This window comes from Chrysemys picta, chromosome 11 (genome assembly GCF_011386835.1).
Source record: "Chrysemys picta bellii isolate R12L10 chromosome 11, ASM1138683v2, whole genome shotgun sequence".
Lineage (NCBI taxonomy): Eukaryota > Metazoa > Chordata > Testudines > Emydidae > Chrysemys > Chrysemys picta.
The window spans coordinates 62,513,356-62,574,303 of NC_088801.1; the positions used below are offsets into that span (position 1 = coordinate 62,513,356).

At 41.6% G+C, this 60,948-nt stretch overlaps 1 protein-coding gene across 4 annotated transcripts; it reads left to right on the forward strand.

The window, feature by feature from the left end:
- The first annotated feature begins 19,334 nt into the window (after nt 1-19,334).
- Nucleotides 19,335-60,546, forward strand: CREB1 (cAMP responsive element binding protein 1). 4 transcript variants are annotated; one of them, XM_008172518.4, is made up of 8 exons: nt 19,335-19,587; nt 37,863-37,984; nt 42,354-42,500; nt 44,284-44,384; nt 48,791-48,933; nt 50,500-50,682; nt 51,993-52,143; nt 57,265-60,546. In XM_008172518.4, exons 2-8 carry the CDS (start codon nt 37,871-37,873, stop codon nt 57,407-57,409), a joined length of 984 nt encoding a protein of 327 aa, XP_008170740.1. In that variant the 5' UTR covers nt 19,335-19,587; nt 37,863-37,870; the 3' UTR covers nt 57,410-60,546. The 4 variants fall into 4 exon arrangements, with proteins under 4 accessions (XP_008170740.1, XP_008170741.1, XP_008170742.1 ...); XM_008172519.3 differs by lacking the exon at nt 19,335-19,587 and having other exon boundaries at nt 48,817-48,933; XM_008172520.4 differs by lacking the exons at nt 19,335-19,587; nt 37,863-37,984 and adding an exon at nt 43,865-43,990 and having other exon boundaries at nt 42,361-42,500; nt 48,817-48,933.
- Nucleotides 60,547-60,948: the final 402 nt, after the last annotated feature.

Below are 60,948 nucleotides of genomic sequence, written 5' to 3' on the forward strand. Positions count from 1 at the left end.
AAGTGCAACACACTTATGGAAATCACATTTGCTCTGGTGCAATTTGCCTGAAAGCAAACATTACAGATGACATATGAACCTGATTTTTCAAACAGATGAGGTCTGCAAGGGGTTTAAGGACCCATCTATAAATTACAACATAGAGTAAAGTTCCTTCTGCCTTCTTCACTTTCCCTTATTGGTGTGAGTGTCAAACGGTATCTGGCAGAATATCAAGGATCCTTTTCTTGCATTGCAATCTACAGCACACAGGACGGTGCTTATTCCATCTCCTGCACAGCAATCTAACCGACAAGACCAATAGTGTTAAAAGCGGCATTTTCCAGGTTTACATCTAAAATGTAGACAATGCACCGTGAATGCCTCAAGCTGGTCACATGCTGCGGGGAGCCATCGTAATAAGCCTGGCCAGATTTCACTGCCAACTGGAAGGGCCAGATGTGGGGAACAGATGTGTTGTGAAGGTGATGCCCTCAGCCATCAGCAGGGGGAGGATGGATGCTGCTCTCACAGCTCTTCCAAATCAGCATCCCTACTGGTAACTTTAGAGCTCAGCATTAATGCCAGCTGCTAACATTTCTGCCGTCATCGGTGCTCCTGGCCACCAGGAAAAGAAATAATCAATACAGAGGATGGGGTGGGGGGTGGGAATTTGAGCCTTGGTATATTTACAATACATTGCTTTGAAGCTGCTGTGAAAGCACTGACTTTACAGTGCAGAGTCAGCACAGTTTGGTTATCTTAGCCACAACCATGAGGGAGCTATCTACAGGCACCCAGGGCTGCCAGGCACTTGCCTCCCCTGGAAAGCCATTGGCCGTCGGGTACCTGACTCCCATCTCTGCCTGTGAAAAGCTCCCTGTGCCTTTACATTGTTCAAATTCACGCCTGTTACCCTGCAGCAGGCTCAGCACAGCTAAACACCTGGGCACTGGACCCATGTCAGCTTTGAGCTACTGAACGCTATGCAATCGATACGCCTCTGTTAGCGGCGTGCTGGAGAGATCCAGAGCTTATACACATCATCAGAAATCCTATCTGTCTACCATCTCCTTAATCAATAGCTTTGTTATTGTTTGCATTATCTGCCTATATGTTTGGTCAATCTGTCTAGCTAATGGGCAACATGAGACAGGATAGGATTTCAGTTTCCCCAAGGTGTGCAGCAGCAGTAGGACAGTCTGTAGCCTTGTGTATAGTCACAAAGCACTATACATCCGGTGCAATGCACTGTGTGCCTAGTATCAAGTTGTGTCGTGATATGTCACATAACATTGAGTATAACACTGGGGAAAACGTTGAGTGTCGGATGGAGCAGGTAACAAAACACCAGCTTTATTGGGAGTTCTCCACTGTACCCCATGATGCTCTCTGCACTCCCTGTGTTAATAGCAGGTCGCTCAGTGTACCTAGTTGGCTGCAGCTGGCCTGTTTATTACAATAAGCCCTACAATAATGAAATGCAAAAGGGAGACAATATTCTGATCCACTTGCTGCACTTTAAAATATTTACTGTTTTTTTAAATACAGATTTGGCAACAACTTTGCATACAGCACGCACACCTCAGGGAATAACTGAATTACTCACTCGTGAGTGATCACTGTGAGATCATTCCCGTTCTCCTTGAAGTCTTCATCATCCTGCCTTCAGTCATTAAGTATTCTTTCATCTATATACATCAGTTGATATGTATAATCAATTTGATACATGCACACACAGAGCCCTCACAAAGACACGACTCAGGTTATTGCTACACTAGCTAAATCTTGGCTTTAATGCATGCATATATATTATAACTGTTTGTTCTTTATATAGCGTAACTCACAAACACCAATGAAATTTCCAAAATTAAAAACTAAACCTAAAACAAGGCTCACTTTCACTTCATCGACACTGGGATGTCGCCATTTCTGGGGTGGGACAGAGCTGCTGTTATGCATTTGTTTGTATTGTACATTCAATTAAGACAGGTCACTGTATCCTTTGTAGTTTTCCCAAAAAATTCTCTCTCCTATTAAATTCAAATCCTACATAAAGATTTCTGGTGGTGTTAAATGTTCTTTTGTGTGAAACAGAGTTAAATGTGAGGGAAGGAAGTTTGCCTTTCCTTACAGTGACCTCAGGAATGATTTAATTAAGCCCATATTCCAATCCCAATTTATATTCTGAAATAGTGTCCTCACGACAGCTGCTCCTATGTGCTGTGTTTTCCAACAAGCAGAAATGCAATAAGTTAAATTAAAATGCCATTCTAGTTTCTGCTGCCACCAAGAGATCATCTCTGACAATGAATTTGTCTCTGAAGCATTACTAGGAGGGTGGGATCTTTAAAAGGGTCTGAGAAGCCACCTGAAAGCCGCCACCTTCCTTCTTTTTCGTCAGGATCTAATCTTACTAGATGACCATTTCTTTCATTTCCTTGGAATCCCCCACTGTGCCAAAAGTCTGATCCAAACCCACTGCAGTCAATGGAAAGCCTCAATGGGCTTTGGCTCAGATGCCAGTTAGGAACGTAGAGCTATGCAGTGTGACGCCAGATATCCCATAGGCCAGGCCGTACCTCATTGAAGAAAGAAGCAGTTTTGGAAATTAAGGAATGGAATAAAACTAAGCATGTGAATCAAAAATATGCAAGGCCTCAAAATAGCTGTCCCAGGAAATGAGGTGCCGTGCTATTTGGAATGGCTCACAACCGTGAGTGCCAGCCCCACGGCATACTGTCAAGAAGCAGGGCAAAAACCTCACATCGCTGTAGGTTCTATCATTAGATTTCATCTACCAAGTAGCAAGTGTGAACACCTCAAGCCGTGACATGGAGTCACTGTCAGTCCCCTGGGGCATTCCAGTCTTTCTTGCCACCCAGGAAATCTTGACTTGGCTCAACGGCCGGTGAGGGTCCCGTGTTCTTGCTGGGAGACCGTTCCTTCCTAGCCAAATTCCAGTTGATGCAAGTGTTTAGGAAGGGGCTTGCCACCAGGATAGTATGGCTCCCTCTTGTTCTGTACAGGGGCCACAACAGCAGCTACCCAGTTGTGTCTGGGAGCATCAGAGATCCAAGCTATAGGGTGCAGGTGATCCAGGGTCTATAATGCCTATGTGCAGCTGCCTGAGAGGAGGCCAATGCAGATGGTGGGCTGTAAGCACCAGGGTTTTAACCATGTCTGCTTCCTTCCCATGTCTATCATATAGAAGGTATCAGAGCACGCCTACGGCTGGGGATATGGAAGCACAACATTGTGCACTGGTTTCACAAGCAAGTGTGTAATTCAGCAAGGGGCTTTCAGCTGGGCCTTGGGCTGGATGCGAATTTTGTCTTGGCAAAACAGGTAGTACATGCGCTGGGAACAGCAGATGCCTCCTTTGCATGGGGGCTGGTGCCCTGTGAGGACACATCAGACGTCATTGCTATCCGCCTGGGGAAAACAACCTGGGAACGTATTCCGGCCTCCAACTGATTTGGAAGGCTGAGCAGGATATAGGGCTGCTGGTGGACATGTTTCTTGTCATGGGGATAGTATGGCTGGAGATACTAACCTGCAGGGTTTGGTGGACTGCAGTCCACCCATGAAAAGTGGATAGGGCCCGGAGGAGGGCCAGATGGAAAGTATTGACATGACTCAGTTATCAGCCCATAGGGCAGCTGAGCTTTATTAAGAGGATGGAGTGCACCACTCTGATATAGGTGCCCATTTGTTCCTGGATGATCTCAGTATTGGGTTGGCCAAACTTCTAGGTAGCCCGTGCAGAATGGGGTGGAGGCCACCAAGCTGATGCTGGCACCTCCTTGTGGCAGGTGCCCAGTGCAGGAACTTGCTTATTTAGGCTCCAGATCCAAAAAGGTAACACAGAGGGTATCCTGAGAGCATGTTCTTAGGAGATGGGGGCATTGTGTCTAACTCCCTGGGGAAAAATGTGAACCAGGGGCATGGGCATTACCCAGAGGCACTGCCCTGCCAATGTACTTGAAGTCAGTGCTGGCTGGGGGTCCAGGTCCCCTCTCACTTTAACCGCTGAAAGGGGGATGGATGCTAGTGGGTGAGTGGAGGTGCCCAGAAACCCTCCTAGTGTGACAATTGGCTTCCCCTGTGGTGGGAGGCCCAAAGAATTGGCAAAGGATCGATGGGGTAGGAGTCACTGCACTGGGCTGTCCCATTATGAGAACCTTGGATGTATTTGACTAATAATGGTGTGGCCTGGTCAATACCCATCCCACATGTCCTTGGCTTCTTCCCCACAGTGAGCACACCAGTAGCCACAAGTAGCCAGGAGGTGTTTTAAAAAAAAAGTGGAAAAAATAATGCAAAGGCAGGGACTGATGAAAGTGAAATCCTCGGATCCTTGGGATTTGAGTTCCATGGTCAGATGCAACAGTAAGTCAGAGGTAGAATGGGGGATGGGCAAGAGTCCATTTGGGGCAGAGGTGGAAGACTCTGTCTTGGGGAGGGTGGCCTGATAAGAGATTGTTTCTTGGAGAAAGGAGGAAGGAAGAGTCAGTTCTGTGGCCCCCAAAGGTGGCTGATCTGGGTCCTTATAGCCCTAATGCAGGACACAGATCAATGGATCTGCTTGCTCATACCATAAGCCACTATGCATAACTAGAGATGGTGCTGAGGTGCAAAGTTTCAATCAACTTTCTCAACATTCAGGGATTTTTTATTTTTATTTTATTTGGTTTGGTTCAGACCCAGGTCTTCTCACAACTTCGCTGCAGCAGAGCAGCATTTTGAGTTACATGGATGAGTTAAATAGACTCGCTGAGGAATAGTGCAGAAAAAAAAATTCCTCACTGTTTCCTTTAATAAAATATAATAGAAGCCCAGCTGAACTATGCAGAGAAAGAAGTGGTGGCTTTTCTTAAGTCTACTGTGCTTTGGAACTGAGCAGTGCCTCGCACTAGAGCTTCCAAGCTGCCTTACTGTTGTTTGTATGTGCATAGCCTGCCCTTTAGTGTTCATCAGCTAGAACTGCATGGGCCAGTGTCTGAAATCTAGGGGCTGTCTCCCCTGTTGTTTACAGTGATCCAGTTTTACATTGCTTTAATGCCACTGGACTTCAATGGAGATATTTACTCCTGATTTACCCTGGTGTAAGAGAGAGGATAATCAGACCCATTCTTTTCTTTCTGCTGGGTTCCATTTATCAAAATCACAGCAGTTCGAGATGGAAACAACCCCCCACCACGATACTGAGTCCATCTCCTTGCATGTACAGGATTCTATCTTCTGATAAAGCATGTCTCAGAAATGGAGCAGATTTAAAAGTTTATTAGAAAATATTTAAAAATAAATGATACAGAAAATTTGATGCGTCAGTTATTGGTCATTGGGGGTAACATACAGAGTATAGGGGGATGTTAGTATTTTGGGGTTGGGCAGCACACATAATATATACAGACTGCAATGTCCCCAATTGGGGGATAAATGGTGGGCGGGATCAAGATACAGCCGACAAGGCGGTGAGGGTCCATCACTCATACAGAAAGTACAGACAGTCATGGGCACAAGCAAGCGGGCTAGGCAATGGGGATGGGGCGACCCTCACGTGGTGGGATTCAGTTAGGTTCGGTGGGTTCAGGGCTCAAGGGATAAAGTCCAGCGGGGCGGGGTTATAGGTCTCTTCCCCCTTGTGGGTGCACGAGGTCTCCCCGGCTCACTCTCAGTATTGGCGGTGGCCGGTGATGTGCTCTGGGTAGATGTCCCATGACCAATGAATAGTGTTCGAGACCATTAGGCGTCTCATGAGCCGCGCGTAATGGCGGCCTACCCCACAGGTCCTTAGCACGCGTTCGTTACATGGGTCCCAGGCACCCAGGGCCCCAACGAGCAGAGCGTCGGTGTGCAGCTCGTAGCCCATTGTCCGCAGGGTGTCAGCCAGGGGGGTGTACTTTTCGAGCTTGCGGGCTCGGGCTTCACGGAAGGCCGGGGTCTTGTTCTCAAATGGAATCGTTACGTCGACCAGGATGATCTTTTTTTCCAACCTCGTCCGTGACGACGATGACTGGGCGCAGCGGGCTGTCGGTGCCGGCGACGGTGCGGTTGACGGTGACCTCACCCAGGCGCGGGTCGATGGCCTTCACGAGGCGGTCCTGGACGGCGTTGTGGCGCAGTTGCCAGGCTCTGGCGTGGGGCTTGCAGCTGCATAGAATGTGGGGCAGGGTTTCGGCGATGTACCCGCACTTCCTGCAGCGCTTGTCCCGGTTCCCGTGGCGGACGGCTCCATTGAGGGGGACGCAGTTCAGCCGGGCACGGTGTCATACTACACTTGATATTAGCCAAAACCAATGAAGTCCATATGAAATATGTACCAAAGTCCCCAGTTTGTTTCTAGATCCCAATATGAAATTTTCAAGCATGAACATTCACAATATAAATTGGCCCAAATCCTGCACTCCTTACTTGGGCAAAACCACCATCAAATTGTAATTATTTGTATCACTGGGACAACAAGAGGTCCCGACAGAGATTGAGGCCCCATTGTGCTCGGTGTTGTCCAGGCACATAGTAAGACATGATCAGTGCTCCAAAGAACTTAAAAACTAGATAAACAAGACCCACAAAGGGTGGGAGAGGAAACAGAGTGACACCAGGTCCATGAGAGAGCAGGGATTAGCCCCCAAGGCCCCAGTCCAGTGCCCTAGCCACTTGCCATCTCATTAAAATCAGTGAGTAAGATCTGAGTAAGGACTGCAGGAGTTTATCCCTTTAGTGTTATTTCTAGGGCCTCACTTTCTTTGCTGTGGTTCCCATAGGGCAGCAAACACCAAACTGGACAAAAACCATGGAAAATAAACTTCCGGGTATATGGCTTACATTGGCAGAGGAATGGCCAATGGACTTGATTGTTAACGGAGCCTTTTTTTTTTTTCCCTTTCTTTTTTTTTTGGTGAGTGGGATAAATGTAGAACTACTGCACCCTTCCAAGGAAATCCTCTAAGGCTGATATAGAAAAACAAGAAGTGAGGATGCTTAAAATATTTACATTTGTTTCATTGCAGATAACAGACAACTGCTGCTGTCTCAAGTGCAAGTCTTGCTGTGCTGAAGAAACTTCCAGTTGAAACATTACAGTCGCTCATTATCTGCTGTTAAACAAATGTAATAACGACATCTCTCTTCTGTGTTTGCTTCAGCCTCAGGGCTTTTTTTGCTTAGGATGCACAGAAGTTCTTCATTTGGTTTGCGTAAAATAAAGTTAGAGAAACCTGCCTTGGCAATCAAGAAAGTTACAGTCCCTCACAATTATTTATGGATTGAGTGTTTATACAATGTCTGGACTGACAAGCCTGAAGAGTGATGATTCCTAGTTATCTGCTGAACAAGATATAGCATGCAGCAGCAGTGCTAGCTCATGGTACCTCAAACCAGACCTGAGGGACCTCACATAGAGGTAAGAATGTAGCTCTTGGCCTCTATACTTCTACTGCCAACAAAGGCTGCCAATTCGTGTCAATTTCAGTTGTGCTTTTGTGATGTGAACGCCTGTCTAATAGGTATTGAACTGAGACCGCCAATTCATTTTATATAGAACAGCCATCATCATATGGCAACAACTGAGAAAGTTACTGGGTTGCAGACAAACACTAGCGAGTTTTCATTTCAGTGGGAAAGTCCCAACCAAAAAGATGAAAGGGCTGATCCAAAACTCATTGAAGTCAATGCAAAAACTCCTATTGACTTCAGTGGATTTCAGATCAGGACCTACGAGCTACTGCTTAGCACTGATGAGGTCTTTGAATTAAAAACAGCTAAAACAGTGAAAAAACATTAGTACAGGAGGAAGGATGGAAAGAACCTAACAGTTCCAATGACATTGACTAAGTGGTCATTTAATTATCTTATTTGTTTATGTAGCACCCATCACCATATTGTGTGCTGTATATAAGTTAAAAACAACAATCATGAAAATAAAGCTGTGTCTTATTATCCAGCGAGAAGCAACCACCCTGCTAAAAGAAAGACATACTAAGAATATCCTAAAAAGGAAGCACTGGTTAAAAAAGAGAGGATGAAAGGATCAAAGATGAGCTGATCTTACAGTGAACCTTGACATCTACCAGAGACCGATGTAAAAGAGGAAGGATTGTTTTATGTATAAGAGGCAGGAATGGGATTAGGAAAATCCAGTTTCTGATTCTGCCATGGATTTCCTGTGTGACTTTGGATCATCAGAACCTCTCTGGAACCCACTTTCCCCCCATCTGTAAAGTGGAGATGATAATATTTCCCTCCCCCACTACAGTGTTTTAATTCATTCATGTCTATAAAGTGCTTTAGGACCTCTGGATGGAAGGCGCTATACAAGTGCAAGGAATGAGAAAATATATATTATGCAAAGGGACTTGGGCAGACAGACTCAGGAATGAGTCCCTCAATGAAGAAGACCTGGCCCAGCTCACTCCAGATCAAACTTGGGACAAAGAACAAGGGCAACCCTGTCAGCTTCAGCAACTTTGGAGAGACTCAGCAGGAGAGAAAGACGCTCAAGTACCTCAGATAAGCTGAACACAAGTATGGTAACTCCATTAACCTTCTTTGTTTCACTTAAGAATGCTTGTATGATATGGATTGGCATGGCTGGAGTATGGGTTGATATGTCCTAGATGGTTTGAGTTGGGAATCTCACTTTCAAGATGTAAAAAAGTTTGTAACTAGGAATTAGGGCTTCCTTCATCAGTAAAGTACAGGATATTCCACCATCTTAGATAACTCGGGGGAAGTTCTGGTGAGGAGAATATAGGAAATGGGTACATTACTGACCTTTTCTATGCCTCAGCAGGGCACACTGAGCTGTCTTCTGCCTCGCTTAAGAAACACTAATCACTTTACAATGGAGATGACATCAAGCAGAGAAGAAGGTTATAGGGAATTAATGGGTCAAAGGATTTTATTAGCAGGATATTTCATCTATAGGTCACCATTCTGAATATGGTCAAGGTTGGTAGTTATCAAAATTTGGTACAGTCTAATGGCTGGTTAGTGCCCTATACAAAATTAGTTATTCATTCTAGTTCCTGGCAAGCAGATATCCATAACCAAGAAACCCACCCTCACAAGTGACACCCTTCTTGGCAGTCTCATAAAAGAGGCAAGTCTCGAGACCACAGACAGAAACATCTTGAATGGCCTCAGCTCCAAGATAGCTCCAGTGCTGTGCTGATCACAGTAGTTGTGGCACTTTCCAGGACTAAGATCTGCAAAGTTGTTTTTCCTCTTGTGCTTTCTTTGTCATAGTTTTCTATGTGCAACTGAAAGGGTTTGATTCTTTAGCATTACTGGTATGGTTTAGTGCTGTCCAACCTGTAAGAATATGTGGCACTGAAATTCTAATATATTGAGCTATCTTTTTGCTGAAATTCATGGTTTCTCTCCTCACTTAACAAATTGGGTTAAATCCTAAAACCTGCTGAGCATCTGTAAATCTTACTGAAGTCAACAGCCGCTTCCAGAATTTGGCACTGTATTTTAATTTAGACTTCAGAGTTTTAAAAATAGCTGCAGATGGGTGTGGTACTTGAGTCCAACCATAAGGGATGATAATACATTGGAATGCAGTGTTCAAGTACAAAAATATCTTGTAATTCAGGGATCTCATACCGAACCTGTACCTCATGAGACTTTGTCACTGAGAATAAATACAAATTATAGAGATGAAGAAAATCAAGAAGGGCTATGGTTTTGTTTTGCAAAGTATTATCCACTGGGTTTTTGTTTTGCAAAATCAAAATCAAGCCTGGTTCAGATCCTGGTTCCATTGTAGCTGAATCTCTAAAGTTCAAGTAACATTAAGATAAATGGTTTGGGGTCTGACCCTTCTTGGCCAAAACATTATGTGAAACCATAAAGGAGACGTTCTTTCTCATGGAACTTAAGGTCTCTCAACCATCTATTTCTCAACCATCTTCCTTGCTGTTATGTTCTTGAATCTCTTTCTATATATAAGAAGTTAGGAATGGAGGATGCATTTCCTTACTCTGAATAACTTGTTTTCCATTCTGACTAGGACCTTTTCAACATGTAATTGTTTGAATTAAATCGGAAATCTTTTCCTTTAGTGATGGCACCATATTATCTTTCCAAGCCTGATGATCCTGTTTTGGCTATCATAAGGCTCAAGGTTCTAATGCAGAATGTCATTAGCCTCTTCAGAAAATGCTCATGCACACAACACAGGAGATACAGGGATCATTGATTTAGAGATGACATTGATTGATCATGCCAGAGACAAAATGGCCTTAGGGTAGGGCCAGATCCTCAGCCCCATTTTCTAGATAATAGGATATCCTGTATATAATTCTGTGGCTACATGTTATAGTTATATGAAATTTTACAAAAATTGATATTTTTGTTGACAATGAGCCAGCTCCTCAGCTGGACAGTTAGTGTAAAATGGTATAGATCTGTTGACTCCAGTCTATTGTCACTTTTCATTATCTGAAGGTTTACCCCCGTCTTTATTCTTGGTTTACAGATTTTTTTCCCTTTTTTTTTAGCAAATAGCAAAGTTTTAGACTAGCTCTGTAAATTTATTTCACTAGAGGGCATTGGATCATTTGAAACAGGAATTTGATCTCTTTGCTAGTGTTAGGTGTATTTGCCCAACAGTCATTGCCTGTCCCAGATTTTTTTTGAGAGCTTAGATGGTATCAGCAGAAATTCCTCCATGGAACAACTTGTCATATTTACAAGTAATAAAAGACATTTCCACTGCATATTTCAAGATCTTAACGGCTCATCCCCCCTGTCATTTAACATACCCAAAAGTTCCAGGCATGCTATGCGCCTAGGCTGCAGTATGGAAGGTGGCAGATGGTATTCAATATTGTGAAATGGTAATGGAGGTTCTGTTTATAAACTGTTTAGAGAAGATTAAGAGAAGATTATCCCAAAGCCTGATGTTTAACTGAAGGAGTGGCCTAAAGACTGGCCCCTTGTCACAGCTGTGGGAATGAATGTGAAGATTAGAATACGCGCTGCTGGTCCTGCCCATGTCTCCTAGATGTCGGGCCCCAACTCTCTCAGACGTTGGCTGTTTGATACACATTCTCTTGTAACAGGATTGTGGAAGGATATTTTGCGGTAGAGATGTTCTGTCGGTGTTGGCAGTTATAAACGTACGTTTGGGAATTTACTGTATGTGATGGGGCGTCTACCCTACCCAAGCCCCAAGTGGGTTAATGTGGGCCAGAGTGGACCTGGAGGGGAATCAGGGATTGATAAGGCCTAATGGCAGATGAAGCCTAGCTGGGGGAGGAGCTGGGCTAGGAGTATAAACCTGGAAGTGAGAGCAGAAAGGGCTCCGGGAGGAGGTCTACAGTCACTCCCTAGAGGAAAAGGGAGTTGGCCAGGGACAAGGAGGAGATCCAGAGGGGGAGAGTAAACCCTGGAGTCCCGCCCTGGACTGGGGAGTTTGACACGCAACCGAGAAGGGTGAAATAGCCACGGGGAGCAGAGGAAGTTGCAGTGGTAAACCCAGAGATAGGCAAGGAGATCAAGAGATGGGGTAGGAAGAAGCCCAGAGAAACAGCAACAGGGTCTGAGACTGAACAAACCTGGATTGCTAGTCATAAGGTCTGTGGGCTGGAGCCCGGAGTAGTAGGTGGGCCCAGCTTCCCCGACCTGCCACTGGGAAAGTGGCACAGGACCCAGAGACTTGGAACAGAAGACTATCAGAGGCAGCATCTATACAGCTTGTCCGGTGGGACTTTGTTACCCCAGAAGGGGGTAAACTATAGAGTGACCTGGCTGGAGGGCCAAGTCACAGAAAGGGAGCATCCCAAGTCACAGAAAGAGAGAGGGGCCACAGTGTGAACAACCACCAGAAGGGGGCACCAGACCGGGCGAGAGCTAATTCCCAGATCTAGCCACAAGGAGGTATTCCTGCAGTGAGTGGAACCCTCTTTACACCCTATCATGTAAAGTTCTAGAAACACATACGCTAAGAAGATTTGTCTTAGGTGCACATCCATATTAAATGTCATCAGCTCTCGTGGTTTAAACCCAAGTCTGATGATACTCAGTGTTTTTCATAAAACCCATGCCGCTGGAGTCAATAGATTGTAGGAGAATCTCATCTTCCATTTTATTGGGGAAAAAAGTAAGTTTTTAGCCCTTATAATTGTGGAGTAAAGCTTGAAATGTGAAGTGAGTGCACCCTAAAGGCTCAAAAGACAGAAGGCAATTTTTAAAAAAAATGAATCTCATTATTTTTAAGTCAATCACATGATTGGAGGGGCTGATTTTTTGAACGTGTGGAGTTGGCAATACTGTATGAGATTCAGAACAGTGCTGCTGGTATAATAGTTACAAATGAAGATGTTAGTAATCCACGGTTGGAAGATGCGTTCAATACACCTTGACAAGTATTGCTCGTGTGGTTTGCTGAAGAATAGTTAAAGTTGCTGTACATATTACGCCTAAATTCTCAAAAGTGACTAGTCATTTGAATGACTCACTTTTGGCATGCCCACTTGAGACACCATAAAGAGGACCGCACCTCTGAAAATCAAGCCCCTCTCAAGTATTTCCAGTTGAGCACCCAACAATTTAGTCACCCAGTAGACACTTATGGAAATTTAGGTCATTTGTGCTTTATGTGTTATGTTTATTTTTACTGGATTTCTTTAACTCAAAAGCAGAAGGCTATGATTCTTGATAGCTATGTCTTGGTCAGAGTTAAGGCTGTGACTGGAACAGGTAGAAGGGGGAAAAGTAAGAGGAGAAAATGGCAGAAAATCAGAGGTGGGATTATGGAATGCTTTTAAAGAGAGGAGACACATGAACTTAATGAAGAAGAAGAGGGAAGGCCAATACAGAGAATGAAGTAGGGAGAAAATATAACTAGAGTAGCAAAAAGAGACTGTCTTGCCAGGGCATTTTGGATGCACTGAAGAAGAAAGGAAGGCCAGAGAGGAAGTGGTTTTAATATATTCAATATGGAAAATGCCCAGAGCACGGACTAACATTTTGGCAGCTCTTTGCTTTCAGCAGTTTGTCTAATGAGGTTTTTTCAAAAGAGCTATTTTATTGTACATAAGACATAGTGCAGTGACAAAACTGCAGGAATCTGGCTGCAGGAGTCCATTTCACACCTTTATATTCCTGGAAAATCCCCACCAGCCCTGGAAGGATAATGTTTTACTGAAGTTTTTATTTGATTTTAAAACTCAGAAAAGGACTTCTCCTTGCTTGCCAATGTAGTCAAACATATTACAGAACAAGAGATTCTGTGCAACTCCTTGCCACACAATTATGAGAAATCTAAGGGTTTTACACAAGTTAAAGAGGGGTGTTTACGTACTATGCACACAGTTTCCCTAACAGTGCATTCATTTTTAGATATACATTAAAACCGTCTTACGGGGAGCTTTGTTATAGTGAAGTAGAATGAAGCTCCTGGGCTTTTCCCATACATTGCAATGTGAAAATCACAATACTGCATTTAGAGACAAATCCACCAACCCACGTAAGTGCTGTGTAAGGTCCTGAATGCCGTGGAACTTGAGCAATTCTGCTACATGAGGAGGGACAGGCACTAGCCTCCTCAATATAATGGGGTACATCACCGTATTACCTTTTGCAGCATCATGGGCTTGTGTGGTGTCTTGGCATGGTGAACTAGGTGCAAGGTCATTTGATTGCCAACTACGTGGATCTACTGGACAAACCCCTGTGCATTGGGGGTTACAGATACTATAAGCCAGGAGTTGCAGTGGTAGTCATGAAGAGAAGCTCCTCTGTTCTGCACAGTGTAAGAACCTAGGAGGGTGATCGCATCCCCTCCCTCTACAGCTCCTGCACATGCTCCATCTGTTTTGACTTTGCTCAGTAGAGAGGATTTCCTCCATTTGCTCAATGAAAAAAGTGACTTCACTCCACGCAGGTTTCCACTGCAGAAGGATCCATATTTCAAATTGCAGAGGTTAAACAAAGTCACCAATTTCCTTGGACTAATCGAGCGTGCGATTTGCCTTCTTGTAAAGCCTGTATTTGGCCAAGAAGATTTACTACTTTGAGTGACAGTAAATGTCGAAATGCAGTTGAGGCAGACCTGAGCTGCAGTTCATTAACTTTCAGTGGGAAGATGTTGGAAAAAACATTTCTATTTTTGGTTATTTTATTTTAAGTTGCCTTTGTATTTAGAGCTATTTAAGTAATAAAGATCTGGGAAAATCCGGTGATTCTTATTCTTCATGGAGACACTAATTCTGTGGTAGGTTTTCAGATGTCTGTGGTATTTGTTCTCATCTTGATAAGCGAGCAAGTCTCCCTGAATCTCCCTGAATCAAGAAGAAAATGGGGCCACAGAATGCTCTTATCTGTAGACATCTGAAGTTAAATCTCCGCCTTCTCAGAATCAGAGACCAAAATGGAGGATGAACCTATCCGAGACATTGGCTTATGGAAATATGCCTTTGGATTGTTTTTGTTTTCTCCCCAGAAAGTCATGATCTGGGATTGTCCACACTACAAAATTGCCATGTTTGCCATGGGGATACCAGACATGGCAGCCCCACCGCTTACCCTTCATTGGTGTCAGAATCAGTTGTTCCACTTGTGTGGCATGGTCAACTGAATCCAAAGCTCACTTCAGTGAAGTGTGCTAGACCCTTCATTCTGCTAAGTCCCTATCATACTTTGCCATAACAGCTATTAAGCTCAGTTATCCCTGTCCACACTTGTGGGGAGGGCAGGAGCAGGTATGTTTCACACCCAGTGGTTCTGTAATGGAGACACATTCTTAATGGGAGGAGGCACTCTGTTGTTGAACATCTGGGGCCATTTAACTTCAATAGAGCTACACTGATACACATCAGCCAAGGATCTGGCCCCATTAACTGAATGCAGTATGAAAATGAATCATACAGTCAGAATATTTCTTATGTAATATATTTTGATGCTAAATTCAATTTTATGCTGCTTCTAAATTTTCAATGGGCTGCAGATTTTTGTATTGACAACATAGCCTGCACTGTAGAAATTGGCAGTGAGGGGCTGGTGAAGGCCTTTTGATAACCTGGGAGGTGTTAAAGGTCGTTTGGAACTGTGGGATAAACAGATAAGATAATGTTTCTGCTAAAATGATCAACAGTGACCTAGTTAACAATGCTGACATCTGAATTATCATTAGATTTCTGAGTGAGCCAAATGAGACGAATTCAGAGCTATTGCTACAGATCTTCTGCAGATTCTGGAAGGTGCTGCATCAATTTACAATCATCTCACGTTTGGAAGGGTTTATTTGGAGCCATAGGAGATGGAACCATAAGATCTAGAAGGAGAGTTTAGATTCTAGAGCAGACTTCTTCAGCCAAGCGTGGATTCTGTGGCCACAGAATCAAAGCATTCACTGGGATCCTGACAATTGGGCCCTAAGGGGCCTAGATTTGTTCACGATTTATGCCTGAAGGCTCTGGGGGTTTGGCCTGCAGGTGTTGAGTCATGGTGCTAGATTCAGTTTTGGATGCAGATCGTCTATCTGGGACATGGTTCCCATATTCTGACTGTGCACTGGAAGGAATCCTTCCTTCTTAGAAGGCCCTACAGTGGCAGTGTCAAGAATGGCCCAAACAAGCGCTCACTCTCTCTCTGCTTGGGAGAATAGCGAATAATTAGTGTAGCTGGAAATCCACAGGACACAGGATCGCATCTTCTCCTCTCTTCAATAACTCTTGTGCTCAATGGACCGCTTACACAAGCTCCCCAGGTCCCACATTGCTCTGCCTGGTGCAGCTGCATGGTCCTCCAGGATTTGGCAATAAGAGGCTTTTATGGTACGTTCCCTGATGAGAGTACTTTTGTATTTCTTTTTCAGGAGCCCTGATTTCATTTCAGGGGTGTTGACCAGAGCCCTGCAAGTGTGTATGTTTATTTTAGCAATGTTATATTGTTGTGCAATACCAGGTGTGAGAAAAGAAGAAACCAGTCCAGATTATTATTTATGTACAGAGGATCTGCCACATATTGCAGCCATCTATGATTTTGCCTTGATCAGTTGTCTGCCACTAGCCTGAAAGTACCTTAGGCAGCGGGCAATGGACAATTAGTGCTATACACAAGGAGCCAGCTGCCCAGGGGAAACTGACTTGAATTCTACAAAGCTAATTAATTTGCCTTTAAGGCTTAATAGTGAAGAAAACTAATTAATCTTGCTGGGTTTCACTCAGCATCAAGTAAAGCAACTCTGTGCATGTAGGAAGGATGAAGGAGACTGATCCCCCACAGCAGCTTTGTCTTGGATAATATTTGACATTCTGAATAATCAGCACATCGTGATGGCACATTTTTACAAGGGGGAGCTCCCCGCTGAGACAGCAGTGAAAATGAACATGCAGGCATTTGGGAAACGTCCATTCATTTTTAGGTAAAGATGGCTTTGCATCTTAAAGTCCCAGTTTTGCCTATCTTCAATGTTTCACTCTGATTTTATTGGGGCACAGGGGGAGAATATGTGGCAGGCTTGGGTGGGAAAGGGCCCAGAGTGAGATGGCAAAATAGCTGGCATGCAATTTCACAAGAACATGTACAAAACTTTCACAGAGCTCTACTCCTCTTCCCGCAGAGGGGAATTTCACATCCAGCTCCACTATAGAGATCTTCTACGCCTCAACCGTGGGGCGGGACATTAAGAGACCCTGGAACACGATTCACAACCCCAGTCCCAGTGATGAACCTAGTGATTTTGTAAGGAAAAATGAGTCAGCCGGAGAGCCATAAGTTAAAAAAGCCCATCAGCTAATGAGGTAGAAGAGATATTGAGTACTTTTGTGTGACACTGTTGTAGTTATTAGTGGTGGTTTGCTATACAGTAATTGCATACAACAGTGAAGAAATATTTCCATCTAGTTTAAACTGAAGTTACAAAATCAAATTATTTAAAAAACCTTCATATACAATGCCACCTGGAGGTATTGTGACATAAGTATCAAAAGGGTAAGCATTTTCTTATATACACACACACACACACACAAAATCTAACAAATTGCTGTAATATTCCAAAATTAGCCAATAAGAATTACATTGTAGAGTCTGGTTCATGCAGTTATTTTGGGGAGATATTGCTTGGGCTGTAAATTGGGTTTCAGGCTATGGCATGTTATAAAGACAGCATTTGTTGCTCGGGTGGACAATCTCTTCCTGTCCATAGACAGGGATGTAATGCATCCTGCTGGATTTCCCCATGACATTTGATACCATTAATCAGAAAATACTTCCAAGACGCTACAGAGGTGAATGGAAATGGCTCAGGTCCTCCTTCTCAGACTGAACCCAGAGGATAATTATGGCAAATTGTTCCTCCTCCAGAGTTCTCAACTGTGGAGTCCCACAGGGCACAATCATCTCCCCGGTATTACTCAGTATTGATACAAAGCTATTGGAAGAGCTGGTGAAATAGCATGGGCTGAAGTGTCAATGGCAGGCAGTTAACACACAGCTCTACATCTCCTTTACCCCAGAGCACTGCCCCTGTCTGGAACACTTAAACTTCAATAATGGAAGACTTGTGTGTGCAGGAGCAGGGCATCGCCTATGAAACTTATTCCCCCAAGAGATAAGAATAACTATCACTGTCATAAGTCAATGCAAAAATTTATTCAATAACTTTTCCTCAATATTTTTTTCACACAGAGATACACAATACACTCACACCCTAAACCAAACAAAAACCCCTTGTGAACTGATCAAGTTATTTTAGAGAGAGCCAATAATTAGGTAGCTGCCACAGCATCCCAGATATAAATGGCTTAGTTCTGCTTTACCAAGACTCATGTCCATACCTGAGCTGTTGTATAGTAAAGAATTGTTTGCTGTGCCCACAATTGAGGGTGCAGGGTATTTCTAGTTGTATGCAATTTCATTTTCTTGTGAGATTTTCTTATCTATGGGGAACCTCCCAGGTCTACCAAGAAGCCTAGGAAAGAAAGCTTTTGGGACTGATTCTCAGTTGCCCTTAAGACCAAAGCAGACTGTGAAGAACTTCAAAAAGATCTCGCAAAACTAAGTGATTGGGCAACAAAATGGCAAATGAAATTTAAGGTGGATACATGTAAAGTAATGCACATTGGAAAAAATAACCCCAACTTTACATACAATATGATGGGGGCTAATTTAGCTACAACGAATCAGGAAAAGATCTTGGAGTCATTGTGGATGGTTCTCTGAAGACGTCCACTCAGTGTGCAGCGGCAGTCAAAAAAGCAAACAGGATGTTAGGAATCATTAAAAAGGGGATAGAGAATAAGATGGAGAATATCTTAATGCCCTTATATAAATCCGTGGTACCTCACATCTTGAATACTGCGTACAGATGTGGTCTCCTCATCTCAAAAAAATATATTGGCATTAGAAAAGGTACAGAGAAGGGCAACTAAAATGATTAGGGGTTTGGAATGGGCCCCATATGAGGAGAGATATTAAAGAGGCGACTAAGGGGGATATGATAGAGGTATATAAAATCATGAGTGGTGTGGAGAAAGTGAATACGGAAAAGTTATTTACTTATTCCCATAACATAAGAACTAGGGGCCACCAAATGAAATTAATGGGCAGCAGGTTTAAAACAAATAAAGGAAGTTCTTCTTCACACAGCACACAGTCAACCTCTGGAACTCCTTGCCTGAGGAGCTTGTGAAGGCGAGGACTATAACCGGGTTTAACAGAGAGCTAGATAAATTCATGGAGATTAAGTCCATGAATGGCTAATAGCCAGGATGGGTAAGGAATGGTGTCCCTAGCCTCTGTTTGTCAGTCAGAAGGTGGAGATGGATGGCAGGAGAGAGATCACTTGATCATTGCCTGTTAGGTTCACTCCCTCTGGGGCACCTGGCATTGGCTGCTTTTGGCAGACAGGATACTGGGCCGGGTGGATGCTTGGTCTGACCCAGTACGGCCATTCTTATGTTCTTTATTTGGGCGCTAGACTCCCTGCCACGAGCATCCACCACCCTGCAGGCCAACCCCAATCGGGAATTTCCGTGCTTCTCCCCCGAACTTCGGCCATTTCCGGAGATTTGAGCTCTCCGTTCGTGGCCACTCCCAGCGACTCGCTCCTAAGGAACTTCGGTCATTTCCGTGAACTTTCGGGGGTTGCTGTTAGTTTCCGATCGCTGCCCCGCGCTTCGGCAGGGTCCGTACATATTCGGGCGCTGCCAGGAGTTTTCGTGCTAGTTGTCCTGCGCTTCGTTTTTTTCCGTACCCGTTCGGGCATTGCCGTAAACCCGGTCGGCCGTTCGGCCTTTTCCGTGTTCATTCGGGAGTTGCCGTGAGCCCAGGTCGGCGCTTCGGTCTTTTCCGGCTGTTTCCGTGATCTCCGATCGGCTGCGTTCGGGCGCCGCCGCGCGTTGTGTGGCTTCGGCCTTCTCCGTGAGAGCTCGGCGTTTTCCGCGCGGGGCCGCGGCGCTCTCGGCGCTTGCTCCCTGGCTGGCTCTCCTCAGTCGGCCGCTGCCTGCCTGTCGCCGGGCTGGGAGAGCCTTGTGTGTGAGTGACGCGGCGGAGGTGTAGTTTGACGCGGTGTGTTACGTGGGGGAGAGAATAAAACTGCGGCGAGAGCCTAGGCGCGAACGAAAGCAGTGACGGAGCAGCCCGTAACCGGTAAGAGGAGGAAGGCGCCCAGCCGAGGGGGGGATGGAGCCGGCGGGGCGCAGGGAGCAACAGGCGCAGGACGCGGCCCGGCCTGCACCGCCAGCGGGAGGGGCGCCCGCTTTAAAGATGGAGCCGAGCCGAGCCCTGCAACATCCCCGCCGCCGCCGCCGCTCCGAGCGCGGCGAACAAAGAGTAATGGCGGCTGGAGCCGGCCCGCAGCCGCTCTGGCTGCAGCCAGCGCTCAGCGCGGCGGGGGCAGCGCGCCCGGCCCAGCCTGGGGCAGCCCGGCCGCGGCGGGGGAAGGGGGAGCCGCGGCTGCCGCGGTGCCTTCGCCTGGCCGCGGGGGGAGAAGGGCTGGCCCCGTGGGGACCGCTCCTTTCCCGCCTCCGGAGAGCCCTGCTGCGGGAGCGCCGGCCGGGACCAGGGCGCCGCAGGTCCGAGGAGCCGCTGTCAGGAAAGTGGCGCCTCGCTAGTGCCTCCCACAGCCCGCGCTGGCCCCGCCGCGGATCGTCCCCCCCGAGCCCGGGCTGGTCCCCTCAGCCCGCCCCCACGGATCGTCCTCCCTCAACAACCGCCCAAAGCCCGTCCCTCCCCACCCCCTTGCCGCGGATCAGCCCTCCAGCTGCCCCCCAAAGCCCAGCCCGGCTCCGCACTGCATCCCCCGCCTCCCAAAGCCCGGACGGGCTCCCCCGCGCCCCCCACTGAGCTGCCCGGTCCCCTCCGCCCCTCAGAGTCCGGCTGGTTGTACCGGCCCCCTCAAGTTCGGGCCAGCCCCTTAGCGGATCGTCCCCAGCTCTCCTGCCCCGCCAGGCCCGGCTCGGCCCCGAAGCTAGTCTCTTCCCCTTTTCCCCCCGTCAAGACGCGAGATGTGAGAATAGGGCGATATTTTACTCTTGTGAGAAATAGACCTCTTGAAAGGTGTATTTTTGAAGCCTGCAAGGGCTGCGGGCAGACAGTTCAGTTTTCAGGGTCAGTTACTGTTAACACACCCCATCATGTATGGCACAAATATCTCTTAGATTAAAACTGAATTTTAAAAGCTTTTTCTCTTCATGCTTATTCCATTCAGTTTCGATACTGAACAGTCTAGTTAGTTTCACTCGTTTATAGACAATTTCACTTTCTGACTGGTATGCTCCACTGTGCTGTCCTGGAATATCTGCTTAAAGAAACTGTAATTAAACTATATAAAAACACGTGTAATGCTTTTAGCTTGTTACAGAAGTAGTTTTTCCTCCAATAAAAACTTTTAAAGAGTTTATGTTTTGGCCCAGACTTGATTTGATGGGATCCTCTTTCAAAGTGGGGGTATGCAAATATTCAGTTCTGAAAGGCCTGAAGAAGAAACTTTCCCAAAGTCTACCACCACCTTGTTTTTAATGAAAGTTCAGTCGAAATACTGCAGAGGCTTATATCACAGAGCAAATAATAAAGATACAGATCTCTGTTTGTAGCATACTTCTGGTATATAGCAGTAGAAAGATACACAATCTTGCTAATACTTTAAAATATTAAAAAATGAATTTCACCATAAGCATAACTGTAGTTAGCTTTGGGTCAGCACTCGCTCTTGCCACTAATCTGCAAGTTTCTTCAGTGAGAATTCTGCAGACAGAATGATAGCTGGATTAGACCTGTACTATTCCTCAAAATTTCTGTTAATATTTGCTATCTCTGCCACGTTACCCATAATTCTGAAAAATCTTTAGGTATTTTATACTTTCTGATAATTGTGACTGCAGTTTTTATTCTTCTCTCTTCAATGTCTATACTAGAAATTCTTAATCTGTGATTTTTTTCACTTGCTGTTGTACACCTGCTTCAGCCTTAGGATTCTGCATCTTCTTGTACAGTAACCTTTTAAAATACTGTGCAGCTAATTTAAGGGCACAATGTTATCAACTTTTTTTTTTTTTTTAAGCACTATTGTGATACAAGGGTTCTGGAACCTGGGGGAGATGTGGGGCCTGGCTCTCCCACTTTATCAGCTCCCCCTCATGAAGTGCAGCCTCTCCTGGTGCTGCTTCATGCCTGCCCAAAGAGTGCAATTTGTGTGTGTGTGGAGGGGGCCTGTTCCCCCCCCACTTTTGCAAAAGTTCTGGCGCCCTTGTGATTCCTACAGTAGGTTTAAAACGTTTTTTTTAATTCATTTTTCTAAAGTACGTGTGACTTGTCTTTTCCCTGCAAAACAATTTTTTCCTTTTTTTAATATATAAACTCACACTGGCAACCCAGTGTTTCTGGAAGGACTCTAGCCATCAACCCTGTGAAAGAAATAAAACTCTTCAGTTAGGGGGAAAAATCAGTTTTTAAGTTTTTTCCAGGGGTTCTTGTGTATATAAAGCTGGAAATTATGTAGGAATATTGAGTGTTTCCTTCCACTCCTGCAAAGAGATGAATGTAAAGGGTCAGAGTACCATGTGTTGATGGATTATTGTGGTTAAAAAAATGTTCTGAAATACTCTGGTGAGAGTCTCTTCATTCCCCTTCTGTTTAGCTTGTTTTTGTTTTTTGGAGACACTTTAGGCCTCAGTCCTGTAATCAGGTCTATTTGTACCAATCAGAATGCAAGATTGGGGTGTTTAAATTACAGAAACTGTAATCCTGGGATGTCCCAAAATTAATTTTTTTAAGACAGTTTATCATTCACAAAAATGTTAGTTTACCTGCTCACTTAGAGCCTATTTCTCATGTATGTGAATTCTCTCTTAACTACTAGTGTCTTGCCTCTTTGCAGTGGAAGCCACATACTATTCCTGATTCCTGCATTGAGTAGTATAAACTTGACAATAGAGGAGTGCTTGAAAATCTTAGGAAACTGAAGGGCTGATACAGCACCATTTCCGTTGATTTCAGTGAGCAATGACCTGATCTTGAGGGTGCCAGGGGGCTGGTGATTCAGTAATTAAATATAACATGCTTTTGTTTTGTGTAATTCATAGTGAAGTGGATTTTGGGTGTTTTGTACAAAAAAAAAACGTAAGTAAAGTGACAGTAAATACTTGCATCTTATTATTTTACATCTGTGAGACTTACCTCTCATCCCTCCCAAACCTATTCTATTTGAGGGTAGGAAGTAAGATCACAATCACTGCTTTCTAACCTGCAAAATACCTGTTTAAGAACTTTATTACTCCCCTCATCAAAATATTAAAGCTTAAATTAGTTTGCAGTGAAGGTGTCTAGATTTTTGTCAATAAACTGAATGCCCTCTTTAGATTGCATGGGAATCTTGTCCTGGGAAGGGAGGAGACTGAACTTCTAGCAGAGGGGAAAGGCCAGCCCATTGGGTGTTGGCTGCCCAGCTGGACTCTGGCTCCGCTGTGGAGAGGCTTATGTGCCACCTTAGGCTCCCCTTTGCCTTCATAGGTCAGAGTGGGAGTGGGACAGGGGGTAATGGTATCTCCCAAGTACTGATAGCCTTAACATGAGGGGGTAAATCTTCAGAACCTGATTATTCCTTACTTGCTTTAATCATCAGTGACATAACTAACAATATTGACAGTAAGATTATCCTAGGGTCCATCTGCAAAACAAAACTTGCAGTGGTGGTGTTATGCTGCTACAGTCATCAACTGTACATGTGCCACACTGACACAAATTACTGCAGTAAATCACTTTTTCTGCTGGCATAAAAAGTATCAGTACAAGCCCTATTTTGCACTAGCGCAGAGCTCTACATCGCTATGTAGCTGCAAATTTTGTTAATGTAGGTAAGGCCCTACTTAAGCGATATCTACTTTCTTTACAAATGCCTAGCAGTTACATGCTACCTTCCCATCTTCAATGCTTTCTTTGCAATTAGCAGGCCTGGCTGGAGTCTTTTATTGATAGGTATGAGCACATCAAGAACAAAAATGGCAACCTATTTATTTATTTATTATATATATATATCTCTCTCTCTCTCAAACTGTCCAAATTTGAGCATTGATCTTACATACTCCTACATCTTGGTTGGATAGAGGGCAGGGGAGTTTGGGGTGGTGGTCAGGGGGCTGGGATGTGGATAGGGGTCAGGGTGGTCAGAGGGCAGGGAACAGGGGCATTGAATGAGGGCAGGGGTCCTGGGGGGGCATCAGGAAGGAGAGGGGGTTTGGTGGGGTGGTGGGGGGCAGTCAGGGGACAGGGAGGGGTGCATGGGCCGCCGGCAGGGGACAGGGAAGGGTGGGTTGGATGGGGCAGGAGTCCCGGGGGGGGTTGGATGGGGCAGCAGGGGGGGTCGGATAGGGGCCGGACCATGCTTGGCTGTTTGGGGAGGCACAGCCTCCCCTAACTGGCCCTCCATACAATTTCAGAAACCCGATGTGGCCCTCAGACCAAAAAGCTTGCCCACCCCTGCTCTAGCTGCAACAGAATTTCCCAGAACTTTCTGCCACTTTGATTACATCTCTTCTTCTGTTATGTAGACACTGCTCTAAACCTTCTGCTTGGCATCTCAATAGCAGCAGAGAATAGAACATTATTTCATTCTGCAAACAGACCATCAGCACATCTGATCAGGGGTTGAATACGATAACCTTCTTCCTGTATGGGTTTCCTTCTAAACCCCATTGAACAGTAGAAGAATGCATGATTTGCCTGAATTGGTCCCTATTCTGCTAAACTCTTCCTCTGGTTCTGCTTCTCTGGCAGTACCCTCAAATGTACTTGTGTGTGCTCTCCACAAAGTGCAGTAGGAGATATAAGCGGGGCTTAAAAAATCCAGACCCTACTGGGGTGTAGAGAACTTCCTCTAGAGAGAATATAAAACCAGTACCATGAAAACAACAAGATTCTGGTCACGCTCTGTGAAACTGATCACAGCCATGGCTCTTTCTCTCTTGCTGCTCTAAAAACTCCTGCAGGGGAACAGGATAGGAAGAGTCTTTTCCCTTGTGCCTCATTCTCACAGAGTGACTCCAGTAGATGCAGATTCCAAGTATAGGCGGAGACAAGAACCAAAGACTGATTATTTTAACTGCTTCTGTCCACAGTGACCAAAGTCATGTAAACTTGTCCATACTGAAGCTGTGACTGGCCAAAGTATGTGGGTGATCTAGGGGAGATGTTCCCCCCTTTCCGAAACCTGGACATGTGTGTGGGGAACATAGCTATCCCTTGTCAAAAGTCATAGGTGGAGGGGGGGGAAATGGGGGCAAGGAAGAGATCCCTGCAAGAGGCAAGGTGGGAGAACACCTTGGGTCCCCCTTTTTCCAGGTAGTCAGGTGAAAGTAAGAACTCCAAAATGTCATGTTCTTTCATCTGAACCTTATAGGTGCTATGATAATATCGATTATAAATAATATGAAATGTGAAACCTCCAAACAGAGTCCAGGGGCAGCATCTTGGTGGGGATCTGAGCAGTCCCTTTCAGCTGCTGGAGCAAGGCAGGCAGTATATTTTTCAGGGGACACTGCCCCTTAGAACTCACTGATGATGCTTCCTACTCTGCAGGACAGTGGTGAATTTGGCCTTAGTTCTGTCCTTATCTCAAACGATATGCAGTTTGGCCTCTCTCTTTCTCTTTTTTTAAAGTAAGAATTATGCCTAAAACTGGATTAGCAAGAATGTTGCCAGTTAGGATTAAGGTGCATTGCAGAGCAGTTCCCATTTCTTCTGGTTGGTGAAAGCCAAAGAACAATATTGCCCATTGCTAATAAATAATCCACACTTTTTTCAGAGAAGCTAATGTAAGAACAATGTAATTGCCTACCCAATCCCCAAAAAGCCAGCACTGAACTCAGCAAACCTTTCTAGTTACCATCCCATCCCCAGACTCCCAGGCTTAGGCAAAATCATTGATAAAATAGTGACAATCAAACTCTATCTTGTGATTCTGTCAACATCCTGGATACATTGCAATCAGGCGCACTAAAAGATGATCTCCTCCCGGAAATGGAGAGAGACTTAATGCACATACTGTTTGATATGCCTGTAGTTTTGGCTCCAGCCAAGCATGGGGTGCTCCTTTTCCACTCACATTCATGACATAACTAGAGTACACAGAGCAGAACTACAGTGGCTCAAATCATTCCTCTCCAACAGGGGACAGAGAGTAGTGATGCTTTTCATCCCAAAGGCCCTGCCCTGTGAGGTCCCTTGAGGATCCATCCTGTTTCCCCTCCTCTTCAGTATCTACATGACTACTTATGGAGATGGTAAGACATCTGGGGCACTGATGCCAAAGGTGCACCATTGGCACCTACCTGTCTGTTTTATTTTACGCCAACGCAACCAACAGCATCACAAACATGTGCCAATATCCATGAAGAGCAGCTGGCTCAAACTCAGTCCAACCAAGACAGAAGTGATACTGGTTGGAAGCAGGGAAATACATTTAAGAACTAAGCTGGACATTGTCCTCCTTTTCCATTGAAGTCATGTTTGACTAAAAGATAAAATAGCATCAGCACAGGAAAATAAAAAAACACCTTTCATCTGTAGCTGGCTAAGAAACTCCACCTCTTTCTGGATCTGGGCACACTTATCCATGCATTTGTTATCTCCACATTGGATCACTGTAACTCACTGTACCAGGGCTGAACGTAGAAGCAAAGCCGAGTCTCCAGTTTTGTGCAGGAAGAGGCTTCCCACTACCTCAACAGGACAAGCTGCTGCAGGTACCTCACCCATGTGTTCCACTCCCTCTCCTGACTCCCAGTCTGATTCCATTGCCAGTTCAAGATCTTAGTCCTGATTTTTAAAGTCATCAGTACCTCAGAACCACATCTCCATCCTGTACCTAGAAAGACAGCTATGCTGCTCTGGAGCAATGCAGTTCTCAAAATTCAAGATGAAGTATTAGTGTTCTAGGTTGGGAGGTTTGAGTGTGGAGGTCAGAGTAATCCAGACTGTGACCACCCGTAAGGCATATTGCAAGACCCTCTTTTGAGAATGCCTTCCTACAATAGCCAGACTGATTAAAAATACATGGAAAAACTATTCACCGAGTGATTTTTTTTTTTTTAAGGCAGAGTAATTTTGGCTTAAATTTAGCAGGTTTAGGGGTTTTTTGGGGTGCTGCCAAAAGTGGCTTACAAGTTACATTGTTTTAGTATATTAGGACAATGAGTATAGAGTCAAGTCTCCTTGTATCGCTTCAGAAACAGTTGACAAGAGTAGTGACATTGAGTTAAATAGGGGAGTTCAGTTAAAGCAAGATGACATTAACAATTTTGTTTCAAAATTAGTGGAGCCTGAAAGACAAAAGTAGTTGTAGAGAATGGGGGGTGTGTGTATAATATTTTTTGTAAGTGTCCCAAAATTTAAGGGGTGACCTTGAGTGCACGTGGCTTCTAAATACTTTTATTTTGTGCATAATGGAGCGAGTAAAACTTTAAAACAATAACACTCTATATGTTGAATTCATAGATATTGACTATTGTTCTTAATTCACTATAAACATTTGGCCTCTGTTATTTCTAGCCATCTTGCTTCCAGATGATCACTTCACATAGTAATCCATTAATAAACTAGTAGAAGAAAATCAGTGAACATGTCCATTTTGGTTTTTTTTCCCCTTATGAACTCATTAAACAAATTTTAAAACAAAAGTCTTGTCAGTGTTCATCATGTGACATAACCTCTTATTCATATGTTTGGGGTTGAATATTTGAACTATCGTGTATCAAACATCAAACATATATCAAATATCAAACATAATGAAAAATGTTTTTTTAATAATCTACGCCTGTAAAAGCTGCCGTTTATACACGAAGCAATGATTTTGTACAACCTGACTTACAATAGTGCTTACTTTAGTGCTCTAGATTCTAAAGTGGGTCAGATACATTCAAAATGAAGTTGTCACTTCTGATCAACTTATAAAATCTGAGCATAGAGAAAGAGTAGTTGTCTGACATTCTGTTACCTTGTATATAGAATTTAGTAATCCTGTTGATCACATCTAAAACTTGACATTCTCGCACCGAACGTCTTGACTCAATTGCCAGTCTTTATAATACAAAATCATTCTGACTGTAAATGTTGGTTTTACCACTTTGGAGCTTCAGCAGTAGATTTTTCAAGTTCCAGTATTTTGCTTCATGCTCAGATGGTCTTAGTGTTCAAATCCACCGCAACATAGAAAGGAAAGGAGTGGCCTGGATAATAGAAATCAAGCACTGAGACTAATTTATCATTTACTTTTTTGTGACTGAATAACAATTTTTAGCTACTCAGAGTTTCCACCCAGTGTTATGGGAAGGGAGAGAAGACATGTTTTGTTGTCTGGAATCTATTTAGTTCCAGAAGCTTAGGGATTTTCGCTAGGATTTTGTTTCAAAACATAACCTTATGTACATAATAGCCCAGGATGGCACCCCCATTCTGATTGTGATCTCTCTGGGCCATCAATCCAATCCTAAAATGGGATACCTTGATCAGTGTAAGGATTGCAGTCTATGTTCACACTGTAACGTTAACTCACAGTCCACAAACAAATTAGTTTGGCTTGAAAGACTACAAATAATGGCACTCCATCTAATACAATGTGTAGTGGGTTTTTTTTTATACCTGCTTTTATAGCCTTCATACATATGTATCCGTTATACAGATCCTCTAAGTGTACCCATATAAATCAGATAAGGAAACACCTGTACTGAGGCAATTTCCTTGCTCTCTAGTATAGCTGCAAGATTGCCTCTTGCATATGGATGTGCAGCATTCAGGTTTAGTAGATTACTGCAGGTCTAATTTAGTGTTCTATGGCTGCAGATAAGTTTTGAGCTACTGACTTTTTCAGAGGGCAGTAGTTTAAAGAAAGCTGCAACAGGAAACTTAGATGTCAGTTTTTTAAAGGAAATTAAAATTTCAGAGTAACTTTGACTTTGTTAATTTAACCAGTCTGTGAGGGACTGAATGATCAGTCTGTGAATCTCTGCACTGCAGAGAAAAAACAAAGTCTGCACAAGAGACTATTCTTATTAGACAGCCTGATATCTTAAACCAGCTGCAAAGTATCCCCCAAATATGAGTACAATTCTACTTCACCTTTCTTAGGAGACCTCCTCTGTTGAGCAACCAGTCTTTGCTCCCCTAACTGGTTGTTTAAACCAAGTTTCCCTGTATTACTAATATACCCTTCACTACCCACTTCTCGGCAGTAACTAGTTATTGCCTTATAGAAAATCGTACACTCAACATGCAGCCTAAGTGACTGAGATATGTGCAAACTTCCCTGTAAAGGGGGAACCCACCACCAACACCAGGCCACAGAGGTTCAGGACTACCGTAGCCTCTGCAGCTGGTGGATCAGTTCTGTATGCACTGACCCTCACCCAGTGAACTGGTATGTATGAAGCCAATGTGGCACGTGGATCAAGATCCTTAAATCGGTTCATCTCACTTTTTCCTGAAGTGGTTATTCTAGGTCTAACTGGATGGGGTCTTCAGAGATTAGAATATACTTGGGGGAAAAAATAAATGTTCTATTTAAATGAAAATGATAGGTCTGCCATCAATTCCAAATCCTGATAAACTCCACACACTGAGGAAACGGGTGCATGTTTGCCTCTTCAAGTGGCGCTTAATCTGCCTTTGCTTCTTTCCTGGGTCTCTTGGCATCTTCATTTCCTGTCTCTGTCATTTTTCTTATTGTTCACACAGACATTACCCTGCATTCTGTTTGCTTCGGTCTCTCACTTCCTCTCAAGGGGTCTGCTTTCAGAATTAGCTCTTTTCTCTGTTATTCTGAGCTGCCTAGCTCTTTCAGCCAAAGGACATCAGATGCTAACGTTCTGAACCTTCTATCACTAAAGGAGATTCCCCAAAACATTTCTCATGCTATTAAATAGCAAAAGAGAAGAGAATCACTGTGTTGTACCGCCTTACATTAGGGAGCTGCAGTATTTGAGAGCAGAGGTATAGGGGCCCCCATTTGAGATCATAAACCAATTGCCATGTCTTAATACTGATGTGATAGTAGCTATGTTTTTTAACTGCCAATCAAAATGGAAACTGGTTTGTAGTTTAATGCTGGACTCAAGTGACAGTTGTACAACGGTTCAATTTATGACTTGCTACAGTCACTGGCTTCAAGGTAAGTTGTCAAGAAATGTAAACTCTCATGTGTCCTTTTCGTTCTCCAGTCCTCAGTTCTATACCCAGCATGATTCTGGCCAAAGATAAAAGGAATGATTGACTAGGACCAGAAATTAAACCCATTAGCGAACAGAATATTGCTGAGCATGACTGCTAGTTCACCAGACCTACACTACCTGTCAAGAACTTGTTTTGTAGAAGAGGTAGGTGTCTTAGCATACAATAGGACAGATTCTGCCATCAAAAAATAACCTGACACCTACACTTTACGTGGAGTTAAAAACTTTGGTATTTAAGTCACATTGGCCAAGTCTAGTATAGTGATCATTTTAGTGGGCTATCGTGCTGCTACAGTGAGCAAGAGTGCAACTTTCTGAATTATAGTAGCTTCATTATTTTGATCTTTGATATCAGCACGAAGTTAAAAGGTGTGATTGACATTTCATTTTTGTCAGAGGAAAATTTTGTGTGTACTATTAAAGAGAACCACAAAAAACTCAGTGGGGTTAAAAATAAGGTACTTTTAAAAAGTTATTAAAAGTAAATAAATAAAAAGGAAAGATACCAAGCTGCAGTGAAACACAATTGGAATACAGAAGTGAACAGACCACGTAAGATTTGTACTTAATAATGTGTGCGGTATGCTTATTGAAGTCCATGGAAGTTGATCACATACTTTCTAGGGCAAAATTTCACCTTCAGAATCTTTATTGCTTGTATAGTTGCAGCGCATGGAGGTGTTTGGGGAGGAGGTTGTTTTGTTTTTGTTTTTATTCTTTTTGTCTGCATACTTATCAAAGGTATTTACTAGTAATATTCTGACTGTATTTCATATCCTGGAACATATATCAAAATTTCAAATAAAAGCAAACAAACTAATTGTTCTTTTACTATCCTTTCTGTGTGCATCCAGCTGGAAGCAGTAAATCATATTCATGAATTAAAGGTGACTTCTAAAATAACTTTTTAAAAGGGAGTAGGGGTTGTGCCTTGTATTGTTTCTGTTAGGTAGTATTTTGGATGGTAGGAGGAATCTTTTTCGTGGTGGCTTTTTTAAAGATCCACCTCAAATATTAAGTTTGGTCCTCATTTTTTCTGCTGATAGCCTCTTCGGAGGATCCAGAGAACTGGAATAAGAGCTTTTTCAGTTCTTAGTTGAAGGGACAGGGTATAGAATCTTAAACAGTTAGAAATCGGGTATTTGAGTTAAATACTGTGATGCATCTCGCTGTCACCTGCCCTTAGCATGAGGAAGCCTCGTCTGTACCTGCCTTGGGTCAGCTCCCTGACTCCTCAGGCAACACAAGCACTCCCCTCTAGGCCCATGCAGACCTTGCTTTCTCTACAAGCTAGTGATAGGCACCCCCGGAGACCTCCGATCATGTCTCTGGAGCATCCAGCCCCTGGTCCATTGAACATTCGCAGTATTCACAGATTTGTTGCCTCTAAAGAAATAGTATACCCCAGCTTACCGATTTCACTTCAGATCACCACTCCACTTAACACACAGCACTTATTCTTGTTTTCATTATTGACATGTATAAGTTTATTTTAAAAAGCAGAGAGATTCACATAATAGCAAGTAGAAATATTGGAAACAAATGGTTACATATAAAATAAAATCATAACAAACATTCTACCACCTACACTTACTTATCTAGATACTTTCATATCTTACAGAGCAATGTTCACCCAAAGTCCTTCCAGCATTTTTATAGCCAGCATTATACCCCAACAATCCATTGTCTTTACTCATAAACAGGATCCCCTCCTGCTGTTTATCTCTTGAGGATTTTGCAGTCTCTTGATTAACATTTGGCTCAGTGCGCAAATAGATACACAGTGTGAGACACACCTCCTGCTTGAAAGGAATCTGCCTGAGACATATCACCTCCTAGTTAGCTGCCTTAAGAACATCATTTTCAGTAGAGACACACAACTTCTTAAATACTATCTGTAATACATTTTGCAGTGATTGTGACAACCACGGGGCTGCTGGCTCTCTTTAGAGACCTCACATGTGCCACTCTTTAGTGATTTATGCTAATATCTGACCCAGGGGATGCCTGTAAAACTTCATGCACTCTTTCTGCCAGTTGGCACCAAGAGGTTCCTGGGTCACAAAACTTGCTGTTATTTTTTTTAAAAAAGGAAGAGAGTTGAATAAAAATATCTACCCCTCTCATTTAGGGTCTAATCCAAAACCCACTGAAATCATTGGTCATACTTTAGCAAGGTCTCTAGGGTATTTCTACAGCCTGCATAGACAGACTTGCATTAGTTCTGCTCAAACTAGTGGGCTAAAAATAGTGTGGATATTGCGGCATGGTCGGAGGCTCCGGCTAGCCACCTGAGCTTGGATCTAAGGAGCTGAGTGGGTTTGGACTTTGGCAGCTAATCCAAGCCACTCCCGTGCCAGAACATCCACACTGCTATTTTTAGAGCTCTACCTTGAGCAGAGCCAGCATGTGTCTGTCTGCCTGGCTTAGGAGGCATACTCCCAGCTGCAGATAGGTAAGACCTGGATTTCTGAAATTAAAAATTTTTTTAAAAAAAATCAGAAATTGTGTAAAATCACACACATCTTTCTGTTCCCCCCACCCCCCATCACTTGCCTGAATTTCACATGCTCATGGCCTCCCAAAACATTCAGATTTTGGACAGACTTGCTTCAAGTCTGTGTAAATACTTAAAAAAAAAAAAAAGTTTTAGGAAAACTCTTTCAGCTATAAGTTCAGCAAAGGTGAGGGAAAACGCCCATTTAAAAATATTCTAAACATTCACTTTTTTGGCAGAATACAAAAAATGTCCATATCAAGTTTCAAATGTCAAACTAGTGATTTTGGTCATTCATAAAGAATAATTTTAGTTTATCAAAGAGGAGCGTACTTGTGCATTACTAGTTCAGGCCCTGATTCTGCAAATGTCTGGCAATGGGATGACTCATATGAGTTAAATTATGCATGTACGTGCTTGCAGGACCAGAACATAAGTGCACACTTGTATTTGTTCATGGAAAGTGTGCAGCAGGAAATAAACTGCAATTAGATCACCACCATGTTCTCTTTTACTTAAAACAAAACAATTTAAATTAAAAAAATCCTAGATAGTAGTGTAACATTCTGGTTGTACTGTTAAGCGTTCAAATTAGGAAATTTCAGTAGTTAAGAATGCTAGGCAACATTCACTCAGACATCTTACGTGTATATTTTCTCTTTCTCATTCTTCCTGTTAAAGGAAAATTTTATTGTATTGCAGTTAGTGTGTGCCAAAAACTACACAGGCATTTCCTGACTTGTGTGTTCCACAGCTCTGATGTTACATTTTGTACTTACGACGAGTTCAGACACTGGCATCCTTTGCTGTGAGATTTTAATTGAGGATAAAAATAATTGTAGCCCCAATAATTTTTATTGGTAGTTTGTCATTTAGATAGCCAAAATGAAGTAGTGAAATTATTAATTGAAGCTACATGAAATTTGTTTAGATACTGCAGTACAAAGGTACTATAATGCTAGATTATTTCCTACCTGAACATCCTTGAACCGATCTAATGCCAAAGACTGCCAATAATGTTTTCACACAAGTGACATAGAAGGGGTCAAAATGGAATCCAGGCAGTTTGTTACAGATTCAAAAACTGGATCTATGTATCTATGTAAAGACACAGTGTTTCTTGAAATAGTAATTACATTTATTCTGTTAAATATAGTTTGGCTTTCAGATGTCTTAAGTATCAGTTTCTTTAAGGTGATGTATGAAATGGGTAGGGAGGGAGTTACATCTTTTTTTTTTTTTCCTTATTCTTATTTTTGTTGTATGAAGAAGACCTGAAAGGTTTTCTACTTGATGATTTCCTTAAAAAATATCAGGAATGTATCAAGGGATGTTCCTTTTTTTGTTGGAGACCTTACTGGAAGACTCCGAAATATGTAGGGATAGTTTGGTCAACCCTTTTTTGAAGGGGCGGGATGTTAAATCTTTAATGAGAAATTTTCTCCAAAGTGTGATAGCTGAATAGCAGCTAAGAGTTTTAAACAGTCTGAGTTTTAAACACTTCCCATTTCAATTAATCAGGGTTCAGTTCCTTTGTATGAGATGTCAAGATCATACCAATTCGTCACTCATCCATACAGTATTCCAGGAGAGACAAGACTTCCATTTCTAATGTAGAAAACAAGAAAATATAAAATCAAATCTTTTCTGGCTGCCGGTAGGGCGTCTAAGTCAGGTTAAGGAAAAGTCAGATCCCCAGAGTGTGGCAGCAATTGATTTTTGTGACAGTTCAGTGGAAAGTGAGAGCTGTAGGGGAGTGTGGAGATTCAGGGAGAGGCAGAGAGGGAGTGGAATGTGATGTTCAAGAAGGAGAGTTTCGCACTTAGGAGAATATGTGGGATAGGAATAGACTGAGAGGAACAGGGGAATGTGAGGTACAGGAGGGAGACAGGTGGCTACTGAGGGGCACATTTGTTAAGTTTACTGATCTGTAATTCCCTGGATCAACCCAATATCTTTTTTTTTTCTTTAGATATAGGTATAACATTTGCTACCCTCCAATTCTCTGTGATGGTAGCTTTTTTTAATGAGAGCTTACGTGTTTTTGCGAGCAGTTCAGACACTCAAGACTTTTCCAGAACTCTTGGGATATATCTGATCTGGGCCTAGTGACTGCTTTTTAAGTGATCTATTTGTTCCAGCAACTCTTCTTCTGTCACCTTAGTCTCTGGTAGTATGTGATCTTTATTACCAGAAAGGAGTGGATCTGGGGGAGGAATAACATCCTCTTTGTTGAAGACTATTGTAAAGAAATCATTTAGCTTCTCAACAATGTCCGTATCTGCCTTACTTGATTCCGTTAATTTCTGGTTTATAGTTGAATTTTGAACCTGAAATGATCATACACGCTTTGTAAGGTTATGACAAAAATGTTATATGTACACTCACCCAAATTCTTTTACAGATGTCTATTCTGTCTCTGTTTTTGCATGTAGACTCTGGACAAGAGAACTTAGAGGAACAGTACCAATAGAGTTTAATTTAAATAGATCGACCATTACTGTTTCAAAACTCTCATGCATTTCTGCACCTTAATGAGCAGTGCAGTGGAGTGCAAACTTGCAGTTTGTTTCATTTATGATGTCTTTGATTGCTATGGTAATACAGCTAATAAGTAGTAATAGTGCATAGGGCTGTTTTTTTGAAGTTACTTTTTTGGGAAAATTAAATGGAACATGAAAAAGATTTGTGATATAGAAAATAAGTTTTTAAAAATCTACCAGATTTTATCTCTAGAGAAGTCTGGATTAACACATTGCTAAGGTTTGTCAGACAGCAAGAATGTGTCTTCCCTTCTTTGACACAGCACTGCTTTACTGTACATACCAAAAAAAGACTTGAACACATACACAGGGTTTCACAAATATTAAGTCAATGGAAAAGCCATGAATAGCATATAGGTAAACTATATACATTTTACAGTGAACTTTTAATGCTGTGGAAAGGTCTGATGACCTAAGGAAGACTAGGAAGTCTTCATGGTCTAAAGAAGACATTATAATATCCAGAATGACACTTCTGTGTGCTATAGATATTTCATTGTGGCTTGCAGACTAAAATCTTTGCTGACTTCCTGAAGTCCTCACCTGAACAGCTTGTGTTGAGAGGTTTAGGACAGCTCTGGATCGTGGGCTAACTATTGCATGGATTCCCGTGAAGGTTCACACTACAAATATGTTCCTAGTTTAGAAGTTAATTATGTACATCAGATTGTTACACAGCAATTCTTAATATCTGTTCAATAACTTAAAGAGATTTCCATGCAAAAAACATAATTAAAGGTTAGAGTTAAGACTATAAATAAATCTTTAACTTTAAAGATAGATAAACACTGGAGTCCACAAAATTAAGCACTACAAAGGAAGGAAGTTTAAAGTTAAGGTTTTATCTTTAAACAAAATGTAATAACTTTGAACTATAGAACAAAACAACAAACTATAGAATATATAAAAATGATGAGTTAAATTGTCTCAAACAACCTTATCTCAACCCCATTATCCGATCTATGCTCAAACTCCATTCATAAGATATTCTTAGGCAAGCAAGCTTTACATTTTCCAGCTAAGACAAGATCAACCACGTACTACACATCCCACAATTGAAATACTAATATCTGCATCATCTGCCAACCAAATGGCCGTAGTATCTCCAGTCTGTTCTCTCCTGACCAATTAGCAACTCAAAGATCACACCTTTTAGAGATCAGACACACAAAGACCTATCCAAATCTCATCTTACCTTCCTAATATTGTTCCCTCAGATGCACCATTGGATGCAATGCACCAGCCTTAAATTGTTCTGAGCTTCATTGGCAGGCTTCCTGTGTATACTAATAGATGAAAACTTTATTCTGTTTAAGTACAACGGTGTGGCCCCTGCAAGCTGAATTAGTGATACTTATTACAGCTTCATTCCATCTTAACCAGGGACTTTTCTAAGCGTTTCCAAACTGATGTTGGAACTCCATATGTGGTACTAGATAGCACTAAAACTAAGTTGCTGATTTGAGGGAATATTTTTTTTTGTATTGGAATGACCATGTTTTGGTTTATGCACAGTGCCTTACTCTGTTCCCATGGAACATGATTGAGATAGTTGGCACCTGTATCTTTCCATTGGTATTTTTCCTGAAGAAAACAAAAGTGTTTATGGAAAATTGGTCTTCTGTTGCTGCTTTCAGTATTTATGGAGCTTTTTCTTTAATAGTCTGGAAATATTCAGTAGATCCTAAACTGGTCCAGAATTCACACTTATTGTTGATCATCATTCCACAGATACTTGTTTTAATGCTGTTTACTTTCATTGGTCTGATATACAGTATCTCTAATCTAAGCCATCGAGGTTTCGTATTTTACCCAGGACTGAAGTGTGATAAACAGAATGAATGTGAAAGACAGTGATCGCTTTAAAAGAGAGCAGTGCCTATTCCCAAAGAATATACATTCCAGTAATTTTGAATCACAGTTCTTGTTGAAATGGAAGCTTCTCTACAATAATATTTCAAATGAAATGTTTAGACCCCCACCATTAAGAAGTGACTGGTTTGTACAATATCCAGGTGCTTATTGAAAGGTAGTGTGATTGGAAGACTTCTCTAAACTTTGAGGCAATTCTTTATTACATGCTAAATATTTTATTTTGAGTATTTAAAGGCGATTGTAAAGTGACTTCCACAGATTGGTGCAGATTTAACATCAGTAAACTCTCCCTACATGCTTGCTTTTTGGAGTTATGCAACTTAATTGTATAGAATTTTGTATGTTCTACTGAGACACACTTATTCAATTAACGCTTCAAAATAAGATTGTATTATGAGCTGTCTAGGATGCGTAATTTAGCCAAGGAAAATGCACATTGTATACAAAACAGCATAAAGCCTTCTAACTTTTTTATAAAGGTAATTCCAAAAATATTCCAAAAAATCATGGGTTGATATTGGAAATCATGCCAAATCCCTTATGTTGGTGTTGGTCCATTCTGGAAGTGACTTCCAATATTATCTATGTTTATTTTCTTTGGCAGGTGAATTTTACCCACAATTGTGGGTAACATTTTATCCATAGGAACAGCATTTGTAGGAAACATCCTGCTCAGTCCCTGGCATGGCACATACTCAGTTGCTCCGTGAGGATGGCCCGTGCACAGTGTGATCACAGATAGGATTTGTGGGGGATGGAGTGTGAATAGTTCATCTAAAATCTTCAGAGAATTTAGCTGCCAAACTTAAGTTGCTGAGCATGTGCAAACTGCAGGTTTTTCTTTGAAGGTTTATATAACTTGGCCAAATTTGGGCAGGTTTTCCTGGGGGTGGCAAAAGGCATACCACTGACAACAGAGAAAGCCTCCTGAGAGATTTTGAGTCCCTGAAAGTGGTAGAACTTCTCAACAAAATGGTTGCAAGAATATTTTAACATGGGGCAAACAACATATTTTCTTCAAGTCTTGTTATTAGAAATTGCTAAACTATTTTTACTGAAACTTTACAGAAAATTCAGTCTGAGACAGACACCTGGCACAGAAAATTCCTTCCTGAATGGTTAAAAGAAAAATTATAAGCAACTGGAAACTAGGTCTCATAGTAAGAAATGTTGGGCTGCAGTAACTATATGCATTGCTTCCAGCTCCACCAATAAGAATGGAATTACATGGATATGTAAGCCATGAAAGAGGCAAACCCATACTCATGACACACATCATTGTGATTGTAGGTAACTAAATGACCATGGAATCTGGTGCAGAGAACCAGCAGAGTGGAGATGCAGCCGTTACAGAGGCAGAAACCCAACAGATGACTGTACAGGCACAACCGCAGATTGCAACGTTAGCCCAGGTACAGAGTGATTTGGTTTAATATTTTTACAGCGTTGTTCCCAAACTGCATAAGGTTTAGGAAGGAAACTATTTTCTGAGGAGGATGAAAGAATGTTCCATTTTATGTGAGTCTAGAACAGGGAATATGTGTATTTCTTTTAATTTTGTAATGAGAGTTGTACAGTACCACTTGTTGGTTTATCTTCAATATCATATTGGACTGTGTTAGGCCTGAAGCAGTTTTAATGCAGGGATGTGCTTGCTGTCACTTCCCGCAGCCCCCATTGGCCTGGAGCGGCGAATCCCGGCCAGTGGGAGCCGCGATCGGGCGAACCTTTGGACGCAGCAGGTAAACAAACCGGCCCGGCCCGCCAGGGTGCCAAAGGTTGCCGATCCCTGCTTTAATGTATAATCCATTTATAACGAGACTACAGATATAGACTTTTGAATTACTTCTTTTCACTTGTAGCATTCCTTCCCACCATCCTTTAAAGATACTTCGAAACTTTGAATTACTGTGTTTCTGTACTGACTTGTATAAACAGGATTTTGCTTATTTTAGTTAGGAACTTTGTTATGACAGTATAGGTATTTTTTAAGAAAACAAACTGATTTGTTTTATATGGTTAAATAATGCAGAGAATGCATAAATTAACAAAAGGGATGGATATAACAAACATTATAAGCAACTTCCAGACTGCCATTTGTTTTATGCTGTTTGCTCATTATCAGAAACTCAAATTCTGCAGAGTTGTCTCCCTTTTACTGGGGCACTGTTAGACCCTTTATTGTCTCAAAAAAAGTTACTTTGTAGAGGCCAGAAATAATGCAAACCTAATTATCGTCTTAATTTCTGGAACCCAGTTCTATTCTGGGTTCCATTGATGTTTGCCAGGAGTAACTCCATCATGTAAATGAGTACAGAATATGTCCTATGGCATCAGTCCCTTGTGTAACAGTTTCACTTTGTAAATTATTTGCATTCCCCCCGAAGTATGTAAAATGACGTCTCACTCCCATCTCTTTATTTTGTGAATTTCTGACGTCTTACTTATGGCATGATTATGAAATCATTTACCACTTGCATGTTTACAAAAACACATGACACCTTGTAATAGGCAAGTGTTAAACTCTTTTCACTGGGATTATAGTCTTATGTAATTGGCAATATTGAAACACTGAGAATTTAGCAGTATAGTAGGGCTCTATTTAGTACTCATTACTCAGGCAAAATTCCCAGTAAAGTCCATATGGAAGTTTTGCCTGAGTAAGAAATATAGAACAGGATCCTAGATAATTAAGAATTGGGTAACTGCAAATAAGTGTTTAATGCCTTTCCCAATTGTTATTCACTATACTATTTTACAGATTTTTTTTGTTATTTTGAGTAAGTTATAATGCTGTTGCTGCATTTTTTCACACCATCTTAGCTTTACCCTATCTGTACCTTTATACTGAAGTGTTATTTTATTATAAGACTTTTAACTTGTGTTATGGCTATCCAGAGCATTGGATGTGCACCTATAATCACTTTTACAATCTAAATAAATAATATCAATGTAATTCTTTCATGATCTCATTTTCAGAGAAATGTTACTCTCTCTTTATAACACTTCATATACTTATAAAATTTGCGGATGACACCAAGCGGAAAGGGTTGCAAGTAATTTAGAGGACAGGATTAGAATTCAAAATGATCTAGACAAATTAGATAATTGGTCTGAAATAAACACAATTAAATTCAATAAAGAGAAGTGCAGAGTTCTTCATTTAGGAAGGAAAAATCAAATGCACAAATACAAAATGGGGAATAACTGGCTAGGTGGTAGCCCTGCTAGAAGGGATCTGGGGATTATAGTGGATCATAAATTGATTGACAATGTGATGCAGTTACATTCTGGGATGTATTAACAGTGGTGTAATATGTAAAACACTGCAGATAATTGTCCTATTCTACTTGGCACGGGTGAGGCCTCAGCTGGAGTACTGTGTCTGGTTTTGGATGCCACACTTTAGGAAAGGTGGGGACGAATTAGAGAGTCCCAGAGAAGAGCAACAAAAATGATAAAACCTGACCTATTGGGTAAGGTTAAAAAAACTGGGCATGTTTAGTCTTGAGAAAAGAAGACTGAGAGGGGTCCTGATAACAGTGTTCAAATATGTTTAAGTCTGTTATAAAGGGGACAGTGATCAGTCGTTCTGCCTGTCCACTGAAGGTAGGACAAGAAGTAATCTGCAGCAAAGAAGATTTAGGTTAGATATTAGGGAAAACTTTCTAACTATAAGGATACTTTAACACTGGAATAGGCCTCCAAAGGAGGTTGTGAATTCCCATCATTAGAGGTTTATAAGAACAGTTTGGACAAACACTTGTCAGGGATGGTCTACGTTTATTTGGTCCTGCCTCAGTGCAGGGGCTGGCCTTGATGATCTCTGGAGGTCCCTTTGAGCCCTATGTTTCTATGATTCTATCATTTTATTGTTGCATTTTTGGAGGGCTGGGGAATGCTCCCCTCGTAAAGAGAAAAGTTATACTGGCTATTTTGAATAAGGTAAACTGATTCCATAAGGTATGAGTCAGAAACATCTGCCGAAATGATTATCAGATGTTGGCTTAGCTCAACTGCAGAACAGCCTTCAGTTGATTAGCTTTGCTTTCATTGGCAAGAACTACTTTAGTCAGTTGGATTCATTATTAATAAGGCCACATGATGATGGAACTTAATCTGTCTTAAAAAATTACATTAAAAAGAGGATTTTTCTGCAAGTTTGTACCCTACTGCCTGAGAAGCTTGTCGCCCAGATTGTTTACTACCCTTCCTCCAGCCAACTGACATCATGGCACAAGTGCCCCTCAACTGCCAAAGAAGAGTAGCGGTTTGTGAAATTGGTCAAGTGCCGCTGTGCAAGAATGCAGTGCATCTTTGCAGCAGCCATCTTCACAATAAAGAGAAAAAAACAGGCACCAAATATGGAGAATAAAGGGGAGACAACTGGGTTGTCCAAGTACAATTTCCCTTGATTTTCTGTCAAACAAGGCTTCCACATAAAGGATTGTTGGTTAAGGAAATTCAGAGATCAGTGTTTTGAAAATCATTCATTTGTCAAGATCTAAATTTGTTCACTTCTGCGTTACAATAAATATTAATGCTGCTATACGACATTATTCGAGGCTCATGGAAGATAGAAGTGTAATCTTTCCTGCATTTTTAGTCAAAAGTTATTAAGTTTCCTGAAAACTCCATTAAACATAGTGACATTGATTAGAATTTTCAAACTTGGGTCTTTGAAGGCTCGTCTACATGACACAGCAATGTACACTAGTTGCGTATTAACATAGCGTTACACTGAACTTTTTATGCTCGCCAGAAGGGTCTACGTGGACCAGTTAGCGCACAGCACATCTAGTGTGCATTGCTGCACCATGTAGACAAGCTCTAAATTAAGCTTCAAAAACCATATTTAGGCACCCATGTTTGAAAATTGTAGCCATTGTTCTTTGTAGCAATAAATTAACTCTTAGTTGAGTATCGTGCAGTATAGCATTGTAATGACTACCTAGAAGCCATTTGTTTCCATTGAAAGCATGCATTGTTACTCCGTTTGAACAGTTGGTCTGTGAGCTTTATTTAAAAGGACATTGCCAACTACTTGATTTGATTTACTTTGTGGCTATACTTTCTAACAAGTCTGAAAATTTGACTCCCTAACTAATTTTGACTTTTTACAGTTGGCAAATACTCTCCTGCATTTTCTAGTCTGAAAACAAAAATAGCCCAGCTCCCATAGTTTTCTGCCTGTGAGTCAGCAACATATCATAGAATCATAGAATATTAGGGTTGGAAGAGACCTCAGGAGGTCATCTAGTCCAAACCCCTGCTCAAGACAGGACCAACACCAACTAAATCATCCCAGCCAGGGCTTTGTCAAGCCGGGCCTTAAAAACCTCTGAGAATGGAGATTCCACCACCTCCCTAGGTAACCCATTCCAGTGTTTGGAAGGAAATATTCACTGTAGGAATATTCACAGTTCTAGCAATATTTAATTGCTGCAAGGGAAGGGCGCATATTAGGTTTTGATTACATTACCTCAAAATAGAGGTGTTTCCTTCATTTTTTGGCAGTGGTTTTATAACAAGATGTTTAGAGCCAGAGGGACATTCTTCAGAAGATTAAGTTACAAATTAAGACAAATGTTGGGCCTAGACAGGGGTGTGTTGGTTTTTTGTTTTGTTTTTGTTTTTTGGTGTCCCTTTTAAACACTTTTGGTTACCAAAGCCCTTCCTAGGAGAGGAGGCATCATCCTTTTACTACTGAGAATGTTCTTGGTAGTCAAATAATGAGATGCTGCAATAATCTAATATATATTCCCTCTCTCTCTTTTGTAGGTATCTATGCCCACAGCTCATGCAACATCTTCTGCCCCAACGGTGACCTTAGTACAGTTGCCTAATGGGCAGACAGTTCAAGTCCATGGAGTTATTCAGACAGCCCAGCCATCAGTTATTCAGTCTCCACAGGTCCAGACGGTTCAGGTATGTATTAAAGGATTTCAAACTCCTAACTCATGCCTTCTATATAACCTTATCAGTCCACCTTAATCGAACTTACGATGTGTTCTGTGTCATGTCAACTTAGAATATGTTGAAAGGAAAGTCTGTACTTTACTTGTTATCCCATTACTTTTGTCTCTTTCCTTATAGTTTATCTGCTTTTCGTTTCTATACATTATTGAGTTTCATTTCCCTCTAGAAGTTGGTAAGCCTATTAGGTTATGCTTTTTGCTGATACTATTTCTATATCTGGCTTTTACCTGCTGCAAAGTTAACATTATAGACCATTTTTTTGTCTGTTTAGTGATTTCTAAGATGTCTCATTTCTGTATCTTAAATGAACAACAACAAGAATTTTAGAGATTGCCAATTTACTAATGTGGCTGATGTTCAGGAATCAAAAGTTTTTGCTTCTTGGAAAACATTTGTACTGATTTACATGTGCATTTCTACCTCTGGCAGGTTGCAATAAGTTATTTTAATATTCATGTTTTGAACATTAATTTTATAAAACCTTAATAATTGCTTGATGCTGTATAAACAAAGAAAGACAATACAGTTCATGATTCACAGGATGAAAAGCCAATCTCAAAATTTATTAGAGACTTGGAGAAAGGCTTCAGTAGTCCAGAAAGCCTTAGTCTTAATCTCTACTGTGGTTCCTTCTCTGAGCAACATTTTAAATTACCTTTTAAATCTAGTGTTGCTGAACATGGAAGCAGGAACTATTTAAGCTGTTACTGACCACATAAGATAAGGATGGTAAATCATTTTTTGGGCATTGGGAACCCACAGAGATGAGAACTAAATTAAATTAAAAGCTAACTATTGAGATTTTTTTTAATAGAGGTATTTAAACCAGTATTGATTAAAAAAAAAATTAGGTGACACTTATGCTTTAAAATTGGATCATTCTGATAATGATCTTGGTTATTTCCTTGCATTGCTTCAGTTCCGTACTTTTGTCAGCCTCTACCTACCTCAGACTATTGGAGTTAGAGTTTAATGTTTTATCCAGTTAGAAATCTGGAGCTGCACAATTTTCAGGTGGTATGTGGCACTAGTTTCTGGCTCTAGTGATTCAAGGTAAGAGACTGATGATGAAATCATGTTGGAATTCAGAATGGAGGATGAAATGCAAAAATGTATTTTGTATGATGATATTTACAGTCCAATACTCCACAGTCTGCTATGGTTTTATAACCCTTTAGCATGGCTCCAAGGAGGCCTTAAGAACCAAGTATACCGCATGAAATCAGGAAAGGCTCCTGCAGGACCGCCATATCCTTGTAGAGTTTTATAATTGGTTCTGTCACAACTGCACTCCTCATTCCCTTTGTCTCCAGACCCTTCTGCTTTCAATCCCACGTTGCTTCTAGTTACTGTGTCTCCAGACCTGACTGCCTACCTTGCTTTGGTTCTTTGGACTGGATGGAAGCAGGATAGAAAGAAGGAGTTATGGAAAGAAAAAAGTGGGTGGAACCATTATTTATAATAATTTGCCCATTATATATTCTCTCATTTGAGTGACTTAATTGTTAAATACATTTCTGAAGCTAGATGGTTGACTTTGGGCATCTATGTATCCAGTAACCAGTGATCAACTATTACTTTTGATTTTCTAGGTCAAAGTCCTGTATAGTACGTGTATTGATAATGTCTTCCGCATACTGTGAAAACTTGCTTATAGTGATAGATTTATTACTGTAGAAGTGGCTTGTTAAACTTGCTTACAGTGGTAAATTTATTCTGTTCTTATTTACAGATCTCCACTATTGCAGAAAGTGAAGATTCACAGGAGTCAGTGGACAGTGTCACAGACTCTCAGAAACGCAGAGAGATCCTTTCCAGACGACCCTCCTACAGGTATGGATGTTAAAAGCTGAAGCATTTTGTTTGATGCATTTATTCAACAAATGGGTAGACAAATAGTGTGTTTCTGTAGTTAATGTGAGATCTACCTTTTTTACTAAAATATTCCTTCAGTGACACCTTTCCATGACCAATTTCTGATGGGATGCCAGGAGATAAGCAGAATAAGATATGGAGGAAGAGACAAATATCTGCCATTATGGAGAGATAGGAAAGAAAATCAGTTGAGAATAAGTTCAATGCTAAATAAATCTATATGTGTAGCATTTAGGTACAACTGTGAGAGAAGCCTTAGAAGTTGCGTAAACAGATATTTAATTCTTGGAGCGCCACTGAAATGTGCAGGCAGGTTGCTGCTGTGTATTCTGTAGTCTCTGTAGAATCAACTTTTCTGTTTGTTGTTAATGTTGAAACACTAGCAATAGTCAGATTTAATTCTTTCCTTCACCTGAGACTTTCAGTGGAAACATGACATTGTGTGGCTCATTAAAATTGCTTTGGTATTTCTTAGAATTTGCCATGCTTCTTGGGGAAAACTAGCTAATAACCAAACAGGCTGCAGGTGCCCAGCAGAGAGGGAAGTGGCCTAGTCAAGCTAGTTTACATGTATTATTCTCTTCAAAATGCTGGAAATCAGGAATGTCTTGGGTGTGAGTTAGAGCTAGCCTTGGGCATCTCTAACTTGCATGCAAGCACTTATGCAGCAGAACAACTGGTATTTTTCTTTAAATCAGATATTCATGTCTTCCTTTAGTAAATGCCCATGAATGTTACAAAGAACAGCCTATTTCTGGCAGGGTTAAATTTTCTTCTGTATTTGAGTAATGAATCAATTTTTAAAATTTAGTCCTGTGGAGCAATTGATTATATGTAATTCCATTCAGCAATGCTTTTTGGTGTGCTGAAATTGACATTTATCCTTACTTTGGCATTGAAGGTCTAGAATGAGCCCCACATCTTCAGAAAATGTGCAGGGACAATGTCAGTAGCAGATATGGAGACAGTACTGGAATCACTTATTTGGATCAGAATTGGCTTTGGGACCCATAATCATATGCACACTAAATCTCTGATTTGGGGTCCTTAAAATGAGAATCTCACCTTTCGTTTTAAAACATATTAACTACACAATTTTAATAAGCAGTCACAGCTCCCCTCAATGTCAAAGTGATTTGTTGGTGCTCAGTACTTCTGAAAATCCAGCTCTAAGTTTCTAGCCCTTTTTTGTGAAAATTGGCTTGAAAATATAAGCCAGTCACCCGGCTTGAAAACTTGTTATTCATTTTTCCTAGAGTGCGCAGGTTATTCTGTGTCCCCTTCTAGAGCCATTCAGGGTCTTTGGGGGTCCATTAAAGTCATGACGGCAGGCTTCTAGATTTTATGAGTGCCCCAGGTGTGTTTGTAGCTGTGGAGGGGAGGGCTACTGGTGTTAAATCTGCCACAGACTTCCTCCTAGTCAGCTGTCTGCAGCTGAGCTTTTTCCTCTGTTGAGCACCCAGTATGACCTCTGACCACAAGGAAAAGGCAGTTGAGCGAAATAAGGCAACAGAGTTTAGTGAACAAGGCAGAGCACTGAGAACAAGGGACTCATGCGTTCTAATCCCACATTTAACACTGACTCCGTCTGTAGCTTTGGTGAAGTCACTTAGGGCCAGATTCTGTCCCCCTCAAGCCAGCTTCTATGTTGCATTTAGGCAGGAGGAAACTCAACTGGTGTAAAGCTGGTGTACCTGGCTCCTATGCCAGCCAGCCTCCCCACCCCAGCGGAAGGGTCGTGTTGGAACAGAAAGGGTCGGGGCCTGAGTACAGCAGTGTTCTGCCAATTCTCAGCTAGCATAATCCAGGCTGCTGTAATTTACATCAGGGACAGGGCTGGTAGAGATCAGCCCACAGAATCAGGGAGCCATAACCAGCTCCTTGATGACCCCACCTTCACTTTGCTTGTCCATTTTTCCCTCAGATATCTTGCACATTTTCCACACCACCTGATGTGCATGGGAGAAACTCCCCATCTAAATTTGTAAAGCCACCGCCTTATCATCTTTGAAATTCCTCCTTAACACTTTACCTCTTCACAGTACCCACCATGCCTTGGTTAGGAAAGTGGTGAGCTGTAATTATAATTTCTGCTTTTCTGATAACTGCTGTTCAGTTTTATTATTACCTCATCCTTCCAACCCCCCATCTTGTTTGTCTGTTTTGTCCACCTGTCTCATCCTTTCTGTCTCATCACCTGTCCAACGCCTACATTATAAACTCTCCAGGGAGATGACTGTTGTCTTTGTTACTTGTCTGTGTAGCGCCTAGCAAAATGAGGAGCTGATCTTCAATTGGGGTTCCTAGGTACTAACAAAGTCTAATTAATAATAATAACAAAGCCTTATTTCTATCTTTGTCTCAAATTGTTTGGTAATTGACTAGCCTCCTTGGAATACAGCGGGGGTTGGCAACCTGCGGCATGCGTGGCAAAGACAGCACACGAGCCGATTTTTAATGACACGCTGCTGCCTGCCGGGGTCCCTGCCCCACTCAGCCCCCCCACCCACCGCTCTCTCCTGCGGGTGCAGGAGGCAGAAGCTTGGTCCCAGCCGTCGGCCCCGCTCAGCCCGCTGCCAGTCTGGGGTCCCGGCTGCCGGCCCCTTGCCAGCCGGGGTCCCGCAGACCCGCTCAGCCCGCTGCCGAACTAGGTGAACAGAACCCCAGGCCAGCAGCGGGCTGAGTGGGCCAGCGGCGTAAGATCAGCATTTTAATTTAATTTTAAATTAAGCTTATTAAACATTTTGAAAACCTTGTTTACTTTACGTACAACAATAGTTTAGTTATATAATATAGACTTACAGAGAGACCTTCAAAAAACGTTAAAATGTATTACCGGCACGTGAAACCTTAAGTTAAAGTGAATAAGCGAAGACTCAGCACACCACTTCTGAAAGGTTGCCGACCCCTGGAATACAGCAATATATAGGTTTGGCTACCAAAGCCAGGCAGAAAAATTCAGTGTAATTCAGGGCCTGGGTTTTTCAAATGTTTTTGGATGAGAACTAGGGTGCAGTCCACAACAGAAAATCCCAATTTGCCTTGCTGCCTAAAGAAGCCTTTTGCAGTTGCATATGATGGAGCATGCAGTCAATAAAAGAGAGTTTGCCATTCCTCCATATTCTTGGTAGAGAGAGTTATCAGTGCAGTTGCAGCACAGAGGCCAGGTGGTAGACCCAAGCATTTTGGGCGGCTGTTTTGTTTAGCAGCTGTCCCAGTCAGTTCTAGTCATAGTCCGTGAGATCCATGGCCTTTATGATTACAGTAGAATCTCAGAGTTATGAACATCTCAGGAATGGAGCTGTTCGTAACTCTGAAATGTTTGTAACTCTGAACAAAACGTTATGGTTGTTCTTTCAAATGTTTACAACTGAACATTGACTTAATACAGCTTTGAAACTGTACTGTGAAGAAGAAAAATGCTTTTAACCATCTTAATTCAAATGAAACAAGCACAGAAACGGTTTCATTACCTTCCTTATCTTGTCAAATCTCTTTTTAAACTTTCTCTTAATTTTTCTAGTAGTTTACGTTTAACACAGTACTGTGCTATATTTGCCTATTTATGTATTTATTGTCTCTGCTGCTACCTGATTGCATACCTCCAGTTCCAAATTAAGTGTGAGGTTGACCAGTCAGTTCATAACTCTGGTGTCCATAACTCTGAGATTCTATAGTATATGTTTTGTCCATTTTGGCTTTGAATAATTAAGCCAACTCAGTAATTAAACCCAAATTGCTCCTTCCGCCCCTTTACTATTGCAAGTCCAAAAGCTTTCTCAAGCAGAACAGTTACCTAACCTGTGGACTTAATTGTGTGACTTTCATTAAAACGCCCAGCCTTGTCTCCTGAACGGATGCTAGGTCATGAGCTGATTGCACTTCACAATCATTTCTGCTAAGTTTTTGAAACTTAAGTCCCTGGGTGGAGTTTAGGCCTTGGTGGCCTCTGCAGCAGGAACACGTCCTCTGGGTGTGGATGGTGGCAATGAGGAGGTTTGGTGCTTTAAATGCTCTTGCTTTCTTTTTTCACATCTTGCTGTGACAGAGAGCAGGAAACTTGTAAAAAGTATATCAAAGATAAAGAAGTTTTTGAAGAAAAAGGGAAAATGTGAGTTCTGGATCCAAGTATGCAGAAACACACAGGCTATTCTAGATTGATTCCACAGCACTCTTTTCCTATGGCATTTTTAACATGGTTACCTAAAATCGTTTTAAAGCGTGCTTTAATTTTTCTTCCCATCCCATGTAATTTATTTCCTTATTTGCTGCACTTTTCAGTTTTCCCCAGCACCAAGTAGCCAGTAGAATTGATTTTACTTTCACTTTTTGTTAAAATTTTTACAACACACTGTCTTTGCCAGAAAAATTTTGAATGACTTGTCCTCAGACGCCCCAGGAGTGCCAAGGATTGAAGAAGAAAAGTCCGAAGAGGAGACATCAGCACCTGCCATCACCACTGTGACAGTGCCAACTCCAATTTACCAAACCAGCAGTGGGCAGTACAGTACGTAGTTACATCTATTATTGGTTGTAGTAGTTGGACAGGAAGAGAGAGAACTGTTAAATTCTTGCATGACTTTCGGGCTGGGGTAGAAGAAGTCAATATAACATTAGTTTAATCTGACCCTTGTGCAATGTCAGAAGCCTTATTAATCCTGTTCCATGACTATATATATATATATATACTAGGGTCTGTGACTTCTAAGTACATTCCAGCTGTGGGTATGTAAAATGTATAACTTACATTCACAAGGCCTGTTGGTTGCTGTTAGTATGGTACATGTTCTACTTTCCAAGGTACAAAAGGGATTAATCAGAGTGCTTAATTAAAAACTTTCTTGGGAGAGGAAAGCTATTGGGGCATTTCAGAATTTGCCTTCTTAGCTAATATTTCTGTAGTTTTGGCTTAAAAATTTTTAACACCTATAATATATAATAAAGTAGCAATTACATTTTCAGATAGACAAGAAAAAAGCAGGGCTTCAATAACCTTATTTGAAATGCATAATAAATTTCAATTTCTGTGTTTGCAACTTCTTTATTCATTACATTTTATGGGTATGTCACCTTTGATGCAAATCACTGGGGAAAATAACAGGAGGATGCAGCAATAAAACAATAGTTATAAACATCGGCTAAAACAAACAGAGCACTCGCTGTTAAGTGTACAAGAAGGGGAAGAGAAGATCTATCAAATGACTTATTCCTCTTATAAGTGTCCTTTTAAAAGCATTGTGCTATAGTTGCTCCCTGGTCGGTTCCCCAGTCTGCCTCTTGATTTTTTTAGAGATTGATGGTGCTGACACTCCGCTTCTACCATTGATGTACAAATATTTTTCCTGCAAATATCTGCTCTGCCTGATACATCCTGATATATGTGTGGAAAAGCAGAGAAATATTCTAGAGGCGCTGAATGAGGGGATCTGTGTAAGATGTGCTCCCACTGCAACCTGAATACTGGGATGGAAATTAGTGGATTGTGGGAGTGAAAGGGAAGAGGAAACAAAATTATTAGATGGAATGAGAGACTGGATATGTGTGTGTGGAAACAATGCATGGGAAGGGGATGGAGAGGTAGTGGAGAAGGGGATTCAAGCAGGAAAAGACGCTGGAGAACAAAATGGACACAGCAAGGTGAAAATTGAAGAGAAAAGCATGGAGAGGAGAGGAATTAGAGAAAGGAGCAGAAGGAAAAAAAGAGAAAAGAGCACGTAGCCAACAAAAAAATCATCAACTCAGTAAATACTACAATTCTTGGTTCTACATTGGGAGGGCTGTAGCTTATCTTAGGAATGTGATTGGTAGGAGAGGCAATACTTGGTCTATATTTTTGTCTGTCAGAAAGGTGGCAACCTTATGGTACTGAATGAAATGATAATAGGTCACTGCTGAAGAATGACCACTTCTAAAATACAGTTACAATGACCTATCTGATGTTAAGGTATGTAGTTGTGCAAGGGATTTAACTCAGATGTTTCAAACTGTTCTTCTGTAACTGGGCTGTAAACTGTAGTAACCATGTCGAATAAATTAATCTTTTAACTATTGTATCAAATGTATTTGTTTTCAGTTGCTATCACCCAAGGAGGAGCAATACAGCTGGCTAACAATGGCACAGATGGAGTACAGGGCCTCCAGACGTTGACCATGACGAACGCAGCTGCAACCCAGCCCGGCACCACCATTTTACAATATGCGCAGACCACTGATGGACAACAGATTCTTGTACCGAGTAACCAAGTTGTTGTACAAGGTAAGAAACTTCATAATCCATCATTTTATGTTTAGTCCTAGGGGAATTTAACTTGCCAAAATAATTCCCTCAAATATGTCAGAAAAAGGAATTAACAGTTTTGGCACAGATCAAATTCTAAAACAGATAAAATAAATTTCAGACAAAACCATATGTCACATTTTCGCTCACTCAGAACAAACTTAAGATATTTTTGGATATAGAAAATGCTTCTATTTCGGTTCCTGAAAGCTAGTTCACTTTTGTTTTGTCCATACCGTATTTCCTTCAGCAGTTTCAAGAGAATGTTTGCTATCTGTTCCCCAAAACCTGTAACACAAATTTCTTGAGAGTTCCTAATTTCTGTCAAGTGGTTATCTGTAATGATGATAAATTAAAAGTAAAGTTTTAGGAATGTTTTCCTGTTCTTTGGGCAGAGATCTGTTCACAATGTTCTTTCCATAGGGGAATTTTCCTTTACTAGTAATTTACTGCCCTCTCCAGTTAGAAATCACTGTTTCTTTTTAATGCTCTTTCTGGCACTACAAAATAGACATGGTTAAAAAAAGATGCTTCTGATTTTGCTCTGACTCTGTTCACGTCATTCAAGGAAGAGACTTTCAAGCCTTTATAAATATTAGTACATTAAGATTAATGTATATGTATGAGGAAAATATGTCTTGTTGATCTTCTGTCTTGTATATTTTTTTTAAAAGCCATTTTTTCAAGTAATAGTGAAAATGCAATAGACTCCCAAGTAAATAAAAGCTGATCATACTAAAGAAATAGTATTGTGCTATGGACTGTGTTTCAACGATTAGTGTCTAAATTGCACGTGTGCCTGCTGTGGATACAAATCCTACATTTCTGCACAAAACCCCCAGATACTTACGTATGCAATTACCATTTCACATCTGCAGTTAGTCATTTGGAGTTCACCTAAAAAGTACTGTTTGCCTTGGAAGATCCTAAAAGCTCTTTCCTGCTTACCTTGCTAGACTTATGGTTGCTTAGCCTGTTCACAAAATAGAACCGTCAGAAATCCAGTGGAAGAAAAATGTACAGTAGGACCAGCAGCTGCAGATAAATCTAGTTGTCAGACACAAGCTAAGCCTCTTCAGCAAGAAAGATTGCAACCATAAACATACTAAACTAGGAATGAACTACCATTGATAACCCAGATAATGCTAATCCCTCCTATATTGTAGCCTAGAGTCCTCACCTCGTTTTATCTGGTTATGTTTAGATTGGTGACTAGGTGTTATTCACAGAGTATTTTAACAGTGGATTCTCACAGTGCTGTGTAACCTAACACTATACTTCCCTTTCAGCTGCCTCAGGAGATGTGCAGACCTACCAGATTCGCACAGCACCCACCAGCACCATTGCACCTGGCGTGGTCATGGCCTCCTCCCCAGCACTTCCTACCCAGCCAGCGGAGGAAGCTGCACGAAAGAGAGAAGTGCGTCTAATGAAGAACAGGTATGTGTGTAGGGTTAATTTTGCTTTAGTTGTGCATAGAATTAGAGTAATAAGTGTTAAACTTGTGCAATATACACGTTGTATTTCTAACAGGTCTAGGGAAGAGTGTGTGTGTAATTGTGTATGCAAATAGATTCCTGGCCTTTCTCATCCCCTTTATGAAACACTATCTGAAGAAGGTCAGACTTCTTTAAAGATGCCAACTGAGACAAACAACATCTGGTAACTCAGTATATTGTGGTTATGAAGCCATAAGACTTGGCTGTCAGTTCGTTCTGCAAGGGCTGAGTTACCCTTTCAACTAGCATCTGTTAAGTAAATGCATTTATGCAATCTCCTTTCCTCTGTTCTTTAACTTAGCCTTCTGTGCATTCCCCTTATCACTAGTCCCCGTGTCCACCTCCCACTTTGGTGAATTCTCTCTCTCATCTCACCCATCCCCTTTGGGCACTTGCCCCCTGGGTTCTAGTCTCTGGAGGCAGCAGGAACCCAGGGGAGGGTCAGAGAAGCAGCTGCTCATCTGAGCCCAGACTCTCAGGACTCAGCAGCGGCAGCAGATAGAGTGAGGGAGAGAGACAAAGAAACTACGCTATGGGGTGGGGATGTTTGGAGAAGCAGGAACTGGTGAGGCGGGAGAGAAACAGCCACTCCCCCAAGCCTGTTACACTGTGGGGAAGAAGGGCAACAAGGAGCGTGGGGTCAGAGAGAGGCTGGGAAGGAGCCTGCTCAAGTCCAGATGGTGTAGAGGTGAAAGTGGCTGGCTGGCAGTGGGAGAAGGAGAAAGGGGGTTAGCTGATTCTGTCCCAACAAGCTTGAGCTCCCGCTTCATCTCCTCCCATTTGGGCCCTCCGTGACCTATCTGAGCTGCAGAACAGGCCATGTGTTTGACGCCTCTGCATGAAACAGTATAATCCAAGAAAATGGCAATGTTTTTGTCATTGTGGAACTCCTTACCTGAGAAGGTTGTGAAGGCTAGGACTATAACAGAGTTTAAAAGAGAACTGGATAAATTCATGGTGGTTAAGTCCATTAATGGCTATTAGCCAGGATGGGTAAGGAATGGTGTCCCTAGCCTCTGTCTGTCAGAGGATGGAGATGGATGGCAGGAGAGAGATCACTTGATCATTGCCTGTTAGGTTCACTCCCTCTGGGGCACCTGGCATTGGCCACTGTCGGTAGACAGGATACTGGGCTAGATGGACCTTTGGTCTGACCCGGTACGGCCTTTCTTATGTTCTTATCTGTGATGGGAAAGAAATCCTGGGGGTTGTGAAGGGTCTGATTGACTGACTTGTTATTCCAAAAAGCTGACTGTGTTACCTAGGTGAGTTTATCTTCTGTTTATTGGTAAGCCGTGGATACACTGTGAGGGGACATCACATGAACAGAGTGTTATGCATTGTTTGAGTAGTATGAATGAAGAAATAACTAGTGCTGAATTGCAGAATTCACCTTTTCAAAAGGTCTTTAACCAAAAGGTCACATCTCCTCTTTGAGTACAGGTTTCAGATATTAGTAAATAGTTGGTGTAACTGTTTACCCTCTAGAGCCTCTTCTATTTGAGAAAACATAGTTAAAATTCTGAGGTCCCTTAAGAATCCTACCCACAGTCAAAGAAAGCTTTGCAGTTTGGAGAATATTGGGAAAACATGGGAAATCAACCCTACCCATGTGATATTGGTGTCTTCTGCGGGAGCCACATTTCCTGTTTAGACTGCCTAACTAATAGGTGTTTCGGAAGCGGAGTTACATCAGAGAAGGAGGGAAAAATGATCTAATGCCTGAGATAGATGGGAAGACAATATATGCTGAAGGATTACATAAAATATTTATAGACAGTATTGTAATAAATGTGATTTTGCAAAGTGTAAATTTCCTGTTCTTAAAAGGATCGTTCAGTTATGACAAATAATGGCTGAAAATGACCCTAAATATGTATATTGTTAAAATCTGCTCATCACCCCAGATCCAATCAAGGTTAATTCAATTTTGGGCTGGATAGACAAGATTTTCTTTTTAAAATAACAAAAAGAGACCACCATGGACAAATTTCAGCCACACAGCCCATTTCAGACAATTCATATTAAAAATGTATGAAAAGAAATTAAAAACTGCATAGCAGGGCATAAAGACTGAAATTTCAGACCAAAAAGCCACCTTTATGTAGAGAAAAACAGGAATTTGTCCTGTTTTTAAGCCAATTTCAGAATGCAACCTTAACCCTGAAGTAGTAGCAAATGCATCCCTAATAATACTTCACATTTCTTCTGCAAGGGCATGTTAAGAATGCTCTTCTCCCAGCCCTCAATGATAGAAAAAATTCCCTCATGACGTTTTCTGGTCCCTACATAGGTATTTCTGCATAGGATCATTGTGACGCTTCTCGGGGTCACCATTGTGAGGCACCTCCCTACCACCTGCTTTTAGCATGAGGAAGCCTTGCCTGTATCTGCCAAGGGCCAGCTCCCTGATTTTTCCAGACACAGGAAACACAAGTACTCCCCCTCAGCCCACACAGACTCCCCTGTCCATCATTTAGGCTAGCAATAGGCATACTCCAAACAAAAGTCCTCTAAGCATCTCCCTGCAGCATCCAGCCCCTTAATCACTGGACACTCTCAGAATTACCAGATCCCAAAGTAACCAAATCCCACAGTTTACTAGTTACACCTTAGAACGCAGCTCCACTTAACACAAAGCACTTAGATACGTTTATAGTGAAAACAAGAATATGCTTATTTAACAAAGAATAGAGATTCATGAAGAATCAAGTAGGATTAATGGAAACAAAGGGTTTCATAGAAAACAAAATCATAACATGCATTCTAGATCTTAAACTCAACTAACACGATAACCCTTTGTCTATTGAGGTCTATTGCTGATCTCAAAATCCTGCTCACAGTGTTTTTCAACCAGGATAGCTGAGACTTTCTTTTCATGACCAAGCCTGCTGACAGCTTGTCTCCCCCACATGAAGAATGTCAGGGTGGCTTTCTGCACCCCTAGATATATTAGCCCTGTCTTATGTTCTTTACCAGTAAACAGTGTTCTCTCTCCCCTGCTGTTCACCTCTTCCTGTTAATTTCTTCTTGTAAAGTCCCGACAATCTCTTCATTAGCCTTTGACTCAGTGTGCAAATCGACTTCCATTGTGAGACACACAGTATACAATGGTCTGCTAGGGTAAGTGTCTCCCACTTCCTTTCTGGTGCAGTTTGATTTCAGGCAGCGATGGGTGACAGCCGCGCCGGGGGCGGAGGCACCTCGGGCGAGCGGCTGGGGGTGTCCCATTTTCTTCTTGGGAAATATGGTCACACTGCAGCTCCCAGCTGCTGTGGGCGGACGGGGAAAACATGGAGCCACAGCAGCAAAAGTCACAGACAGGTCACAGCTTCTGTGAATTTTTTTTATTGCCCGTGACCTGTCCGTGACTTTACTAAAAATAACCATGACGAAATCTTAGCCTTCGCTATAATTCACATGCACCCCTGTGTGCTCTGCTAGTTGGCATCAAGAGGTCCTACGTCACAGTCATGAATTGATTTTATGTCAGTTACACAGAACTCTTATGCAGCTTCCAGATGATGCGTGGGTAGAGTAGGGGATTTGGGTTCTTTTCCTGGCTTTGCCACTCTGTGATTTTAGACCTGTCCCATCACTCATTTATGTCAGTGGGGTTTTTCCATTGATTGTAATGGGAAATGAATCAAGCCCTTTGTGACCTTTGGTGACTAGTTTTAATCCTTCTGGTCCCCGGTTTCCTTATCTGTAAAATGGGTATGATCTTATTTATGTACCCGACAGGGATGGTGTGAGATCTTTTGAATGAAAGGCATTACAGAAATAGGGATCATGCCCCCAACTCCACCCTCTCAAAGGATCACCAGGAGATCCAGGCCTTGTGCAGAGTGATCCAGATCATCACAGCCATGCTGTCGGAGACCCCCCAGGTGGTGGGTGACCCCAGAATTCTCCTTCAAAGAGGGAGCACATCCAGGGCAGAGACTGGCTGTCACACCCACTCCTTGTTGCCTGTAAATATTGCCTTCCAAATGTCCTGGTTGCTACAGCTTTTTACCAGATCCCAGTGCCCCCTAGCTAGGTATCCTTTACAGATCTTTTATCCAGCCTTCCAGTCAGGTGTGGTACACATTTATTCATGTTTGAAGTTCTTGCCTCTGGTTGCTTCAGTGCAGTATTGTGGCATTTTGACACCTGTTTTTCCTCTGCACTTTGGTGCTGATAATTTAGGAACTAGTAAAGTTTTTGCCTTTGTGTTATTGCTTCAAGGATGCTTAGCACTTAGTTGGGCACTGTAGAGGTATTTTTCATTGATGCTGTTAGCATTCTGATACCAGCACTGTGCTTAGAGGACTGATATCTGAGTTAGGGGGCTCCAGCACCAGTTTTTACAAAGCAGCCCTATGGCTTACTGTGTTGAAGCTTACTTCAACACTTTTTGGTCCTTGCATTATTGATCCAATAGACATTGGTAAGATAATTGTGTATTGTGTCCATGTGGTTGCTAAGACTGAAATGCTGTAATATTAAGTGTAGTGATATGAACAGTATCAGTAAAATGAGGGCATTGTTAACAAGGTTTGGTACAGGTAGAGGACAAATACATGAGTGCCTTAAGTATAGCTTCTGTTGCATTGGGTAAACAAAACATTTTTTTATCACTGCTGTCATTATTGAATTGTGCCATAGCAAATGGATGGGTTTACTAGTAAGATGAACATTGCTCTTATGCACGTTTTTTACTTGTCTTAATCCTTATTATAGAACCCAGTGAAATGATAGCAAAGTGATGTACGCAACACAAAGGCCACCATAGTTACGATACCATTCAGAGTCACGTTCTAAACCGGGCAGAATTTTGTTAGTGTTTATTTGCTGCTACTTATATATTGGAGTGATCCTTGTGATTTTGATATGCTCATGATTTTAAATGTAAATCATTATATACTTAATTTCTTCCTGAATTACCAATACCTCTAATTCTACAGCCAGGTTCTGAAAACACTGATACTGCTTTGGCAGTTTGACCTGAACAATCAAGCTCGAAAGCAGCTCATGGTCTCAAATGTTCTGGGTTTGAACGGCCTCTTTTGCTTTACAGGGAGGCAGCACGTGAGTGTCGCAGGAAGAAGAAGGAATATGTGAAATGTCTAGAAAACCGAGTGGCTGTGCTTGAAAACCAAAACAAGACACTGATTGAGGAGCTGAAAGCACTTAAGGACCTTTACTGCCACAAATCAGATTAATTTTGGATCCCATTTTCACTTGTCAAGGTGGGATAGAGACTGGTTTTGCCCACAACCAGAAAGACAAAGTAAACTTTTTATTTTCTAAACATTTCTTTTTTTTCTATGCGCGAAACTGCCTGAAAGCAACTTCAGAATTTAATTCGTCTGTGCTTTGCATTAAACTGTGAATGTTCAAACACTTGCCTCCACTTCTCCTCCCAAGAGATTATTTTCATCACAACTATCCTGAGCGTGAAAAAGAAGAAGAAGAAGAAGAAGAAAAGACTTCTTTCTCATGCCCCCCATCGTTTTCAAGGAGTAATAATGTTCATTTGTGAAGACTTGGGGCAGAGGGGGTTCTTTTGTATGATTTCAAGAGTTTGTGCTGACCTCTTTTGATTGCCTTAGGGACAGAATCACCCCCATCCTCTTGGCCTGAAGTACTTTGTGGACCACATATATATAAAAGTAGGTATGGTGCGATGAAGAAGCAATGGTTGCCAAATTGATACATATGCATTATAAACAATTCAAATATATGGCTGAGTGACATGCCAAACGAAGGGAGCTCCATATACAGATTCTTAGTATGGAGAGAAAATTATTAAACTAGCCCAGGAGGCTTTTTGGTGTGTCATCTGTAATCTCTCCGCCTTCTAGATTGATAAAAGCTTCTCCATACCTCAGAAACCATTTCCTTGAAATTAGCTCCATTATTTGTCAGTTGTTGCTTCTTGCAGTAGGTGTGTGTGTGTCTGTGTGTTCAATATTTTGAATACACTAAAAGAAATCACCAACTGAGTGAAACATCTGGATATTGGATGGGAAATGAACTCAAAGTACACAAAGGTACAATAGTGAACAGCTTTTGTTTAGAAGACTGTTACATAGTAAACAAGAGTAATGCTTAAAGCCCTACCTGTTTTTATCCAAGACAACTATATCACCAACTCCATGTATAAATTCATTGATGAACATGGAATTCCTCTGAGTGTCTCAGCTCTACTCAAATAAGTAGGTTATCTGCATTACTTTTATGTTGAACACTGGTTTGCTAAATTCTTTTTCAAACCCTGAGGCCTCCCTCTCTACTTAAAATTCATCTTTGTAAGACAACTTCAAATATGAGAACTACAAATGTGACTAAATATTCCCTACTGAATCCCACTTTTAGGGTGAGAACTGTGTTTGGGGAAAATATTGACTATGAACCTGCCCATCCTAACCATAAATGTACATAATTTATTCAGTGGATGGTTTTAATGTAAAGGGCCAGATCCAGCAAATACTTTACTTATTGAGTAAAGTTACTCACATGTGTCAAACATTTGCAGGATCGGGCCCTTGAGTATGCACTGAGGGGATAGCTATTTTTCCCAGAAATACATGGCAAGAAACAGTAGATGTATCATGTTAAAAACAGTGAACTCTGTACTCAACATTAGGATTTCCATTGTGTGTCAAAAAGAATCATGCTTAGTTTGTGTATTGGCCCTTTAAAGCCAGACTGTGATGTTTTAACTTGGTCATTTGATGAAATAAGTTTGCTCTGGATCTCAGGTCCTGGTTATTATTTCAAGCTTTGTGTATATAGACATACACACAAGACTATGGTCTGTACTAATGCCTAGACTATCTAAGTATTAGCTAATAGTTTCTCCTGTTCACTCAATCTGTTTAAGGTAAATTTTCAAATTTAAGATCATTTTAAATGGTGAGACAGCCAAGATGGCATTATAATAAAAGAGACTGAGAGGACTGTAACCAATTGACTCAAACAGTTGTTAGCAGTATTAAAAGTTCTGGCTTTCTTATTTGAGAGGGCATTCGGTTTCCAAGAGGTTTAAGAAAGAGCAAGGTTAAACTTGTAGCATTATTGTTTAATCTTGGGTCAGAGATAACTTCAGGTCAAGTTTTGTTGGTATGTCAAATTAAACAAAACTGGAACATGAGTATCAGGATTATGAAAGGATAAGTTTTCAAATCTAAGATTGTCAAGTAGTTTTTATACATGGCCTATTTTTATCTGCAGTAGAGGATTGATTCTCCTTTTTTATTTTATTTTTTTAAAATTTAGAGGTCACTTTATGAGTTTAGTGATGCAAACTTAAGGAAAGCCCCCAAATTCTCAAATGTGCTTTTATTAAAATTGGCAGATTCTTAAAGATGGAGAATACATATATTGGAGTGAATTTGTGCCCCCACTCTAGACAAAGAGCTTACTATAAATGCATGGTATCGTCTCAGAATTAGTGCTAGAAGCAGAATCCCTGATGATATTGCAGGAGTGGACTACTGATTGCCTGATTTAAACAATTATATGTAATAACTCCAGCTCTGAGAATTAAAAAAGCTTTTTAATACTCTACATGAAGCAGGGTTTTTCTCACTACAGAACCAACTTTACAAAAACTTGGGTTTTGTGGTGAACCTGCATGAAATTAGTTGATGATCTCAGATCTGTTCCTTTTAGATAATTGGCACTAATTAGCACCTTTGTTAATAGTCTCTCAGCAGAGAGAGACCAAGAACTGAATAGGTTGTGGAGACTGAACTGTTAGCCCCAGAAGTGCTCCTTCCAGGACAAAGTGGAAACATATTGACTGGGCAGTGTGGGAAAGTTCACATTGCTAATGTCCATGCTGTACATGTCCGGTGGCTAGAATCTTCAGGGTTAACAATCCAGACCCTCATCAGCATTAAGGTTGCACACACAAAAAAGTTAAGCCTTCTATACTACCCAAAGATCTACAAGAATCTTTATTTTTGTGCATGCAGCATTGAGGATTTGGGGACTTGAATTTCTTTAATGGAAATGAAACAAGTCAAGAATAAAAATTATCATATTAGACCAAGTACAGGGCTGGCTGAGTTTACCAGTATATGCTTTACTATTCACATTGGCCAAAAAGGGAAAGAAAAAGACAATACAGGAATCCAGTAACAAATAGCAAGCTGTTGGGGGTAGTCAGCTTTTATAAATTAGGGCCATTTTGCTGTAGAACAGAAATTCTACTGAAACTAAATGGGAGGCTTGTTTTATATCTCACGGTTGTGAGTTTTCAAGCGTCGATAGCCTGGTTTAACTGAAGAGAGGGTTAGAAAGGGCTAGATCCATTATGTTCATAATAAACAAGAATTGATTTCAAATATAATTTTTGTAATGTCATTATTTTTCAAAACAAAGGCACCAAGCAGGCAGTTAAGATATTGTCAGAGGTGCTCTCTTAATTTAGATATTCTTGGAAAAATACATATGTATAATATGTACATATATATATATATATATATATATATATACACACACACACACAGTATATAATCTACAGCTCTGAGAGCTTTTAAGTCAGGAATGCTGAGTATTATAGTATATTGAGGTCAGAAACAATTTTTACTTTTGTGTGTGTGTGAGTGTGCGCACGCTTACATTTTCAGTAGGTTTGGGCTGCATTATTCAGGCGCTTATTATTGATTTTTTATGTGTGCTGTTGTTCATTTACCCATTTTAAAGGATTTTATTTCATCTTTCAAGGCTATTGTGTTTTTCTTAGATGGAG

What these genes read in the sequence shown, in the direction of transcription:
- CREB1 (XM_008172518.4), top strand. Translation starts at nt 37,871, where the DNA reads ATGACCATGGAATCTGGTGCAGAGAACCAGCAGAGTGGAGATGCAGCC. An exon ending in TCCAGACGACCCTCCTACAG is followed by an intron (nt 44,385 to 48,790) that starts GTATGGATGTTA and finishes TGTCTTTGCCAG; the next exon opens with AAAAATTTTGAATGACTTGT. An exon ending in GTGCGTCTAATGAAGAACAG is followed by an intron (nt 52,144 to 57,264) that starts GTATGTGTGTAG and finishes TTTGCTTTACAG; the next exon opens with GGAGGCAGCACGTGAGTGTC.